Source organism: Ceratotherium simum, chromosome 40, assembly GCF_057802395.1.
Source record: "Ceratotherium simum simum isolate JZ-2026a chromosome 40, ASM5780239v1, whole genome shotgun sequence".
Taxonomy (NCBI): Eukaryota; Metazoa; Chordata; class Mammalia; order Perissodactyla; family Rhinocerotidae; genus Ceratotherium; species Ceratotherium simum.
The window spans coordinates 578,369-650,457 of NC_141939.1; the positions used below are offsets into that span (position 1 = coordinate 578,369).

The window sequence follows — 72,089 nt, forward strand, 5'->3', positions numbered from 1 at the left end:
GTTAACACTATTGCCCTTGTTTAGAAAGTTCATGGGTCCTGAAGGCCCCTCCTTTTCTTTAAGCGACATTAGTAATGTTAGACTCACTCCATTTCCACAGAGGTCAGCCGTATCGTAACCTCTACTATCCAGAAGCTCTTCTGGGATCTGATGGGCATGAAGAAGGCCTCCAAGAAGCCAAGAGAGTGGGCATAAAGTCTACGCAACTTCCTCAGAGAAAAGGCAACACACCTGGCTAATGTACTTCAATTTTACATGCAATTCTAATGAGTTTTTTAAATCAGATTTTCCAGTCCAAAGAGGAAAATAATTAGAAGCAGGAAAAAATTTGAGCTTGTGAACATAAGGAGGAATCCCTCCCTCACATGACACCCCCCTTAAAAAAACACAGTCCAAGGAATTTTAAAATCAAGATTCATGGTGGAGGTGGGGGAAACGCTCTTCTCAATGCTAAAGCTTACTATATAGCTAAAATAATCAAGACAATGTGGTATTGATGGACAAAGAGACACATAGACAAATAGAACAGAATAGAAAACCCAGGAATAGACCCACACAAATATGCCCAATTAATTTTTCACAAAGGAGCAAAAGCAATTCAATGGGGGAAAGATATCCTTTTCCATAAATGGTGCTGGACAATTAGACATCCATAGGCAAAAAATTAACCTCAACCTAAACCTCAAACCATATCCAAAAATTAACTCAAAATGGATCATGGACTTAAGTGTAAAACATAAAACTATAATACTTCTGGGGAGAAAATCTTTTGTACCTAGGACTACACAAAGAGTTCTTAGACTTGGCGCCAAAAGTGTGATCCATAAAAGGAAAAATTGATAATTTGGACCTCATCAAAATTAAAATTTGCTCTGCAAAAGACCCTGTTAAAAGGATGAAAAAACAAATTACAGACTGACAGAAAATATTTGCCAATCACAGATCTGACAAAAAAACTTGTATTTAGAATATAAAGAACCATCAAGGTCAACACTTAAAAAAACAAAAAATGCAATTAGAAAATGGACAAAACACATGCACAGACATTTCACCAATGATGATACGCTGATGACAAATAAACACATGAAAAGATAGTCAACATCATCAGTCATTAGAAAAATGCAGGTTAAAACCACAATGAGATATCACTGTATACCTATCAGAATGGCTACAATGAAAAAATAGTGATAACACCAAACGCTAGTGAAGATGTGGAAAAACTGGATTACCCCAACATCATGGTGGAAATGTAAAATGGTACAGCCATTCCAGAAAATAGTTCGGCAATTCCTTTTAAAACTAAAAATTAAGCTACCATATAACCCAGAAATTGCAAAATTGGAAATATATTCCAGAGAAATGAAGATTTAAGTTCACACAAAAGTCTACACGAGAGTGTTTTGTAGTTGCTTTATTCATAATAGTGCCAAACTGGAAGCTATCCAAATGTCTTCAGTGGGTAAACAGTTAGACAAACTGTGGTACACCCATACCATGGAATACTAGTCAACAATAAAAAGGAATGAACTTTTGATACACCCAACAACTTGGAGGAACCTCAAGGAAATTATGCTGAGTGAAGAAAAGCCTATCTCAAAAGGATACCTACTTTGTGATTCCATTTATGTAACATTCATTAAATAACATAATTATAGAGATGGAGAACAGATTAGTTCTTGCCAGGGGTTAGGGATGGGGAAAATAAAGTAGGCGTGTCTTCTAATAAAAGGGTAGCAAGAGGAAGTTGTGTGGGGATGGTACAGTTAAGTATCTTGATCTCATGGTGGTTACATGAAGCTACAAATGTAACAAAATTGCATAGAGCTACACACACACACACACACAAATAAGCACATGGGTAACTGATGATATCTGAATAAGCTCTGTGGGTTGTACCGACGTCAATGCCCTGGTTTTGATGTTGTACTATAATCACACAAGATGTTAACACTGGGAGAGGCTAGGTGAAGGGTGCTCCAGACCTCCCTGTACGTTCCTTTGCACCTTCCTGCGAATTTGTAACTATTTCAAAATAAAAAGTGTTTTAAAAGAAAGAAGGCCTCCAAGAATGATTGTATCATTTTAATTTAAAAAGGCCACTTTTACTGCCGGAACTCACATGTCTCTATAATGATCAAGACCCAGCACTAATGATGCCTGGCCTCCCGGAACTCACAGTTCTTATTGATTTGTTTTGTAACCCTGGCCAAGTCACTTCTCTTCTCTGGTCCTCAACTTCCCATGGTCAAAATGAAGATTGAATGACTGTTAAAAACTGTGGCAATTCTTGAGATGCGTCAAATGGACTGGGGAGGATGCCATGTGCTATAAACATGGGTTTTTTATTCAGCCAATCAGACGAGACAGAGGGCAAACACCAGGACATGGTGAGCAAGGAGGCAATACGTAAATGAGGACCACTAGACATCTGCTCTGGGCCCTGCAGTCCGACTGGTGTGGCCAGCTAAGGCAGTAGGAAGAAAATGGGGGCTTCTAGAAAACATGTGAATGGAGCTAAGGAGGGAGGAAAGAGGAAGATGTAGGGGCAGTGCGCCTGATCCAGCCACACCTACGTGTGGGTATGAAGACTCTCAGCCTGCCAGTTAGACTCCACCCTGCTGGCAGGATTTGGACATGGTCTGACGACCCTAAGCTGATGCCCAGGTACCAGCATACTTAGGGCACTTCATCCAGTCCCAGGGCTTCAAACACCATCTATTAGCCAATTACTTCCATATTTGCGTCTTTAGCCCTCACCTCTCCCATGGAATGGAGACTTCCTTATCTAACTACCAACCTGACATTGACACTTGGCATCCCAAATTGCAAATGGCCAAAACCAAACTCTTGCTTCCCTGTCACCCAAACCCGCTTCATCCCCAGCACTTCCCCTCAGGAATTGGTGCCCCTGATCTGCCATCCCTTCACAGTCCATTAAGGAGTCTTGGTGACTCCATCTCCAAGATACATTGCAAATCTGTCCACTTCCCTCAGTCCCCACTGCTGCCAGCCAATCCCAAGGCATCTTTTCTCCTCTGGACCTGAGTCCTTGCTTCACCTCTGCCCCTAACAAGATGATCCTTCTACAGTGTAAATTACATCCTGTCACTCCTCGGCTTAAAACCCTCCAATGGCTTCCCATCTCACTTAAGACAAAATCCAAATTCCTCATCCTGGCTTATAAGGCCCCAGCTACCCCTCTGACTTCATGCACTCCACTCCCTCTCTTGCTCACTCACTATGCTATACAGGGCTTCCTTGGCTTCCTCAGACACCACAGGGCCTTTGCACTCACTGTTGCCCCTGCCTGAAGTAGAGGCTCTTTCCCAGATCTTCTCATGCCTGGCTCCTTCTCATGGGCACCCCTCAGAAACCTTCCCTGACCACCTTCTCTCAGGTTACATTCCTGCCGCCCTCCTCCACATCACCTGTTTCCTTTTCTTCAGAGTATGCCACTACATGAACATGTGCTTTATTTATGATTCGTAACTGGTCCCTTGCCTGTCTCTACCACAGGAACATATGCTTTATGTGAACAGGCACCTTGTTTATCTTGTCACTCTGGTGACTATAATGTAACCTGGCACACAGTGGATGCTCAATAATATATGTTAGATGTAGGAATCACTAGTGGCCCCCTGTGCTTCCCTGGCCATGCAAATGTGTTTGCCCTGGCTTCTTGAGATCTGACAGTTCTCCCACTGTGACTGCAGCCTTGCCTTGATTTATTAGACTAGAACCCTAACCCCCAAACTCACTCAGTCTCCTCCTCTTGGAGGCTGAATCCTAATCCCTAAACCTTCAGCAAATGGCGGCTAAGACCCAGTTGCCGACCAGGTGGCCTACACTGAGACCTCAGCACCACCCTGCTGTGGTCTGAAGGCCCTGCTGAGGAGCTCCCAGCCCTCCTTAACTCATCCTTCAAGTCCCAGCTTAAATGTCGGTTCTTCAAAGGAGGCTGTCCTCATTCTACCCCGAGAAGCCCCCTCCCTGAAGAGAGGATGTACCTCAGCACCCATCACATCCATGCCTCCCCCACCCGTCGGAGGAGGAGAAGTTGCGAATCCGATGTGCTGACATGCAGTGGGGTGCCTTGGGCCAGGGAACAGGCTAATAGCCCATGGCTGTAACCGTGTCCACTCTCACTCCCTGCACCCAGGTAGAGTGGGCTCCCTTGCCCTTATGGCAGCACTCTGAGGAGAGGCGTGCTTCCTAGACAGTTTCTGGCCATGCTCTCCCTCGTGAGATAAGGACCAACCATCCTCTTTTCTTCTTTCTGCTTCCTGCTCCTGGGTAGTAAATGCAGCTGGTCAGAGCCTTCGGGGAGGAGGCCCAGCCCTCCATCACATTCTCCACAACAACCCTCATCCATGTGGCTGATTGTGTGAGTACTATTTCATACACCTAAGCATCTAGATTCAGAGAAAAGGAAACTTCAGTGAGGCCCTTATCCAGCCTTAAGCCAATCCATGGGCCCCCCAACACAGATACCAGAGGAGCCCTATATCAAGGTGCCATTGGATGCTTGCTAGGCATTTACAAAGTTAGTCTTTTGTTCCCTGTTGGGCTATTGCATTTGCACATACAGATTCCTCTATAGGGAACCCAAGAGGGAATGAGAGGTATGTAGTAGGATTCAGCCATCAAATCCTATCCTGAAAACCTCACACTGAATAAACTGTGTAGCATGAGGTAGGTACTCAATACACATTCATTGATTGATTGAGTTTAAGTTGAGAGAACAACACAACCTAAGATCCTAGAGTAGGAAGATCCAGGCTTGGTCAGGGCAACCAGAACCAGGCCGCGCGGCTCAGAAAGTCCCACCCAGCACTTTTCAAGAGTAGCAAGTCACCCCAAGACATCCGGAGGTTTCTAGAGGTTGCTATTGCATCACACTACTCTGTAGGCAGGCCCCTCCTCCTCCATCTACTGTCATGAAAAGCTTTCTCTCCTGCCCCTGCCCGGTGCATGAGAACCACCTGCTGTGAGCAGTACTCAAAGTGCTTTACACTGACCTCCACCCAGAGGCCAGGTGTGTGGTTGGCTTGAGGACACTTAAAGGCTGCTTGTCTGCTAACTCACCCTTCGGTTTCACCTGGGAAACCTAAGCCCCTTTTCCAAACCTCAGCCTCCTTATTTCTTTTATCCCTTATGAGTAATATCACCTCTACTCAGCAGCTTGCCCCAAGGCCCAAATCCAGTGTTAATAAATGATTCTGTTGTAATTTTTCAATGTTATTTTTAAATTATTATTTCATAATTCTCTTTGGTAAGAGCACCTAAATGAAGATTATTTTCATCTAAGAAATGCTAAAACTCAAAGACATGACTGTGGTCTGGAGATTCCTGTTTAAATTTCTAGAAGGAAGAAGTAATTTAACAGGTTAAAAATATGTTAACAGTGGTTGCTTTTGAAAAGTAGAGTTAATAATAATTTTATTCCATTTTTTCCCCCATACTTTCCAACTCTCTTCAAAGGCCTTATATTACTTTGATAAGCAGGACCTCCAATAACCGGCCCCTGCCAAGTACAGACTGGCCATTTGCTCCAGCGGTCAGCTCAACGAGCAGAGAAAGGAATCAGGACCAGGTCCAGGCTCTGGCTGGCAGGAACCAGGAAAGACCCAGGCCTGCCAACTGCCTGGGGCCCAGGCTGGACTTCCCTGGTGTGGGAGGAACAGGAAGAAGAGAGAAACTCCAGGACCCGAGAGATCCAGCAAGCCAGAAAGCTGCATGAAGACAGTCAGCACTACTGCGCTGAGGTTCTATGGCCTCTGGGTCTCCTGGCAGCTGGACAAAGACCTGCAGAAAACCCTCTCCAGACCCCACCTGCCAGAGGGGAGAGTACAGCCTGGCCACCTGGGTCTCAAGTGAGCAGTTACAGTTCATTCATCCAAAGCATCTTTACTTAGTATGTGCCAGGTGCTAAGCTTGGTGCTAGAGATACACTGGGAATCAGTCAGCCATGCCCCTGCTCACAAGGCCTAGGGAGTGCTAGGCAAGGGGAGTGGGAGAAGAGGGCATTTCAGCAGAGAAAGTGGCAAAGGCAAGGCCCAGGGGCAAGGGAGAAGCTGGCCCGTTCCAGGCACGGCCAGTCCTTCTGTCTGGCTGGTTCTCAGTGCCAGGTCTGGCTAGAGGTGAGGCTAAGAAGCCTTCACAGAACATTCTGAGCACCGTTGCCAAATGTAGTCCCTCGGGTTCAGCGTCCTTCAGGCAGGGGAGCATTGCTTCAAATTTTTCCTTTTATAATGCTCCCTTTCAAGGCAATGTGGAAGCTGGATCTGGGCAGAGAAGGGCTGAGCCGGGAGACGAGTTAGGAGGCTGAACAGTGAGCCAAGGAAAACAAAGGACATCTGAACCTTGGAGCAAGTGCACAGGCCTGGAGAGAAGCAGGTGCCTTCCAGAAGTTTGGAGGAGGTAGACTGAAGGCAGTTGGCACAGATCTTTCTTTATCTCTGGACCAGCCCCAAGACAAATGAGTAGGGGAAAAACAAACAAGACAGAGATGTGCTTGGGGCCAACCCTGGAGGAGTGTGGAATTAGAGTCATATCAGCGTCACACTGGAGCAGACAGTGTGACGCTGATATAACCATAAAAAATGTAAATCCAACATTTACATAGCATTTACTAGGGGTGCTCACCTAAGTAAGAGAAATAATTAGCTGTCTTCTTAAGTTCACCAGATTCCAGTTTTTTAATCATGTTGTTAAGCCGCAAAAGAAGAACCAAATAAAGAAATTAACAAAGGGCATGTATGAGTCCAAAAAATATCCCACCATGTGGACACCCTGAGGTCTGCCGGGCCAACCCCCTACCTTGTGTTAGGTGCGTGAAATGTCTTCAATGACCCCCTGTTGGAATACAAGGACAGCTCTACAGAGGTTAATATATCCCGAAGGCTTTGGGGACCCTCGCTCTGCAGTCTGCTCTCTGACAATTTACAGACCAAATCCAAATACTTAAAAGACCAATGATCACAAACATGCAAATCAGGGTAGAAAAGAAACTTGTAAAAGGCCCAGAAATTATACTTTACGGAAGAAGACAATGGGGATCTGAGGGTGATGGAAAATTTTTCCCTCTATCATATATCTCCAAATTTTCTCAATGAGCCTTAAGTTGCTTTTCAAGATAAAGGAACAAATGAACACGATATTTATAAGAAATCAGTTTCACGAGGAAAGGGAGGAGGTCTTCAAGGTATTTTGCCAGACGTTTCACTTCTATGAATTCATGTTAACAGAAGATGCTGCACAATTGTTGCAAAATCAGGGAAACCCACTTCACACCACCCCTTGGCTTCCCAGGTCAGTTTCACAACCGAAAACACTCGTTGTGGTTGATCGCGTGTCACAAATTAGAATGACGTGGCGAGAAAAGACAAACAAAAAACCCTCTGATTAACTAAGGCAGCCAGCACAGACAGACTGGGTGGCTCCGCAGTGCTGGTCTATAAAAGGCAGGAAGAAGCGGATAGCTTCTGTGACCACAACAGAAAGGACCTTCCGGCCTTAATGAATAATATTTAAATTACGCTCCTCCTTTTGCAAAGCATTTTCCTGCTTATTATCTTATATGACCAGTCCTATGAGGAGGCAAGACAGATGTTGTTATAGCTGACAAAATACTTGAATACAAAATATATAAAGAATAAAAAATAAATATGGGACTCTTCTGTAATGATTCTAAGACCCAATTACAAAGAGAGAGGATTCACACATATATCCACCAAGCAATCTCTGCGACACCAGCTAGGTGTCCTACAATCCAACACAATTCTAACACGATCTCCCCGGAGATAGCATCAGATTCCACAGGTTAAGGGCTCAGTCCCACAAGACTGCTCCCCACTACTTTAGATGCCAGTCACAAGTAGTGGGTCCCCAGGTTACCCACAACTTCTGTCTGACTTGGCTACAAATCGGGGGTTCCCACGATCCCCTCCTTGAGTTTGATTAATTTGCTAGAGTGGCTCACAGAACTCAGGGAAACACTTTCTCACATTTACCAGTTTATTAAAGGGTATGATAAAGGATACAGATGAATAGCCAGATGAAGAGACACGAGTGAGGTCTGGGAAGGTCCTGATCATAGGAATTTCCACCCTGGTGTGGTTGGGGTGCATCACCTGCCTGGAAGCTCTCTGAACCCCATGCTATTAGGATTTTATGGAGGCTTCCTCACATAGGCATGATCAATTAACTCCCTTTCCAGCCCCTTTCCCCTCTCTGGAGGATGGGAGGTGGGGCTGAAAATTCCAAGCTTCTTTCCTGTGACCAGCCCCCATCCAGAAGCCATCCAGGAGCCCAAAAGAGTCACCTCAATAGAGCAAAAGCTGCTCCTAGAGTGCTCTTATCATTTAGGAATTCACAAGGGTTTTAGGAGCTCTGTGCAAAGAACTGGGGACAGAGACCAATATATATATTTTCTACTATCACACATCTTCCAACACAGTAATAAGACAAACCACCAAATTTTTTAAATGGGCAAAAGATTTGAACAGAAGCTTTACAAAAGAAGATATGTGAATGGTCAATAAGCACATGAAATGATGCTCAATATCATTAGTCATCAAGGAAAAGAAAATTAGAACTACTATGAGATGCCTCTATATACCCACTTAGATGTCTAACATTAAATAAAACAAAAAGTATTGGCAAAGACATGGAGTAACTGGAACTCTCATGCATTGCTGGAGGGAATACAAAATGGCGTAACCATTACAAAGAACTCTTCGGCAGTTTCTTACAAAGTTAAACATATACTTACTATGTAACCCAACAATTCTGGTCCTAGCTACTTAACCAAGAGAAATGAAAACATAAGTCCACACAAAGACTTGTACATGAATGTTCATAATAGCTCTATTCATAATTGTCAAAAATTGGAAACAAATCAAATGTCCAGCAACAGTCAAATGGATATACAAGCTATGGTACATCCATACAATGGAAAACTACTCAGCAATAGAAAGGAATTAATTACTGACAAACGCAAAAACATGGAAAGATCTCAGAAACATTATGCTGAGCAAAAAAAGCCAGACACAAAAGACTACGCAATGTTGGATTCCATTTATACGAGATTATAAAAGGGGCCAATTGAAGTTGCAGTGACAGAAAGTAGGTCAGTGGTTGCCTGGGGAGGGGGGGGAGACTGGCTGCAAAGGGGCATAAGGGAACTTTAAGGGATGATGGAAATATTCTGTGACTTGGTTGGAGTATTAGTTCCACAAGTTGTTCATTGGTCAGAACGCATCAAGCTGTACGTTTAAAATGGATGTTTTATTTTATGTAAATTATACCTCAATAAAGTTGATTTTAAAAGAAAATGATATGGTTAAGTGTGAGCTCATTTAGGCAAAATATATGTGTGTGTGTGTGTGTGTGTGTATATAGTGTATGTAAATATGAACACGTGCAAAGGAAAGGGTTTAACCTAGAAGCATGTCAACCAACTGATAGCATGGTTATCTTGGGATCAGAGAGTGCATTTGGGAGTGAGGGGGGTAGAAAAGGGGTCTTGGACCTTTTCTTCTACAAATTCTGCGTTGTTTGATTTTGTGAAAAAACAACTTAGAAGGAGGAGGAGGAGATGGAACTTAAGTGATTTGTCCAGGGAACACAGAGGCAGACAGGATTCATATCCAAGCTTTCTAATTCCATGTATGGGAGTGACCCAGGTCCCATGAGGGAGCTTGAAAGGAAGACGTTTATCATCAGTTGCTCATTGTGATGGCATGCAAAACCAGGTCCAAATGCCACTTAGAAAACTCCCAATCGTGGATAACATTGCCAAATTTCAGTGGGAACACTTAATGCTGTGGTTTCCGATCTCAATTGTTAAATAAATATTTATGTCATTTTTAACTTCTCAGAATAGAAAGAGCTGTTTTTCCGCTCCCTCATCCCCAGCTGTCGCTTTGGTACACACTCACGCTCACTGACTCACCTGTCTTAATGCTGTCCACTAAGTCCACCTGAGCCAGGGCAACAGCTCAGCTCTTCCTAATCCCACCAGGATTGGTTCTTTGAGCATTCTAGAATGCTACAACCTAGACCTCAAAAAGTCCTGCATCTTACCCCAAAAATATGAATCATGGCAAATTTCATATCAACCATCTTTTAATGCCCACAGACTAAGCACATCTAAAAACGTATTTTCGGTTTTAGAATAGTGCCTGGCACATACAAGCACTATTTATGGAAGCAACGAACCAACCTGGAGCTGAAATACCAAAAAATACCAAATTTCTCTTACAGAACTTTTTTCCTATTTCTGTACTGAGTCTAGCTTTCTGTTGCTAACGTCTGTCACGGACCCTGGACTGAACACACCACCAAGGCGCTCCCCTGAAATGTGGGCACATGGGCACTAGGGGGCGGGAGAAGTGTTCTCGCTGGGAGAGGGAACAAGACGCTGCCCATGAGTGAGGTAATGGCTCCGGGCTATCTGAACCGCAATTTTCAGGTAAACACAGCATCTGTTTGTGAAAGCCTCTAGAACAGGTCTATCTAGTGATGAGAAGACTACACTTCAGAAGAAAATCTTCATGGCAAACTCATTTTCAAGGATATTTCCAACCAGCTTCTGAAGGCAGACACTTGCCCGCAAAGCAGTCATTCATGCTCTGGGGAGCCTCCCTTTGCTTTGCTTGCAAACTCACTGTTCTTACATCAGACTAGAGTCACCTTCTAGCTCACCTGTTAACCACCGTACCCATATGAAGGATTGCTCTCTCTCGTTGCTTCCTGTTGGCTTCTCTCTCTGTGGGGAGAGTAGCTGATCCAATGGCAATCAGTAGCCCAAATCTCACAACGGGGAGCAGGGAAGCCTTGGTGGCAGGGTAAAATTTGAGAATTTAACCAAAGATTGTCTCCTACACACACCCACTTATTTTCTTTTTCCCTTTCTCAACTGCTTTCTACAACCCCCTCCACCTCCAGCCACCCAAAACTGCCCCAAGAAAAACTGGTTTGTGGATTAAAAGAGAGCCAGGTGACAGTGTCAGTGTGACAGCCATCTAAGGGATTTCCAAAGGTAACTTTGATTCCATGTGAGATTTGCCTTACCCCACCCTACACCCTTCAAAGTTGCAACTCTATGTACAAGAGTCAGACAACCTTTCCCACTAGACTAGAATAGGCTGCCCTGGTGGAGAGAAGAGGCTCTGGGGGTAAGGAGAGGGCCCAGGAAGAGCCTGTCCTATACCCCCTCCTTCTCCAGGCTGAGCCCTGTGATGGGTGGATAACAAAAACCCAGATCCGTTTAGACATCTAAGGAGGGGCCTTGTACCTCACTTCCAGAGGGAGCCCAAGGAAGCAGCAAGCCTGACAGAAACTAGAAATAACCAAAACAGTAGCAAGAAAGGACAGAAGCACACTATACAGACACAGACACACACAGTTTCCTGTGGCCCCAGGAGAGTTCCGAAGAACATCCGGAAGCTGCCCTTATCCCACATCTCAGCAGTGAGAGAGACTCGTGGGCCTCAAAGCCGGTGGTTGGAGCAAGAAGGACACAAAGTGTCCTGCAGTGGGACTCACGGGGAGCAAGGCCAATGAGCAGAGGCCAGACAGCACCAGACACAGCTGAGCACTTCAGAGCCTAGAGCTCTGAAGACGGCTCCACATCCCGGGTGACCCCATGGGAGAAAGAGGGGAAGAGGTGGAATCTTGACCTGGCTGAGTTTAAACCTAAAATGACTGAAAAATTATTGAATTGCCTGAAAGAAACTAAAAATGAGGGCTTCAATCAGAGATTAGGGGGAATTACAGAAAAATGAGGAAAGTTCTGTTTGGGCTCCCCTAGTATGTGGCCTGTGAACTGTGTTCACTACCTGGGAAATGGCCAAAATCCGAGTTCCTACCAATGGGACGCAGGCTGACTTCTGTTTCTGGACCTTACAAAGGGCAGGGTAGTCACTGTTTCAGGGCACAGGCTGCAAAGTTTAAAAAGAAAGATGTAGGCCCCGGAAACAAGCTCAGCCATCGCCACAACGTTTTCTAAGTTGACATTCTGTGAGGCAGACAGTATGATCCCCACTTTGCAAACAAGGAATCTGAGGCTCAAAGCAGTTAGAGGATCTCTCCAAAGTTGCTTGGCTGGTGGGGAACGGAGCTCAAACATGAGTCTAGCGGTTCTACACCTCGAACCTGCTCTCTGTTCGTTACATCTCATTCCTACTTCAGTGTGTGAAATGTTTAACTTTCTTAAATCAAAAAATAATAATTTAGACATAATAACCACTATTTCATCTTACTTCTTGCTGATATTTTTGATACCCCACACCAGATTAAATTTCAACTCCTTAAGAATTAGCCGTGGCCTTGACATACAACACCCATCCTTCCAGAGATATTTTCCCATTTATTTGTAGACCTACACTGTCCAACATAGCAGCCACTCACCACATGTGGCTAATGAGCACTCGAAATGTAAAGTATAAAACACATCAAAGTTCAAAGATGTGGTACGAAATAAAGAATGTAAAATATTTCATTGATAATTATTATATTGATTATGTGTTCAAATGATAATATTTTGGATATACTGGGTTAAATAAAATACGTTAAAATTAATTTTACCTGTTTCTTTTTACTTTTTTAATGTGGATACTGCAAAATTTTAAATTACATATGTGGCTCACATTTTTAGCTTACAGTGCTCTATCAGACAGCACTGCTCTGCACAATTAATTTGATATCTATTCTTATGTGATCCTTCCTTGATTATTTTCCAAGGTTAATGACTCAACAGAAGACAAAAGACTCCTAATACCAAGGTTTTGTTCTAGTTTATTTTTGCTTGTGATGTTTTTTCCTTATGCTTTCGGGTTGATGTCTCCCACTGGCTGTTAGGGGTGCCAAAAGTCAGAGTTCGAGAAGGTGGTGTGGTGGTGCAGAAGTTTTGAAGACATGAGATCCTGGTTCAAATCCTGGCTCTACTATTTCCTATTTACAGGAACCTAGGCAAGTTACTAAACTCCTCTAAGCCTGGTTTATACTCCTGCAGAGGAAAGTAGCTGGTGCTTAATGATGTTGTAAGGATAAAATGAAATAATAAATATGAAGTGGCTGGGGCTGGTAGCCACTTTTTTTTTTTTTTAATTATACAGCCCTGCTGGACTTCTGACATCTGGACTCCCTGCTGGACTCCCTCATCTTACTTTGAGTTCACTCCTTAAACTGTATTTAAAATGCACTTTGCAAAGGCAATCGATGTATGTGGAGAAATTTGAAATGTAATAAGGCTGTAAAAAAGTGCAAAATTGTGGTTAGAGAAGGAACTTCTAGCTGGTTTGGGAAAGCACGGAGATTTGTTTTGGGCGCTTCGGTTTCCCCATCTGTGAAAGAAAGAGAAGGTTAGATGGCAGTGACATTTGGAGGCCCTAAGGGTGGGGCGGACTGTGGGCATGGAGGAGGTCTCCAGAGTTATCCTGCCTGATCCACCGTAGAGCCAGCAGAGGTTGGTGGGAGTGGACACAGCAAAGGGCCGTCACTGGGCTCTCATGGGGACTGGGTCCATGATGTGGTGGTCACTTTCACTTGGGTTTCTCCCACTGATTTCCCTTCCTTTTTAGTTTCTGCAGGAACAGCCTCCAGCCTTTGGGTCCCCAGGATGCACTCTGCCGGCACCCCCACTTGTCACACAGAAGATGTTCAATCCATGGTAGCTGCTATTGTCTGGTTCACTTTAGAAGTAACAGTTCAGGGAGACCCTCACTGTGCATGGTGTAGCGTCTTAGCAAGAATCGTATGTTAGATACAGGCAAAGCAAAAAGGCAGGCTCATCTGAATAGAATAGAATATTTGTAATGTTTTAAGGAGGATTTAACAACAAGTTACGGATAGCTATAAAATGTGTGGATCAAATGAGATAAGGCATGTGAAAGACTGTAAACAGGAAAGCATTGTGCAATGTGAGGTGTTAGCTGTTGGTGGTGGTGGGTCTGGACCTCACCTTCCTTCTGTCCCTGGCTGAGTAGTTCCAGGCAAGTCACTCTGTCTCTCTCAGATGGCCTTCTTCATCTATAGGGATTGGACATCTGATGCCCATTCCAATACTAAAATCCTTTATTTCTGCCACTTCAGAAATACCTACTTATTTTGTAATTAAAACAATCAAACAATTCTTCCGTTTCCTAATGTTCAAAAGTACCTACAAAACTAGCCCCAGAAATATCTAAATAAATCAAATCAATAAAATATTTATTGTGTGTGTTTCAACTGTTGCAACTCCTGTCTTAGCAACATAAAAAAGTACCAAACCACAAGACATTGTTTTTCTATGGATAAACAAGCCTTCCTGTCTGCTCTTTTAAATCGTGATATAAACAACTTCCAACTTGTCAGCTGCAACCGTTCAGGTGGGCCACTCCTGCATTGCAGCCAGCTTTCTGATTTATGATTTCCTGTGTGTCCGGCATGTTCCCACTGCAGCTCAAATGAGGAAGCAAGACCCAAACAGCCTCTGACCCTAAGAAACCTTTAGAGGCATAGCCTTCAGCCCCAAGAACCTCAGAGTCAGGCAGTGGGAGAGCCTGGCCCTACGTTTTCTCCAGTGACAAAACAAGAGACTCTGGTGGTGGCTTTGTTTTAGATAAAGAGTGGTAGTTTTCCTTAAATCTTCCTTTAGTCAGCACTGCCCCTTCATGGATGCCCCAACATCCGTGGTCCCTATCAGGTCCCTGCTTGTGTCCCTACTTCCATTGTTCTTTCAAGTGACCTGGAAATGTCACTGAGGTTCATTAAGTGGCCTGTGTTTGGCAATTCTTTGTGTGCAAGTGGATGTGCGCATGTCCTCTCTCTCCTTCAATAGGACACTCGCTCCCTGGAGTCAGGCAGTCGGCCTCCCTCCACTCTCCATCCCACACCTTCCCAGCCATACCACACCCAGCATGTGGGCTGCAGTGAGGTGGGGGCTGGGACGAGCTGCCCTGGCCCCTGGAAAGCACTCTCTGCCCAGAGACTAGGGGCTTCCCTCAGCTGTGGGAATAAGCCCCAGCCCTGGTGTCTGGCCCACATTTCTAGACCAAACAAGATGCAGGCCCGGCTGTGGGATCAAGCCCCAGCACTAGTGTCAGCCTTGGTCCCTCCTCCTGGGCCATCAGCATGAACTCCTCACCCCTCTTGTCCAATTTACATAAACTGAAAGTAATGAGCCCCAGGCTCCTTCTGTCATAGGAAAGGGGTTTTTATAAGATTAAACAGAGATGAGTCACTACAACAAGGATCTAACACACAGGCTGTGAGTCAAGGCTGGTGTTTCTCTGGTGAGGCTGGGTGTTTGGGCCCCCTTGACAGGGCTCCTTCTTGAATCTGCCATTCAGCCTCCCTTCCTCCATGGTGTGTTCAGCTTTGGGAACAAGGTCAGAAAATGGGGATGGGGTCAGATGACATGAAGACCCCTCCCCTGCCCCAAGAGAAATGCCGTTTAGATAACTTGTTTTTTGTTCACTTTTTCCAACAGTCACTGTTCCTTGCCAGGGCCTGGGGCCTCCACTTGCTAGAGGCAGAGAGAGGGTAGAGAGGGTGGGGAGCCCTTCACTAGCTGGAGGGTGTCACAGGTGGGCCCAGCCCTGGAAGACTAGGCATCTGCCGACAGCTACGGGCCAGGCACCCTGATCATGGGACAGACATGGTGCCCTGAGCCCTTTATCTTTATGTACTAAGTACAACCCATTTTCCCACATGATAGAGCTAAGTCAGCCTGGACATGGTCCCAGTGGCAAAAGGGGAAGTGACAGCATGCCTGCCTGGGCAAGTTTACGTGCCTGCATTCCTGCAAGAGTATGTGGTTAGCTCTGCAAGAGACCTCTCTGACCAGCTCACCCTTTACTGGCCGGGCTCAGATCCAGCTGCAAAGAAGATCCAAGCTCTGGATGGGACTCTGCCTAAGACCCGCAGTATCTGTGGTGGCCTGACTCATGGGCAGCCTCGATTCCCTTCTCATCTGATCAGTCATCAAGGGCTCCCTGGCTGGTAGTCCTCGAAAAAATGAATCTGATGGAATGCCCTCTGCATGTCTGCCCTTCAGTCAATCTGTCTGCTGCTGCTGCTGTCAGGTTTCCTCCTGACAGGATTCAGACTCGCCTTGTCTAGCTGAGGACAGCAAGTGCAATGTTCTCACACCTGCCATGGAGATGGCTTGGGCCCAAGCTGCCCAGTCATCTGCCGCTAGTGAGCCCAAAATGAGTCAAGAAAGCAGAACCACCACTCCCACCTTTGTTGCCCAGCTCCTCCAATGGGATTTCCTACAACCCCATCAGCTTCCTCTCTTCCCCAGGAGCCAGCCCAGCAGCTCATGGGCACATCCCATCCAACTTGGCAAAGGGGCACATGGCCCAAAGCCAAACCATTCCTCCCTAAACTCTGAGACTAGAAAACCCCAAATGGCCAAGAGTCTTCCCTTCCTAAGAGCCTCGGGGGCCTGGTCTCCTTGGTAGACCTAGGGTGATGTTAAGTGGGCTCCTGATAACTCCATGCCAGCATTCTTCCCACAGCTGACCCCAACTGCAGGGTATTCTGAGCCCAACTTGGGCACAGAAGCAAAAGGGACAAGCAGCTAATGAGCCCCATGGGGAATCTTCCCTCTGTGTGTATATCTATCTCTGTGAGATGGCCATGCCTCATATCCGTAACAATGATTTTCTGAGACCCACACTAGCGTCAAGGCTCCTAAACTATATGTCCCCTAAAACCATAAAAATGGAAAAAAAAAATCACTATTAACGGCAGTAATATCTGGGCTGCAACATCTGTCTTTGAGGAGAGACTGAGCGTTTTACTTTTCACAATGAACTCTTTTGCACTGTTTGAATTCTTACCCTAAGCTAGTATATTTTTTTAAAACTAATAAAAAGTTCTAGGAATTTCAATATTACATAGCCAACTTGTATATCCTGGAATTCCAGTAGCGGTACAAAAATCCTTTAGCAACTATGCTTTATCAACTTATATCTATATAAAATTATAAAATACAGCCACGATGCAATAGCCAATATTAATCCAAAGGCATTTTCTCACTCGCCCACCAGGCACTCAGCTCTGTGCTGTGGGGATACTGGAGCAATACAGGGTCCAGGCCCCGTCTTTTAAAAAGTTCACCAAGTATAGAGGGATACAAAACATACGCATATCCCACCACTACCCACCCACTAGCAGGCCATTCCACCTCAGTCTCTTACATGGGCACTTCCTTTTCTATCCTGTCCCCTCAGGGTCTCTCTTCTTCCCACTCACTGCACACTCCACACCTAGCTATTCCTACGGCTCCCAACCCCAAGAGCTATATCTCTAGTTCTCATTTCTCTCCACATCCTTTACGTGTCCCACTTGCTAAAGGCCATCACCAGCCCTGATCCATGACGGAGAAGAAGTAGGATGTTTTGTTTTCACCAGGCTAGTCCAGAAAATCTGGCCATGTCTTGATTCTGAGGGGGGCCAAGAAGAAAAAGTGGACACAGTGGAGCACCCTGGATGGGCAGATTTACTACCAGTATGAAAGGACCCTGGTCCAGGACACCCCTAACATTCTAATTAAATGGAGAAGCCCTGCCCATCTACAGTGCCTATCTCTTGTACCTGAGTTTAATCACATCAGAACACTTTGAAACAATGAAGTAAAGTCTTAGGTTTAGAACCAACTGCCTTTCCACCTCATGGCCCCACCCCACCGCCATGATACACACCACCACCCCATTACCACCAAACACTTGGAGGTTTACTGGCCAGAGTTCCTTAATATCACGCAGGATTGATGTAGGAATTAAAAGAGATAGGTGATATAGGAATACTTACACTTCCATGGGCATGACTACCCTACTAGTCCAAGGTTTCCTAGAAGGCTCAAGGCTCAGGAATTGGGTATTTTCTCTGAAAATATTCCCAGCTTGTCTCAGAGAAAAACTACATATGCTCACTTTTTTCACCTTTCCACTCCCACCTCCAACTGGGAGATCTTTGACCTGCTGAAAGTTCTTCAAGCACAGCTGTTCAAGGAAAGTAAAACTCTAAGAAGCTTCTTAAAAGCCTCATCCCAGCCTCCATATGCTCAGGGAAGACACCCAGTGGGGTGCTGGGGGCATCTCCCATCACACTTTCTATCCTGTAGTCCCCAATTTGGTCCTCAGAAGGTGACCCAACAAGCTGAAGCTATTTCACGAGGACCTAAGTGAGAAGCCACAGGCCCTCCTCCAGCACGCTCAGTGCTTCTGATCTGTCTGGATTAGACAGAATTGGAAACTCAGACCCAGTGTGAGTCACCCCCAACTCACTACTAATGTCATCCCTGTATATAAATCACCAGAGCCTCATTTGCACCCTCATACCTCAGTCCCCCTTGTCATTTAGAAATTTTGGAAACTTCCAGGCTTGGAATAAATCAGTGGGCTATTCTGAACCTCAAAGGCTATCAAAAGAGACAGAGCCCCAGAAAGACAAATATAAGAGAGTGTAAGTCAGGAGATTGAAGAAGCTGCTATAATCTTGGGCAGTAGCTACCAAGCAGCATTCTCTCCCTCAAATCAGGCTTGCGGTATGATAATGATACCTTGCCAAGAGACATGACTTTTAACACAATCTCTTAAGACTCTCTTCCTCACACTGCTCCAAGACCTGAGGGGCTATGACTACATGAGGATGACCCTGGCACTGGCGGCTGGGGGTAGGGTCCCCTACAAGGGAAGGAGGGTGAGCCACGCTGATGCAGGGGTTCATAAGACGGGCTCACAGAGTTCCCTCGGATGGCCTCCCTCAACTATCTCCACTCTGCTTTCCTGAATTAACCCTGCTCTCACTGAAATTCCTAGAACAACCCTGATCCTCACTTTTAAAAAATTACAGTCTGGGTCTTGATGGACCCTTATGACCCCCTCTTTGATCTTGCCCAGTCCTGTCCCCAGCCATGCTGGTCTCCCCAGCCTCCAGGGCCCTTAGCCATCTCTCTGCAGTCTCCATTCAAATCTGCCCTCAGGGGTTCTACCTGTCAATGATTCATAGAGGGAACAGGATTTGTTGGTTTGTGGCAAATGCCTCCAGTGGCATCTTTCTTAGGGAACAAATTATGGTAATATTTATTAAGCATTTATCAACCGCTTACTACATGCTAGGACCTGTACAAAGTATCTTAAGTAGTTTATCACCCTTACTCCTAACAACATATTCTACAAGGCTGAGATTCTTCTTATTCTCATTTCACAGAAAAAGACTTGCTCCAGTTGTGGGGTGCCACGTTCCAGGTATATCCATTCCATCAAGCTCATTGTTTCCTTATTGATGAAGGTCTGTGTCGTCTATCAATTACCAAGAGACATACATTAAAATTTCCCACATAATGGTGACTTTGTCAGTGGCTTCTGTGGATCTGTCATTTTTTGCTTTATATATTTTTGTATATTAATATGGATACATGTTTAAAATTTTATAACTTTGTGGGGTTTTTTAATTAATATGAGTGATTCTGTTTATCTTTAGTAATGCTATTTGTTTTAATGCTTATTTCTTCTGTTATTAGTCAACAGCTTTATTTGGTTTAGAATTTGCCTAATATACATTCTTTACATCATTTTGTTCTCAGCTCTTTTGTATTCTTATGTTAGGTGTGTCTATGGTAGAATGCAGCTCTGTTCTCTAATCCAGTCTGATAATCTTTGCCTTTTAACTAACAAGTTTAGCTCATTTACTTTGATGGTGATTTTAGATATACTTAGATTCACTTCTATCATCTTATTTTGTGCAGTTTGTCACTTTTTCTCTTTCTCGTTTTTCTCTTTTCTTGGATGGTTTGTGTTGCTTCATTTTGTTCTCATTATTCCACTATTGTTTTATTTACTAATTTGGAAATTATATTCATCTCTATTATTTTGGTGCTTACCCCAAGAACTTTTAACATCATATCTAATTTAACAAAATCTAAAATTTGTCAAGATTTTCCCCCTCCTCTTGAATAACAAGAACCCCAGAATGCTTTAGTCTCTCCTCTCTCCAAACCTACTGTTGCCCAGAATTATAGTTCCTTCACAAATTAAACATATTAGACATTTTAAACAGTTAATATTTATTTGTTTAGCTTTATTCAAACCTTGACCAATTTCTTGGCCCACCAACCCTTCTTACATTGCAGGCCTTCCTGGCGGGCTCATTTTCCCCTCCCTGTGGTACAGTCTTTGACAGTTATTTTAATCAAGGTCTCTTGGTATGAACCCTCTTACCACCAATATCTTTGCATGGGTTCTTGTTCCTGAAAGATAGTTTTACTGGGCACACAAGTCTAAGTTGACAGTTTTTGCTGACAACATTATGAAAATATTATTGCACTGTTTTCTGGCTTTCACTATCACTTTTGAAGAGTCTGCCATCATTATAATTGTTGTTCCTCTGTAATAAACCAACTTCTCTTTGCCAACTCCAGTGCTGACCCTCAGCTGTGGAATAATTTTCCCATTGCATTTGGCCTCAAATTGTTTCTCTTATTGGCTCAGTCATGTTTTAAAAATATTTCATTTAAAACTAATTCATCCAGATTTTTCAGATGTCTTTTACTGGGAGAAATGGCTCTACTCAATTAGTCATTCATATTACTAAAAATGAAAGTCCTTTTTAGTTTAACCCACTGCATCTGGCTGACTCTTGTTCCCATCACTCCACTGAAACTCCTTTTGTGAAGGTCTTCTAACTGCCAAATCCAATGGATTCCACCGATGTCTTGCCTGACTTCCACAGCATTGGGCACCACTGGCCACTTTCACTTCCTTTTCCCTTTGGCCTCTGAGTCACCTGGTTTTTCTTTTAGCCTGTGGCTCATCAGTCTGCTTTACTGGCAATTCTTGCACTACCCATGCTCAGATGGTGGTTGTACTGAATACATTCCTTTTGAACTCCCAGATCCTCTCTCTACCCTTCTCCATCCTGCTCTCTTTCCTAGGGTGCTGACCCACATGGACTGCATCCACTGGGCTCCCTTGCTGTCTGGCTTTCAGTTGAGTTTAGCCAGCAGGAGGAACTGAGAGGAAATCAGAAGGCAGAAGGGGTGAGAGATGAGAGTACTTATTCCCCTAGCTCCTCACCTAGCTCCTGCAGGAGGATCCTCTCCATTCAGCTACTCTCTCTAAGTTCTGGGAAATACAATGACCACTACTAACTGTGCTTAACCAGCCAAACTGTCCTTTTTATTTCCTTATCCCAGCAGACATATTAGCTGCTGTCTGGAGAGATTTATCTATAAATCCCAGAGGCATACCAAATTCACATATCCAAACTTTAACATGATAACTCCTCTTATGTAACTCCTCTCAAAGCAAACAAACAAAGCTGATCATCCAGCCCCCTGGTTCCTGGTGGTGTTAAATAATGCCAATTCAGTGGGTCAACCTAGAAGTCTCAGAGTTAGCCTCAACTTTGCTTCCTCAGCCCCCACATCCAGTTGGTCACCAAGTCCATTCTCATTCTACTTTGTAAATATCTCAACTCTATCCCTCCCACTCTCTCCCCACCACCACTGCCTTATTTCAGGGCCTCATTGCTTCCTCCTAGACTATCTGTCTCCTTGATTCAAGCTTGACCCAACACTAGCCCTTTCTCTACTACAGTGCAAAAAATGAACTTGCTAAAATGCACACTTGAATTAGACTAGTCACTCAGATCTCTAGTCACTCAGTCTCACTCTAGTCACTCAGATCTCCTTTGCCTAGTACACAAGGTCCTTCCTAATCTGGTCTCTGCCTACTTTCCCAGTCTCATCTCTCATCACTTCCCTGCATGGGAGGGATCACTTCCCTTCAGGAAGGACCTGAAGTCCTTTTGCCTGACACTCCCCATCACTCTTGTGTATTACTCCACCTTTAAGACTCAGTGCAAGTAGCAGCTCTTCATGAACGTGTTCCCAATGCTCCCAGACTCAATCGCCTGGCCCTCCTCTTGATCTCTTGCACATACGCCCATCAGAGCATTTGTAACACTCTATCACATTTATCAAATATTTTTGTCTTCCCCCAAAAAACTGTGAGCCCCTTGAGATCAGAGACTAAGTCTTATACTCAACTTCATATTTCCAATGTTTATCATAGTGCCCTTCACATAGCAGGATCAATAAATGCACGCCCCTCTTTCTTGAGGCTCATTGGCCCAATCTCTCCTATGTTATAGATCAACCAGGTCATGCATAACCTGGCACCTACTTTTGAATCCTTGCTCCTCTCTTTCCCTCCTCTCTATATATGAGCTGCCAGTTAGGCCAGAGGTACATGTTAGTAGTGTCTATCTCTACACTAGATCAAATTATCTCTCAGGCCTACCCCTTTCAGGGAAAGGGCTCAGTACTTCTCAGCAGTATACCACCCAATTTTTTTTTGAAGAATGCAGACTATTTCACAGCAAAACTAGGTATAGCTTTGAAATAAGGCAAACTACTAAGGTCAACAGCCTACTCTCCCCCAAATTATAGACCTATCAGCTTATCCAACCAACAGTCCATCTAAAACATGGTAACATTTCTTTAAAAATGTAATGTTAACTCTTGTTTTAGTCAGTTCACAACAGTGGCGGTCAGCTGGAACAATCTCCTGATGGACAGATGATTTCCAACAGAGTAAATAAAACAGAGATTGTTTAGCCACCCCCTCCCCCACCATTTTCTTAGTAAACTATACTTTACTCACTTGATCTCATTTTTGGGACAAGTTAGGTTCATATCCTGCTATAAAGGACAGAAGCATTAGCATTCTTCTACACAGAGATCATATGATTTTACTATCAGAATCTAGGATAGGCCTTAAGAAGCAAATGATCATGCTATTTAAGTATTGCCAGAAATAATAGCTTCAAAATAACTTTTATAAAACAAAAGACATCATTTATGAGGCTATCCCAAACATTCAATCAGCCTGCAACTAAGTTAAACTACCAGGTTAGATAAATATTAAAGGAATGCAAAACAGAATTCTTCAAAACCTACATGATAGAAATTCTCTGAAAATTGACTGCGTTATCAAGAGTCTGCATCAACAAAATTCCTGTCCTCAGTTCTCTACATGGAAGATAAATCCATATCTGGGTAAACAATGCAGTCATAAGACACCAGTGATAACTTCATAAGAAAATACCACCTGAGTGTGACAAGTGCCACATTTTACACTTTTCTAAAAGTGAAAGGGTTTGTTTTTGCATCTTTCCATGCTCTTTTTCAGCAGCTGGGGAGAAAGTTTCATGCACTTCAGCACGGCACAGCCCTGCCTTTGATATGGTTCCCCATCCCTGGTTATGCTAGAAATCTTCCACTGCAATGGTCCAGGAGCCAATTAGATGTGGAACATACCCATTTAAATAAAATTCAATTTAAGTCAATAACTATTTCTTAAGCACTCACTGTGCTGTGGGGAAGACGTAGATAACGAGGAAAGGATCCAAACCTCCAGAAGCTCTTGGGATCTAGAAAAGAGGAAAGGCAGACACAAAGTGAAAAACTATGGCACAAGACAGATGTGATAAATAATATAACTGAGGTGAAAAAAAGACAATCTAGGAATACGGGTGAGGGAGAGAGAGTAACCCCCACTGGGCGTTGTCTTGGAGTAGATGGGGTAGTAAGGTAGGAACTCTGTAGGAGAATATGTACAAAGCAGTTATTCCAGGCAGAGAGAATGATTTGTGCTGAGAGAGCATGGAATTTACATCAAGAATAGCGAGTAGTGGAGTGTATGCATTGCAGTGTGGTGGAAGATAAAGCTGGACAGGTGGATGCACGCTGTAGGGGGCTTTGAATTCCTGGCTCAGGAGGTTGTTTCACGCTGCATGACGGCAATTCTCTATGGTCTAGGTACCCGGTCCATTTCTGTAAATGTTCCGCATGAGCTTGAGACTAGCATTTATTCTCTAATTCTTGGGTACAGTATTCTACATATGTTCATCAAATCGAACTTGTTAATTGCATTGTTTAAATTGTATCGGGTTTTTTGTTCCGTTTGACCTTTACGTAATTGAAAAAGATAAGTTGAAATCTCCCACTGTGGTGATGGATTTTAAATTTTTCACTTTTGTCTTATTAGTTTTGTCTTAATTTATTCTAAGCTACCTTATTAGGTACATACAAGTTTAGAATTATTGTGTCTTTCTGTGAATTAAACTTTTCATCATTAAGTAGTGACCCTCACAACAACGCTTCTTATCTTAAAGTCCATTCTGGTTATCTAGCCCACTACTAGAGTCACTCCAGAATTTTTTGCTGTTGGTAGTATTTGTCTCTATCTTTTCATGGTAAGTTTAGTGTACAGTCATGTGTCGCTTAACGACAGGGATATGTTCTGAGAAATGCGTCGTTAGGCTATTTCTTTGTTGTGTGAACATCATAGAGTGTACTTAGAAAAACCTAGATGGTATAGCCTACTACATACCTAGGCTATATGGTACTAATCTTATGGGACCACAGTGCCATATGTATATGTGGTTCATTGTTGACCAAAATATCATTATTCGGCACATGACTGTATTGTTGATATTCTTGAATTTTTTCTACCTTTTTCTTTCCCACTTTTTGTCCTGCTTTTTTCTATGCTTAGATTTTTCTCCCTCTAAACTTTTTCTTTATTGATTGACTGTTTATTGTTTAGTTTTCTTATTCCATGTTTTTCCCTGTTTCAGAAATTATACCCTCAAATTTCTATCATTTTAATGGTTATCCTTAAAGTTTTACACCGTATAATTGACAGAGTCAAAAATTAATATCTTTGGGGCTGGCCCCATGGCCTAGTGCTTAAGTTCAGCACACTCCTCTTCGACGGCCCAGGTTCGGTTCCCGGGCATGGATCTACACCACTCATCAGCGGCCGTGGTCTGGCAGCAACCCACATACAAAATAGAGGAAGATTGGCCAAGATGTTAGCTCAGGGCAAATCTTCCTCAAGGAAAAAAAAAGAGGAAGATTGGCAACAGATGTTAGCTCAGTGAGAATCTTCCTCAAAAAAAAAAAAAAGGACTAAAGATTGTTGATGTACTGAGTATGTAAACATGCAACTCAAATAAAATCTGTTAAAAAAAATTAATATATTTACTCCCCTAGGGAAGAATAGAAGAACCTTAGAACTTAACTTCCAAGTAACTTCTGAATATTTTACATGCTTTAGTTGTCTAGTATTTTAATTCTGTCCTTTACTTTAATCCCACAAACTAACAATTAATAGCAGCATTGTCATTAGTAGTAGTAGTAGTATTTATTCAGGCAATTTTTTTTAATTTACCTAAAATTTGAAGAATTTTTTTTTTAGTTCATCATTCTTTTTTGTATCTCAGATCTTCTTTATGAGATTATTTTCCTTCTTTCTTAAAAGTTCCTTTAGACGTCCCTTCAGTGATGCTTGTTGGGGGCAAACTCTTAGTATTTGTTTATATAAAACCATTTTTATGTTACCCTCAGTCCTTTTTGTTGTTGTTATTTTCTGTAAGGCAGAATGGATCTACCACCAAAGCATCCTTTTCACTCTTATTCTTCAAAGATAGGTTGACTCTGTCAGTATTTTGAAGATATTATTCCATTGAACATGGCTTCTGTTGTTGCTATTGAGAAGTTCGCCATTTTAATTGTCATTTCTTTGTAAGAGGTCTGCCTTTTTTTTTTTCTCTCACTGATTTTAAGATCTTCTCTTTGTCTTTGTTCAGCAATTTCACTAAAATTTATTTGTGGTGTGTTTATTCATTCCTCCCGGTGTACATTTTATTTTTAATTACGGTAACATTGGTTTATAACATTACATAAATTTCAGGTGCACATCATTATATTTTGACTTCTGTGTAGATTACATCATGTTCACTACCCAAAGACTAATTACAATCCATCACCATGCACATGTGCCTGATCATCCCTTTCACCCTCCTCCCTCACCCCTTCCCCTCTGGTAATCAACAATCCAATCTCTATCTCTATGTGATTGTTTGTTGTTGTTTTTATCTTCTATCTATGAGTGAGATCATATGGTATTTGACTTTCTCCCTCTGACTTATTTCACTTAGCATAATACCCTCAATGTCCATCCATGTTGTCACAAGTGGTTGGATTTCATCCTTTCTTACGGCTGAGTAGTACTCCATTGTGTATATATACCACATCTTCTTTATCCATTCGTCCTTTGATGGGCACCTAGGTTGCTTCCAAGTCTTGGCTATTATAAATAATGTTGCAATGAACATAGGGGTGCATATATCATTACACATTCGTGTTTTCATGTTCTTTGGATAAATACCCAGCAATGGAATAGCTGGATCATATGGGGTTCTATTCTTAATTTTTTGAGAAATCTCCATACTGTTTTCCATAGTGGCTGCGCCAGTTTACACTCCCACCAGCAGTGTATGTGAGTTCCCTTTTCTCCACATCCTCTCCAACACCTGTTGTTTCCTGTCTTGTTAATTATAGCCATTCTGATGGGCATGAGGTGATATCTCATTGTAGTTCTGATTTGCATTTCCCTAATAATTAGTGGTGATGAACATCGTTTCATGTGCCTGTTGGCCATCTGAATATCTTCTTTGAAGAAATGTCTGTTCTGATCTTTTGCCCATTTTTTAATAGGGTTGTTAGTTTTGTTGTTGTTGTTGGCCATCTGTACATCTTCTTTGAAGAAATGTCTGTCAGATCTTTTGTCCATTTTTTAATTGAGTTGTTAGTTTTTTTGTTGTTGAGATGTATGAGTTCTTTATATTTTGGATACTAACCCCTTATCAGATATACGGTTTGCAAATATCTTCTCTCAATTGTTAGGTTGTCTTTTCATTTTGTTGATGGTTTACTTCTCTTTGCAGAAGTTTTTTTTTGTTTGATGTAGTCCCATTTGTTTATTTTTTCTATTGTTTCCGTTGCCCAGCCAGACATGGTACTTGAAAATATGTTGCTAAGACCAATGTCAAAGAGCGTACTGCCTACGTTTTCTTCTAGAAGTTTTATGGCTTCAGGTCTTACATTCAAATCTTTAATCCATTTGGAGTTAATTTTTGTGTATGGTGTAAGGTAATGGTCTACTTTCATTCTTTTGCATGTGGCTGTCCAGTTTTCCCAAAACCATTTATTGAAGAGACTTTCTCCATTGCATGTTCTTGGCTCCTTTGTCGAAAACTAGTTGTCTATAGATGTGTGGGCTCTCTATTCTGTTCCATTGATCTGTGTGTCTGTTTTTGTGCCAGTACCATGCTGTTTTGGTTATTATAGCTTTGTAGTATATTTTGAAATCACAGAGTGTGATACTTCCAGCTTTATTCTTTTTTCTCAGGATTCCTTTGGCTATTTGGGGTCTTTCATTGTTCCATATAAATTTTAGGATTCTTTGTTCTATTTCTGTGAAAAGTGTAGTTGGAACTTTCATAGAGATTGCATTGAATCTGTAGATTGCTTTAGGATTATGGACATTTTAACTATGTTAATTCTTCCAATCCAAGAGCACAGAATATCTTTCCATTTCTTTGTGCCTTCAATTTCTTTCAACAATGTTTTATAGTTTTCAGTGTACAGGTCTTTCACCTCTTTTGTTAAATTTATTTCTAGGTATTTTATTCTTTTTGTTGCAATTATAAATGGGATTGTATTCTTAATTTCTCTTTCTGCTACTTTGTTGTTAGTGTATAGAAATGCAACTGATTTTTGTATGTTGATTTTGTATCCTGCAACTTTATCGTATTCATTTATTACTTCTAGAAGTTTTTTGTTGGATTCTTTAGGGTTTTCTATATATAAAATCATGTCACCTGCAAATAGTGACAGTTTCACTTCTTCTTTTCCAATTTGGATCCCTTTTATTTCTTTTTCTTGCCTGATTGCTCTGGCTGGGACTTCCAATACTATGTTAAATAGGAGTGGTGAGAGTGGGCATCCTTGTCTGGTTCCTGTTCTTAGAGGGATGGTTTTCCCCATTGAGAATGATATTAGCTGTGGGTTTGTGATATATGGCCTTTATTATGTTGAGGTACTTTCCCTCTATACCCATTTTATTCAGTTTTTAATTATAAATGGATGCTATATCTTGTCAAATGCTTTCTCTGCATCTATTGAGATGAACATGTGATTTTTATTCTTCATGTTGTTAATGTGGTGTATCACGCTGATTGATTTGCAGATGTTAAACCATCCCTGCATCCCTGGAATAAATCCCACTTGATCATGGTGTATGATCTTTTTAATGTATTGTTGTATTCAATTTGCTAGTATTTTGTTAAGGATTTTTGCATCAATATTCATCAGTGATATCAGCATATAATTTTCTTTTTTTGTGTTGTCCTTGTCTGGTTTTGGTATCAGAAGAATTTTGGTTTCATAGAATGAGTTAGGAAGCTTCCCCTCCTCTTCAATTTTTTGGAAGAGTTTGAGAGGATAGATATTAAGTCTTCTTTGAATATTTGGTAGAATTCACCAGGGAAGCCATCTGGTCCTGGACTTTTATTTTTTGGGAGGTTTTATTACTGCTTTGATCTCCTTACTGGTGATTAGTCTATTCAAATTCTCTATTTTTTCTTGATTCAGTTTTGGAGGGTTGTATGATTCTAAGAATTTATCCATTTCTTCTAAATTATCTAATTTGTTGGCGTATAGCTTTTCGTAGTATTCTCTTATAATCTTTTCTATTTCTGAGATGTCCCTTGTAATTTCTCCTTTTTCATTTCTGATTTTATTTATTTGAGCCTTCTCTCTTTTTTTCTTGGTGAGTCTAGCTAAAGGTTCGTCAATTTCGTTTATCGTTTCAAAGAACCAACTCTTGGTTTCATTTATTTTTTCTATTGTTTTTTAGTCTCTATTTCATTTATTTCTGCTCTGATTTTTATTATTTCTTTCCCTCTACTGATTTTGGGCTTTGTTTGCTCTTCTGTTTCCAGTTCCTTTAGGTGCACTGTTAGATTGTTTATTTGCAATTTTTCTTGTTTGTTGAGATAGGCCTGTATTCCTATAAACTTCCCTCTTAGAACTGCGTTTGCTGTATCCCATAAATTCTGGCATGTTGTATTTTCATTTTCATATGTCTCCAGGTATTTTTTGATTTCTCCTTTGATTTCATCATTGACCCAATCATTGTTCAGTAGCATTTTGTTTAATCTCCACATATTTGTGGCTTTTCTGATATTCTTCCTGTAGTTGATTTCTAGTTTCATGCCGTTGTGGTCAGAGAAGATGATTGGTATTATTTCAGTCTTCTTAAATTTATTGAGACTTGTTTTGTATGTGATCAATCCTGGAGAATGTTCCATGTGCATTTGAAAAGAATGTGTTCTGTGGCTTTTGGATGGAATGTTCTGTATGTATCTACTAAGTCTATCTGGTCAAATGTGTTGTTTAAGGCCAAGGTTTCCTTATTGATCTTCTGTTTGGATGATCTATCCATTGGTGCAAGTGGAGTATTAAAGTCCCCTAATATTATTGTGTTACTGTCTATTTCTCCTTTTATGTCTGTTAATAACTGCTTTATATATTTTGGTGCTCCCACATTGGGTGCATAGATATTTACAAGTATTATGTCCTCTTGTTGGATTGTTCCCTTGATCATTCTGTAGTGCCCTTCTTTGTCCCTTATTAACAATTTTTGTTTTAAAGTCTATTTTGTCTGATATAAGTATTCTACCCTAGCTTTCTTTTCATTGCCATTTGCATGCAGTATCTTTTTCCATCCCTTCACTTTCGGTTTGTGAGTGTCTTTAGGTTTGAATTGTGTCTCATGTATGCAGCACATATATGGGCCTTGTTTTTTATCCAATCAGCCACCCTATGTCTTTTCATTGGAGCATTTAGTCCCTTGACATTTAAAGTAGCTATTGATAAGTATGTACTTATTGCCATTTTGTTACTTTTTTTGTGGGTGTTTTAGTAGTTCTTTTCTGTTCCTTTCTTCCTCTCTTGCTCTCTTCCCTGTGGTTTGATGGTTTTCTTGAGTACTATGTTTGGGTTCCTTTCTCTCAGTTTTTTATGTATTTACTATAGTATTTTGGTTTGTGATTACCATGAGGTTCACATATAATAATCTACATATATGGTAATCTATACTAAGTTGATGGTCTCTTTAGTTTGACCTCTTTCTAAAAACTCTACTCTTTTACTCACCTCCTCCCACATCTTATATTTTTTATCTCATATCTAACCTCTTTTTTTGTGTATGTGTGTCCATTACCCTCTTATCATGGAAATAGGTAAGTTTATGGGCCGGCCCCGTGGCTTGGTGGTTAAGTGCATGCGCTCCGCTGCCGGCGGCCCGGGTTCGGATCCCGGGTGCGCACCGAGGCACCACTCCTCCAGCCATGCTGAGGCCGCGTCCCACATACAGCAACTAGAAGGATGTGCAGCTATGACAGACAACTATGTACTGGGGCTTTGGGGAAAAATAAATAAATAAAATCTTTAAAAAAAAAAAAATAGGTAAGTTTAGTACTTTTGTCTTTTGACCTTCATTTTATCTTCATAGGTGGTTGATCTGCTACCCTTACTGTATTTTTGCCTCTTCCAGTGATTTTATTGATTTTTTTTTTTGAGAATTTTCTTATTCCTATTTGTGGTTTTCTCTTTCCCCCCTTAAATAAGTCCCTTTAGCATTTTTTGTAAGACTGGTTTCTTGGTGATAAACTTCTTTAATTTTTGCTTCTCTAGGAAACTCTTTATCTCTCCTTGCATTCTGAATGATAACCTTGCCAGGTAGAGTATTCTTGGCTGTAGGTTTTTTCCTTTCAGCACTTTAAATATATCATGCCACTCCCTTCTAGTCTGTAAGGTTTCTGCTGAGAAGTCAGCTGATAGCCTTATGGGGTTTCCTTTGTATGTAACTTGTTGTCTTTCTCTTGCAGCTTTTAGGACTCTCTCTTTATCTTTAATTCTTGACATTTTAATTATGATGTGTCTTGGTGTGGGTCTCTTTGGGTTTATCTTGTTTGGTGCTCTCTGTGCTTCCTGTACCTCGATATCTGTTCCCTTCCTTAGGTTAGGAAAGTTTTCAGCTCTTATTTCTTCAAGTAGATTCCCTGCCCCTTCGTCTCTCTCTTCTTCTGGGACACCTATAACATAGATGTTAGTGTGCTTGATGTTGTTCCAGAGGTGCCTTAGACTGACCTCATTCTTTTTAATTCTTGTTTCTTTTCTCTGTTCAGCTTGGGTGATTTCCTCTAGTCTTTCGTCCAGCTCACTGATCCAGTCTTTCTGTATCATCTACTCTGCTTTTGAGTCCCTCTAGTGGATTTTTCATTTACAATATTGTATTCTTCATTTCTGATTGGTTCTTTTTTATATTTTCCAGTTCTTTCTTGACATTCTTACTGAGTTCATACATTCTTTTCCCAAGATTAGTGAGCATCCTTATGATTTTTTGTTTGAACTCTTTGTCGGGTAGATTGCTCATTTCTGTTTCCTTTAGTTCTTTTTCTGGGGTTTTGTCCTGTTCCCTTATTTGGAACGTATTCCTTTGCCTCCTCATTTTGCCTCTTTCTCTGTGCTTATATCTATGTATTAGGTGGGTCAGCTACGTCTTCTGATCTTGGAGAGGTGGCCTTATGTAAGAGATGCCCTATGAGGCCCAGCAGTGTGCTTCCACCCACCAGCAGTTCCAAATGTTCCAGGAGTGACCACTGTGTGGGCTACATGTGTCCCTCTGTTGTGGCAGGGTGGCTTTTGCTGCAGCTGCCCAGGGAGGCTGGGCTGTCCCCCTGGCCAGCTGGTTGTAATGCTGAGCTGTGTGTGGCTGCTATGAGCCCTTCAGTCAGTTTATCGGGTGTGGGGAGCCCCAGCACAGTTGGCTGCAAGGTCTAATAGCACATTCCTGTTGCAGTTTTTCTGTTAAGTGAGTAGGCCCCAATGTGGCTGGTTGTTAGGCTCAGAGGCTTACAATTGCTGTAGGCCTCTGGCCTACAAGGCTCTTGTCAGCTCTCTCAGGATTGCAGCTGGGTGGGGCTGGCCCCAGACATGGGACCATCCAATTGTTTCAGGCTTTGGAAGGTGGGGCCGATCCCCTACGTGGCTATTTGAGAAGCACATGTCTTCTGCAGCTGACAAGCCCCACCGCCCACAGGGCCACACACACTGTCAACACAGTCCTACCCTGTGCGCATGCCCCAACCCCCTCAAGTGGACCAGTCACCCCACTTCAGAGGACCCACACACTCCACCTGCTCCTCATGCACACCCTGCCCCACAGAGGTGGACCCACTCACCCGGCTGCAGAGTTTCCAGGCACCCCACCTATGTGGGCCCACAAGTTGCCAGAGGGCTTGCTGTTGGGTGGGACCAGCCCCTAGTGTGGGCTGCCTGCCCTGGCTGAGCTGGATTAAATTGGTGCTGTAGTGGGCAGGGCAGACCCTGGTGCTGTAGTGGGTGGGGCACACCCAGGGGAAGAACTCCAATGTGTCTGCCAGCATCTGTGTCAGCACACCTGCACCAGGTCACAACAATGGCTGCCGCCAATGTCTCAGCCCCTGGAGCGGTCTCACCTCTCACCGAGATGTACCCAGAGCCTATTGGGTGAGTCTCTTTTCACCAAAGGACTGTGCATCTTTCTTTCTGGTGATTCTAAGTTGCCTTCTGAAATGGGCGAATTTGTGCATGGGCCCTTTATGAGACAGCTTTTTTTCCCCTTATGTCCAATAGCTTTTCTGGGGGTAGTCCCCGTTGTTAGTAGCCAGCAAAGCCAGACATTATGACACTCATTTCAGTTGTGCTGGGTCCAAAAGATGCTTATAGCAGTAACGTTCCCCAGCTCAGGTCCCCCACTCCTCCAGGGAAGGCTGTGTACCTTTGGATTGCTCCCAAGTGGCCATGAAGCACTGCGGCTTGCAAAGGTGGCTTTTTTTCCCTCTAGAAAGGAATTTCTGCCTCTTTCACCTCAGCCAGGACTGTCCCCTCTTGCAAGGGCTCTTTTTATTCAGTGTTCAGTTCTCTCTCAGGGGTAACTGTTCCAAGAGCAATTGTAAATTTTTTGTGTCCATGGGAGTAGGTGAGTTCAGAGTCCGCCTATGCTGCCATCTTGACACCAACACTCCATTGTGCTTTTTCCATCTGGGGAGTCAAAGCCTACATTAGTTCTGGAGAATTCTCAGCCATCTCTTTAAATATTGCCTTTTCTGTTCTCTCTATTCTCTTCTTCCAAAACTCCAATTAGACAAATGTTAGTTCTCATTCTACCCTCCCTATCACTTAACCTCTCTTTTATAAGTCCCATTTATTTTCCTGAAAAATTTCTTCAGACCTATCTTCCAGTTCATTAATTCTTTCTTCAGCTGTTTAACCTATCCACTAAGATATGTATTTTGGCTATTATATTATTTTACTTATAGGAAATTATTTGGTTCTTTTTCAAATATGTCTGGTTTTATTTTTAAATTCCATCTTTTATTTTTTTAAACATTTCCTATGTTATATCAGCACTTCCCTAACTAATTAAGTGACCTCAGGCAGGTGACATAATACCTCTGCTCCTCAGTTCCTCATCTGTAAAATGTAATTATTGGACCTACAGCATAGAGCTGTAAAGATTAAATAAGTTAGTATATGTGTACCTGACAATGTCCCATCAGGAAACAGAAATCAGATTAGGTATTACAATCAGACAGGGATTTAGGTAAGGGTAAGTCAGTTTCAAAATTATTGGAAAAGCAAAAAGAGAGAAGATGGTATGACCCAGAAACTATAGAAAGCTGCTACTGCCCCTGCAGGAGCCAAAGTTCCTCTTAGCCCACACTGCTCTGCATCCACAGAGCCATGCAGCCACTCCAGAAGCCCCTGCTCATTTGCTGGTTGCTGTCCCTTTAGGGACCTTGCTCATCTAAGTCCATGCCGTTAGTCCCACACTGCCAGGAGGCCACTGCAAGAGCAGGCACATTCCTGTGACTACTACTGCTACTGCCCATTTTGCTGTTGCTGCCAGAGGCACCACCAAGAGCAGCAGAGCTGCCACCTTCTTCCCACTTTTTAATCCAGGGCAAAGTAGAAGAGTGAAGAAGGGTGAGTGTAGAGCTGAGTCAGTATCTGGCACAGTGTGTAGAGTGCTTATAACAGGGTCTGCCACATGGTAAGTGCTAGATAAATGTTTGCTAATGTCACAGTTATATTCTGTATTCAGTAATTCCAATGGCTGAAGTCTTAGAGGGTCCCAACTGTTGTGTGTTGTTTCTGTTGACTCTCATTCATGTCACTCATGGTTTGCGGCTGTGTGTGTTTGGTGACCTTTGATTATGAGCTCATACACAGTTGATATTAGCCTGTGGGAGTTGTAATCTATGGGCAAATTGGGATGCCTGTCTCCAGAGAGGATTTGTGTTTCTTCTGCTGGGAGGCCAGGGGAATGTGACAACTTGGAACCCACTTTATTTAGCATGTTTTGAAGGTCCCAGAGAGGCAGGCCTCTTGGGGTCAGCCCCCCACCTTGTCACTGGCCCTGGACTACAGTTTAGGGGCCCTTAGGTTGTAACGCTAATGTAAGTGCTTCCCTCTGAGAGGAAGCCTGTCTTTAATGTCTGTCTACCTGCTACTCACTGACAACCTGGCTTAAACTCACTTTGAGGGGTGGAGGAAGCACAAAAGGAGGAATTTAGAGATTTCCTTTCCTTACTGGGAGTCCAAAATGTCTTTAAAAGTCTGTTTTATCTAAGACTTATTTGTTTGGCAGCAGGAAGGCTATACTCAGCCATATTTCCAAAAGCAGAAATCTTTGTTTTATTCAATAGAAAATTGGGAACCATTAATGAATGTAGGCCAGGGAATGATGGGAACCAATCTAAGTTTTAGGGATAAAAAAAATTGGCAATAAAGCAATCTGATTCTTACTTTAGTTTCCTATATCTTTTAATATTAGGGGCATGAGAATCATAGTCCCAGAAAGGTGTGTCAATGGCAATCACAAATTCAGATTTTCTAGGAAAATCCAAATTTCAAATATTTAATCTGATAGTTCTCACATATGTTATGTACTGTCAGAATGCTAATCCTAATCTGAGCTTGGCTACATACAATCACTGTATAAACATGGCCTTCACCATAAATGTAATACATTGACTTTCTAGCTTATTAATCAATCTCTTATGAATCTGATTATTGTTAATTGCCCCCAAAGAGTCAAATCCATGACACTTCAATAGAAACAAGGAACACCTGGGCAGGTGATGCTGTGGCCAAGCCTTTGACCCTTGGCAACCCCACCAAAGGGCAGACACTCCCCAAGGCAGCCATCAAAGCTCTTTAACAGCAACCTGGAGGCATACGGAGATCCCTCTAAGAATCTGATTCCATGAGTCATGTTTCATGGGTATACTCCAAATTTATTTTTGTTTTGGAAAACTCAATTACCCTTTACCCAAAATAACTCCCATATATGATAGTGAGAATAATTAAAGTTAGTGTTCAAAAATAATCAAGGTAGTACTGATGCTATTAGCAGATTTTGTCAAGTAATAAATTCTGTTAGTTGGCAAGTGAAGAACGATGGAATGTTTTCAGACGTAAATATAAAATGTTTAAGGAAGAATAATATGTAAGTATAACTCCACCCAGTTGTATAGGTTTCATTTAAAATCTCCTGTTGCATTTATGTACATGCCTGCCTTGACAGGCAGTGCAGTGAAGGTAGTTGGAGAGTGTTTGGAAGGAGGAGAATGGAGCTCCCATGAGGGGTGGCTAGAGTGAACTGGCAACACAAAGGCAGGATCTATTTCAGAGGCAGAGCCCACAAAAGCTCTGATGGATAGGGTGGGGTCCATGACAGAATAGGGATAGAAAGGAATCTGGGACAAGTACCAAGATTTTTACTTGAGCAATTGGGTAGCTGGAGTTCCATTTAGTGAGAACTGGGAGACTAGGGGAGAGACAGGTCGGGCAGGAATATCAAGGTTCTATTTAGGACATGTTAAGCTGAAGATGCCTAGGGGATAGCCAGGTGACCCTGTCAGGTATGCAGTCAGATATGAACCTGGAGCTCACCCTAAGCCACAAGAACTTTCAGGCCACTCACTTGAGTTTTCCTAAATAGTTTCCAACTGTTACTATGTTAATAACCTATGAACTCAAAAGCCTGATTAAAAACCCCACTGCGTAGCTTTTAAAGACCATCTAAAAGCCTTGGCACTTTAGGAAGCTGACTAAAGCTGCCTGCTCCTACCATCACAGTCCAGGCCATTTTTCACAGAAATACTTCCTATCTGACCTAAGCTAGAGTCCTGCACTGCTCCCAAGCCCCTCCTCAACCCCAGTATTCCTCCTCTGGGGACCAAAACCCTCATCCTCTGCCAGCACAAAAGGGCCTCCATTCTTGCACTCTGCGTTCCTCAGCTCTCCTCCTAAACACCAGTCACTGCTCTGTTCCTGAAATGAGAGATAGAGAGAGAAAGAATCCAGAACCCTTGCTCACTTATGACTGGGCTGGACATTTGGGAGGACAGCAGTGTCCATGGGAATCCCTGAGAAGCCATGCCCTTTGCACCTGGTCAGCCACCTGGCATCCCTGGCAAATTCCCCCCTACTCTCTTCCTTGCACTCTCTACCAGTGCTAACCGGCCTGCTCTCTCCCCAGCATGTCTTCCCTCCCCCATCCCCGTTAATTATTGTATTCCCTCCACCCGAACCTCCCTTCTCTCCCAGTCACCACATGGTTACATCTTACCCAGCTGTCAAGGTCTGGTTCAAATGCCGCTTCCTCCTTGAAAGAGGAAAAAAAAAAAAAAAATGAACAACTACAATGTATTAAGAACACCCTTCATTCCAGGAACACATCTATCTCCCCTAACTTTCACAACCACCATGGCAGGTAGGTGTTATTACACCCATTTCGTAGGTGAGGAGACAAGCTCAAAGGGTGCAAGAGCACACAGCTAATCATTGACAAGGCTGAAATTCAAGCCCAAGTCTGCTGACCCCAACATCTGTTCCCTTGACCACTGCATCATTTTACCTCCAAATCTAGTGGCTCTCAGCCCTGACCTCACACTGGGATCACCTGATGCCCAGACCACACCTCAGACCAATCATGGAGAATCTCTTGAGTGGAGCCCTCCACAATACATTTTAATGCTCCCCAGGGCATTCCAGGGTGGACCCAGGATTGAGAACCACTCTCCTACTTTATCTCCTCCTTCACCTTTTCAAAGGTATCGCTTCCTCCCTCTGAACCCCCATACCACTGTGTTTCTACCCTCAATCATTCATTTAGTCAGTTGTTGATCCCTTACTGGGTGCCAGTCACTCTGCAGGGCTCTGGGGATCAACAAGAAACAGGACTGATGCCTCCTGACTTTGTGCAGCTTGCTCTCCAGCACAAAAGGCAGTTAATTAAATGTAGTAAAGGCACAAATGTGAAAAGGAAAACTTTAAAACTTTCATAACAAAATGTAGGAGAATATCTTTGTGACTTTGGGGAGGGAGAGATTTCTTAAACAAGACACCAAAGGGGCCGGCCCCGTAGTGGTTAAGTGCGCTGCGCTCTGCTGCTGGCGGCCCAGCCCAGATTCCGGGCGTGCACCGATGCACTGCTTGTCAGGCCATGCTGTGGCGGCGTCCCACAGAAAGTGAAGGAAGATGGGCACGGATGTTAGCCCAGGGCCAGTCTTCCTCAGCAAAAAGAGGAGGACTGGCACAGATGTTAGCTCACAGCTGATCTTCCTCACAAAAAAAAAGACACCAAAGGCATAAACCATAAATGGAAAACTGGTCAATTTGACCTCATTTTAAACGTTCAGCTTTTTCCACTAAAAAGTAAAAAGACAAGCCACAAACTGGGATATAATATTTGCAACATATATATCTCACAAAGGAATGGTATTCCAGATATATAAAGAACTTCTGCAAATAAATAAGAAAAAAAAAATCCATCGGGAAAAAGTACATGCATTTTACAGAAGAGTAAATACAAATAGCTAGTAAACATTTGAAAAGATGCTCAACCTCATTAAAAATGAGAGAAATGGATATTTAGAGAAATGGAAATTAAGCCACAATAAGATACCATTTTACACCAAATAGATTGTCGAAACTTTACAAGCTGGCTACATCAAGTGTTGCCAAGAAGGTGGAGTGATGGGAATACTGAGATACTGATAGTGGGTGTGTTCAAGCGGTACTGCAAACAATTGCAATAAAATGTAATAGGTACCTAGTAGGTGGAGCAGGAAGTGACTAGGAACACATAGCAGGTGGGGCAGGAAAAGGTCTACGAAAGCTGAGATGTAAGGGATGAATAACAGTTATCCAGCAGAAGGAAGGGAAGGGTGTTCCAGAGAGTGGGAGGGGGAGCATGATACATTCAAGGCCAAAGAGAGAAGTGTACAAAGGCCAGGTCAGGAGGGCTAGAAACTGTGTCCAGGAGCTTGGACTCCAAGAGCCATGGGAAACTAATTGAAGGGTTTTAAGCAAGGACATAACATTCATTCATTCAACAGAAAGTCACAGGCACCTGCCACAGGCCAGGCCTCACATAGGCTCTGGCTCTAAAACAGATGCTTGCATCTGCTTCAGAAATATCACCTTGGCTACAGGGTGGAGAACAGGTTGGAGGGTCTCAAGACTATAAGCAGGGAGACTACTGAGGAGGTGAGCTGGGGGTTGTTGTCCGGACAAGGGAACAACAGAGGCAGAGGGCATAAATGTACAGAGACAGGAGGTAGAAGGAACCAAACGAGGTGATTGACTAGATGTGGGACTAGAGGAGTGAGTGAGAAGAAGGACTCAAGGTGACACAGCCAGGATGGTGAGACTTTCATGGGTGAGGAATCAAAGAGGAGGGTGGGGAGTGGACAAGAGGTGCAGTTTGGAATAGTTAAGGGATGGACAGAAGACAAATATAGAGGAGACAAGGAAAGGAATGGCCATAGGAAACTCAGTGTGGTATTGCAGAAACTGGGGCAAGAAGGGGTTGTAGTTTCAGAAGAAAAGAAAATGGTCAATAGTGTGAAATGCTGCTGAGACGGCAAGTTAAAAGAAAAAAAAAAGGCTGAGAATGATCCATTGACTGCGGGAACAAGAATGAACCTTCATAAGAGATGTTTCCATCAAGTGGTGGGAGGAAGCAAAACTGTTGAGGGCTGAGGAATGGGAGGAGAAGCAAGTGAAGGCACTCTTTCAAGAGAAACAAAGCAGTGGGTAGGGAAAAGATGGTGTCTTCATTGTTTTGTTTTAGATAAGCAAGACATGAGTGGGTCTGGTGAGAAGGAGCCAACAGAGAGTAAAATGTTGAAGATGAGAGAGAGAAAGAGAGAGCGAGAGCTCAAAACAGCAAGGTCCTTGGGAAGACAGTTATCCTGTTTCCACCCCAACTGGACGTACTTCAACTCAACTCTAGCAATAACCACCCAGAGTTAGTGCAAACTCTACAATTTAAAGAGCATGGTCCCCAACAAGACTGTCCTTACCTCAGATGCCCGTCACACTTCAGGGGTCCTCGGGCCACCCATACTTCCAACTGACTGGCTATAAATTCAGAAATTCCCATGATCCCCTCAGGTTTGATAATTCATTAGAAAGATTCACAGAACTCAGGAAAGTGCTATTATTATCATAATTTTATTATAAAAGATACAAATCAGGAGGAACAGCCAAGGCAAGACACATAGAGAGAGGTCCGGGAGGGAACACAGAGCTTCTATGCCCTCTCCCACGGAGTCAGGATGCAACACATCATTGTGTTCACCAACCAGGAGCTCCTCTGAGTTCCAGTGTCCAGAGCTTTTTGGGGATTTCATTACATAAGTATGATTGATTAACTCATTGGCCACGTGATTGAACTCTATCTCCAGTCCCCTTCCCCTCCCAGGAAGCAGGAGGAAAGGTTGATATCATGTGACTCAATCTAATCACATGGTTGGTCTTTCTGGTGATTAGCCCCCACCCTGAAGCTGTCCGGGGTCCCTGCCTCCAGTCAGATGATTATCTGTCACTGAAGAAATTCCAACGGTTTCAGAGGCTCCCTGCCAAGAATCTGAGACAAAGACCAGATAAATTCTTTATTATACAACAGTGGGTCAGGAGGTTCAGAGCCTGGGTGAAAGGAGGAGCCCAGGCAGGATGAAGAGCCTCTACCACTCCAGCAATAAGAGAACAGATGGACACGGTGGGCAGAATGCAATTGGAAGGGTGATGGGAAATGCTGAAGGAGCTGTCGTATGATGGCGTCTATTTTCACGGGCTGAGTGTGAGGGAGAGTGGTGGGGTCAGGATTTGAGGTCGATGGTGAGTATCTGAAATCATTGCTGTGGACAGTAGACTAGGAAAGTTTTGTAGGACTGCTGGGCAGTGTGAGAGCCCAGTGGGGGTGGTGCCCATGCATCCAGGTACCAGCCATCTGGCTAGGTGGTTTTCTCCATCAGCCCCTAGCAGCCCCCATGGAGATGCAGAGGAAGCAGACCATCGGTAGAATCAGGCCTGAGGTTTTGTCTAGTGAGTGCTAGAGAAAAAAAAGGAAAAGGCTCCTGAGAAGACCAGCAAGAAAATGATTGAAAAGATGGAGCACAGAAATTAACTGGATGGATAAGAAAGCAAAAGCAGAAGGGCAGATAGAAAGGGAGGATGTCTGTGGGCTGGAGGTCCTGATAAGGGTGAATAATTGGTGCTCTGAGAGATGGGAGTGAGAAAGCAGGAAGGCTGTGGTCAGAGAGGATGATGTCGGTGTGCATGATTGCTGAGATAGAACCTTTCCAAGAGGCACCCAGTCTTGGGGATGGCAAAGAGGAATGCCTCTTCTCAGTACCTAATATTAATTCCTTGTATTCAAGACAAGTTCCCTGAAGAGAGGTGCCCTTGTTTAACTCATCTTTGTAGTCCCAGCTGAAAATATACAGTATACTGAAAATAGTATATGGAAGGTAAGTGTACGTTTTGGGAATGGATGATGCTGAATTATTAAGGATGCTGGAAAATTCAGGAAGCCCCTGTGTGGTGAGCCCAGTGGGGGGCTCCATTTGAACAAGGCCTCAGGGAACCATCATGAAACAAAGGGACAGTGATACACACTGGGGAACAGGATCCCCCATCCCCACCACAGCCCTCAGCCAAGTGAGCTCTTTAAGAGTATATGTTGCTAGTTAACACTTTGCAGGCTTAATGCACACCTACTCACACATAACCAACCATCAACGATTCCTCAGCAGCAGTGGAAATAGGCCACTCTCATTAGGAAAGGAAGAAAGGAGGAGGGAGGGAGGCAAACTAATATTTTCTGTTTGTCAACCAGGGTGCACCTCTGTGTTAGATACTTTCACATACAGACATTGTTTATTGTTATAACAACCCAGAGAGATAGGCCTTGTCCTCATTTTAAACATAAGGACATCGGGCCAGGAAGATGAGTTCCTTCCGGGGACAGGGCTAGGAGAGCAGACCTTCATCTGACTCCCTCTTAGGTCTTTCAGACTCACCCACTCAGCGCCTCCTGGAATCCTTCATTCAGTGATAATTTGGCCCATTCATTGAGTGCCTAGCATAAGCAAGGTGTCACGGGAGAAGGAGAGGTGGGCGATTTTGTCACGGCCCTCTAGGAGCTTACAGACTGGTGGCAAGGGTCAGATATGTTCCCAAATAGCCACACTCAAAGCAACTCCCTACCAACCAACAAGGAGGTTTGTTACCTAGGGGAGACTACATTGAAAGGTTCTGTTCTGGTGATGAGTTTGTTTGCTTGTTTGTAGAACTGCTTTCCTCCTGACTAGAATATAAAAGAAATAGAAGCAAATTTCCCTGTCCTGTGACAGAATGAGCCTGAGGTGAATCCTATTGTGTCCTTGATACTTTAAAATAGTATCTCCTAGGAAATCAACCTCTAGAAGGAGGGAGTCGAGGAACTTGCTGGAGTTCACAAAGGCTGGCTGTCTACAGGACAAGTGTGAGAGCTAATAGGTCTGATAATCAGACAATCTGAGCTAAGCCAGCAAGGCTGCTATGGTTCAGAGCAAGCGTTGGGAGCCTACTCCCTTTCCCCCGTCTTCACTCATACAGGTGTAGTCCCCTTGTCAATGAAGCCATTTGTAAAAAGACAATCAAGCAGGGGCCCAACTCTTAGTGTCAGGACTCGCTGAGTAAGTTCCTCAAAAGAATGTAACCCCTGGCTGATGCTGAGATTTCAGAGTCCCGGGGTTCCCCAGAAGCACAGTGTAGCCCCCTGCCTTCTCTCATCTGAACACCCAGTGTGGGTGGAAAGAATTCGAGCTGGAAGTTGGGTGCCTGTGTGGGAGTCTGCAAGCTGCCTGATCTGCTGCTCATCCCTGGGCAAGTCTCTCATCAGCTATACACTGACCTCAGGAGCTCAAAGGAGACATCCGAGAAGTTCTTGGTTTCCTTAAGCTCCTGTGGAGTAGGACCTTGTTGGGCAAGGTCATTCTCTGGACTGAACAAGCAATTTCAGAAGGACTCCCATGCGGAAGTGACAGAGGACAGGGAAACTTACCCAGTCACCCGGAGCAGCACTATCTACTGGGTAGAACCCAGGGACATGAGCCACCCACCTAAAGGCACTGAACTCTAACTTTCCAGGGCCCACATTCTTTGGAGAACGGGGAGGGAAACTTAAGACAGGAGCCTGTAAGAGTCAGCAAGCAGGGACTTGCAAGGGATGGCTCACTTGATGAGTCTCCACTCAACAACTGTTAATCACCCACCATAGCCTGGGGACACAATATGATTAAGACAATCAGGGGCTGATAGATTGAGCCCATAGGTTAGTGGAGAGATCTGTCAGTAAACAGCAGTTAAGAGATCATTTCAGATAGACAAGAGTCTTGTGCTAAAGAGTGGCTGGAATTAGAGGGAGTGGATGAGAGTTGGGGGATCGGGGACACCTTAATGAGAAAAAGGCAAATCCACTTGCCCTCAGTTAGGGGGAAAGACTGACAAGTTGAAGGATCACACAGGAGGCCTGTGTGCTGGGTGTGGTGAGCAAGAGGAAGAGGGCTGAGAGATGAGAACCTAGGGGTAGGAAATGCTAGCTGGTACAAGGCCTCAGAGGAGACACTGATCTAAACTAACCCTTGATATTGCAGTGGGGCATGCTGAGGTCATGGATCCCACCCTAAGCCCAGAGAAATGGGGGGGGGGGTACTTTACTCCTGAAGAGCGGGGAGAGCAAGTGTCCATGACAACCACAGCTATGAGACCTGGGCTCCCCAGTCCACAATCCTGGAACCACAGACATGGACAGACCCCCAACTGGAGGCAAACGATATCAGCCACCTGGACTACACAACGGTGAGCCACCCAGGCACTCAGTGGCCTTCCATTATTCCCCGATGCACACAAAGAGTCACGCCTCTTCACATCATGTCTTAATACAGGGGACCCAACATCCATTTCTGCATACCTCCCTCTGCATACAACAAAACCTTCCAGATGCCCCGCTAAGGCAGACTTCCAGGGAGAGGGAAGTTAAAGTTGGGTTCAAGGACAGGGAGAGACCAGTGGGGAGGATTCCGTAGGGGCAGAAAAATTTTCCCTTCTTTCCTTCTAGGTTCTTTGGCTGGTCTAATAGGTAAATTGACCCATAAGACAGATTAACAGGAGAAAAACAAATTTACTATCTTGCATAAATTAAACAAAAATGTAAAACTCAAGGGCAGTCAGGCAATTGAGGTTATATGCCACCAAGAGTTAAGGAATGGGATAGGGGCTTAGGGCTTCAAAGGGGAGGACAGCAATTCACAGGAAGATAAGGAGAACAGATGTTTGGTAAGTTAGATGTTTGCCCTGCCATGCAGATAGTCTTTCAGATTAAAAAAGTTATTTCTGGCAATAGCTCTTTTTCTGATACAGGTCCCCTATCTAAATTCTTTTAGGTAGTTAAGGGGGAGGTAAAAAGCTTTTCCTGAGTCAAATGGGTCTTCATTGCCTTCAGCTCAAACTAATCTACATGCCAAAGCGGCACATTTTGGGATGGCATATTCTGCCTCCCTTCAACCCATTAACCACAGACAGCACGCCCAGGTTTCAGTAGAGGTCTAATTTGCCTTATGCCTAATTACAAGGAGAGAAATGTATCCCCCTCTGTGTGCCCCAGTGACTTCTGAAAGTGCCCAGGACACTGTCTCAGCATCCTCCCTCTGGCCTCCACCTCAGGCTGCCAGAGCTGTGTCGGCCACAGGTGACCCTCATTCATTCAACCATTCATTCATGCAAGTCAATCAAACCGTGCTGAGCACCAGCTACCTGCCAGGCTCTGCTCTCGAGTCTGGGGATTTTATGGTGAGCAAAGGCACCCAGGCCCCTGCTCTCAGGGAACCTTCATGAGGTGGCTGCCATGCTGGGCACATAATGGTCCCTAACTGCTCCTGCCACATCAGTCCTGGAGAGGGGATGCTGCCCTCCCCTAAATCTCTGAGACCACCTTCTGGCCTGCAGTGAGGCTTTTCGGAAGGCTTGAGGATGAGGGAGAGGAAGTAAAGCCACCATGGGCAGGGTGGCTACTCCCAGGCCCACAGTCCAGGCCCTCCCTCCCTGCCTCACTCCTGGAGCCGCTCAGTGTGGCAGGAACCAGCCCACTCCCACCTCCCCGCGCTCCACCCCTCAGGGTGGGCGCCAGGCAGGTCCAAGGCTCAGAGTCCTGGCCCTAGCTGCCATGAGGCCTAACAGAGAAAGAAGGGTTCCCTCATACCCACCACGGCCCTCCTCCTGCCCCAGCTTGCCCTCTCCCCAGGATGTCTGATATCCATTCCTTCAGGGTCCCAAGCCAGACAGTGACAATGGCCACATGGGAATGCCAGCCCCCAGCCCAGGTTGCCAAGGTCAGCCCAGTTCTTTCTCACAGTCCCTTGTCCAGAGTGAGGAGACACTCGCCCCCACACCTCTCCTCATGTCTCAGGGCCTCAGCCCGGCTCTGCAGGAAACAAATCCTCCAACAAGAGCCTACAATTTCCCAAAAAGCAGCCCTGTGCAGCCTAGAGCAGCACAGTCCACAGAGAGCCGGACCACTTTTCCCTCCCTCCTCTGGCCTGGCTCTGGCCCTCAGTGTGTGCAGGAAAGGACAGATGACCCCTCCGTGGCAGGTGGTTTATACACCTGCCACAGCACTTGCCATATCCTGTCTTAAATTGTGGGCATTTGCAAAAACTCTTTGAGGACAGCTACTATGTCTTGCGTAGTTTTGTTCCCCTTCTTCTGTGTACTCACACACACACACACACACACACACCCCTCTCAAATGGTGCCTGGTGTGATGAATGAACAAATGGATGAATGAATGATGAAAGTCATTCTGAAAGCTACTTACCCTCACATGCCATCCCCTCTGACTTTATCTTTCTAGAACTCCTGCATTCTCAGAGGAATTTGGAAAGCCCTCAAGAAACACTTCAAAATTGCCATTTGGAAGACATGAGATAGGCTTTCCAGAAATTTACCTCCCAGGTATTTTTGGTGAAACACGAGACAGGAGAACAACACCTCTTCCTGATCAGAGTCAGCTCCCTTCACCTCCCTGTCCCAGAAAACTTCATAAAAGGCTCAGAATTCCCCAGACAAGCAAGTGTCTGTTCCCCAGACACCACACTGATTCAAGCCAGGGCTGCAAGGTGTCCACTGTGTCTTTGTGGCAAGAACTGCACCCTCCAAAAGGACCACACCCCCAACCAGGCCCAAACCACTACCCTACTCTAGGAGTCTTTGGTGCCTACCTCCCGCTCCCATATCAACAAGGCTGTTTACTGAGGAGTTCGTTCCGAGCTGGACATTGTGCTTCTGGTGAGTCTCTGCTTTTAATCCAAAGATACTCTTTTCTAAGGAAACGCCTTCCTGTCACAGGAAGCTAGCTCAAGATGGAAGGCTGAGAGTGGCAGCCTGATCGCTCCTGGCCTTCATCCATTTGGTCAGCCAACATTCATGGAGCACCATCACGTGTCAGACACGGAGATGAGAGCTACGATGCCAGCCCTGCAACAGGTACATTAATAGTAAAGGAGACAAGCAAATAGTAAAGGAGACAAGACATGGAGGTTTGCAGAGGGTGTTAGAGGCACCCACCACCCAGCTTGGGAAGGGGCTTGTCATGGAGGAGGTGAAGCATGAGCTGAGGCTTGAGGACTAGGAGTTGGCCAAACTACAAAGACGAAATGGAGGTTCCTGGCAGAAAGAATAGGTTGTGCAAAAGCACAGAGGCTAGAAAGAATATCGCATTCAAGGGACTGCAAATACTCTGGAGGGCTGAAGCGTGGGGTAGGAGAGAAGAGCAGAGCGTTCCACGGTGGGCCTTGCTTGCCATGCCTTGTGGAGCCTGGACTCATCCACAAAAGGGGATGGGGAGCCAATGATGGGATCTGACCAAGGGCTTCGTGTCACCAGATTTGCTTTGTGGAGACATCTCTGTGGCTGATGTGTGGGGAACAGATGGACAGAGTTTCCATGGCAGCAACGAACCAATTAGGAGATGATTTAAATGACCTAGGTGAGAGAAGGGAGAAGGGCTTGAACTAAAATGAAGTATGGGGATGGAGAGAAATCTACAGATCCCAGGCCTTCAGGAAGTGCTCCAAAAAAGCCTGTTCAAAGAACCAATGGTGGGTGATGAATAGATGGAGGGGTGAGTCCTTGGGTGGCAGTGACTGGGATACTTTCTGCTCAAATGGCTTATCCTGTGAGAGAGGCAGTGGGGCAGGGGGAGTGGAGGGCTTCCCCTTCTTACTTTAAATACTTTTGTATTATTTGAAACTTTGAAAACAAGCATGTATATTAACAAAAAGCCTAAGAAGGATAGTTTTAAAATCATTGCTAGTTCTAACATACAACTTTCCTACTTGCACACATCATCAAGTTAACTTTGATAGATCATTTCTGGAACTATCATATCAAACATCACTCCTTGTGAAAACCTATTTTGAAAAGTGGGTCCTGAGTGGCAGCCTCATAGAGTTGTTATTAGATGTTGGAAGATTTTCCAACCCTCTAATGTCAGGGAGAAAAAGGAACCCCAAGTCGGAGGTTGGTGAATTCTGAACTATCTATCCATTGTATTGAAGTTTTGGCAGAATGTTTATAACAGCTTACCGAATCAGACTTCCTCATTCCACATTGCTCAGGAATTACGGACCACCAACCACCTAGAGTTGGGCCCTACACTTGACACATGTACCCACACAGCGTGCCTGCTATGTACACATGCTGAGGGAAACTCACATATGAAGGCAGTCCTCGTGGGGACTGGCATGGCAAGTGGTCACTCATTTTCTTCTCTTTACACAGGTTTCTAAAACAGCCATGGCAGCAGTACCTGAACTCACCAGTGAAAAGATGAATTGCAGGTCAGTGGGGAAACTGAGACCAATAATGGGAGCAGGGTTCCCCTTCAAGAGTGGAGTGTTATCTGTGCTTGGAGACCAGATTTGTCCCCCAAACTGCCTCTTCCAGTGGCAAGGAGAGTTCCAAGTTACCCTGGGGTGAAGTGTGATTTCCCATTGGAAATCCAGCGTTGAGACCCACAGGCTATCCAGATGTTGTTTCTGCAGGGGCTTCCTGCAGATGGTAAACAGAAAGAAAAGATTCCAAGTGGGCACTACAGGGGACCCCTTGGCAAAGTCTGGCTTGAGTGCAAAGGAAATCTCAGATTTTAACTGGGCTGGATGTTAGGTCTCAGGATCCAACAGGGAGCACCCAGGGTACCTGCCCTTCCTCCTATCCTGTTCCATGCATATCATCATGGAATTTGCCAGCTTCAGCAGCTTCAAGGGACATGATGTTTGCAGTTTCCTATTAACAGTGAAGACTGTTTGCAGGGAAGGAAAAATAAACTTGTCTAGGACAATTAACTGAGCAATCTCTCTGTTTTTAATACAGTGGCAAAGAGAATGACCAGTTCTTTGAGGAGGATGGTCCAAAACAGATGAAGGTGAGACCATGAGCTTAGCTCCCAACCCTTGCAGGGGCACTGACATGGGCATAAGGGAGCCCACATTCTGGTTTTGGGTCTGCCTCTAACTTGCCACGTCACTTTGGGTAAGCCGCTTAACCTCTCTGGGCTTCAGAGAGACCAGCCTTTATCACTAGCAGCTCAGTTACCTCTAAGGTCCCTTCCACCTCTCTAATGTCAAAATGGGAGCTCTATGGCCTAACTACCTTAACACACTTACTCCCTTGGTCTCTCCACAGGGCAGCTTCCAAGACCCGGACCTCAGCTCTGTGGGAAATGGGGCCCTCATGCTGCAAATCTCTCACCAGCTCTACAACAAGACTTTCAAGCATGCCGCGTCGATCATTGTGGCTGTGGAGAAGTTGAAGAAGATACCCAGTCCCTGCTCACAGGCCTTCCAGGATGATGACCTGAGGAGCCTCTTTTCCTTCATCTTTGAAGAAGGTACCACTTAATGAGAGCTGAGGGCAGACAGATCTCCAGTCACTTCCTTCTAGGCATCCATAACTCAATAGTCAACTAAACTCCCCCAAACCTGAAGCCCTTTAAAAGTAGAAGGCACAGTGATGAGAGGAAGACAGAAGCCTAGAAACCAAATTAATCTTCTGTTAAATTGAAACTATCCCTAAAGTAAGACCTTGATAACTACTCACATTTGCCAATCACTCGATCATTCTGAGTGGTTTCACTTATATTATCTCTTGCAAGTCTCACCATATCCCTGTTGGGCCAGTGTTACTGCCATCGCCATTTTACATAAGTAGCTCTATTGCTAGTCCACAGCAAGCAATAGAGCTGAAGCTTGAATCCACATCTTATGGTGCCAGGTCCAGTGCTCTTACCTCAACTTCTTCCCCACCAATGTTATAATCGAACTTCGGCTGGCATGGTCAGATGTCCTCCAAGCAACCAACTTCTGCTGCCTCACATCATCAGGCCCGCCCTTCTGGTTTTCTCTCTAAACAATATATTGCTCCACATTCTAGAACCCATCATCTGTGACAAGCAGAATGATACTTATCAGAGTAATTCTGCCGTGGAATCGCTGGATATCAAACTCGAGGACATAGAAGAAAAAGCCATGGTACTGTCTGGCTCATGTGTGCTGAAGGCTGTCCACCTCCAGAGAACCCAGGAGGACCAGCAAGGTAACTGGGGACGTCTTGATTCCTTTCTTGGCCTCCTGACACCTTGCTAATTCTCCACATTTTTTAACAAAGTAGGACATTAAGGCAAATTATCAACATAAGTGAAAAAACATACAACATATAAACTTTTTGTTTTGGTCCTAGCAACGACACCAGATTGATTCCCTTAGCACATTCATTTTTCAGCAAGAGATGTGACTCTGAGAAATCAGACTGCTCAAGCATACCCAGGACCATTGTCCAGCCAAGTCATTTAATGATAGTGCAATGGCAATGCTTCCATTGGAAAGGGGTCATTTGATGGACATGACCTAACTGCCTGTGGGTTCTTTTTTCCTGTTGTTGAAGTTGAAACTAGCATGGTGAAGAGATAACATGCCCATCCTCATTCCCAACCCTGCACCCTTGCCCCTAACATCCTTCCCGCCTAATACCAGATGGTTCCTTCTAGGGAAATTTTACTGACAAGCAGGAACTCATATCTCTCTACTGTAACTCACAAATGTTTCGAGACTGGGCAGCCCACTACTTGAGGAAATCTGCCTGGCACCTTGCCACTGTGGCTGAACTCTGCATGCAGGAGTATGCCCAAGGGAACAGCTGAAAGCAGCAACCTGTTCTCTTCCAAGGCTGCTGACCTTGGAGAGAGGCATTACTGGGGGTAATCTGCCCACTCTCAGCCAGGCCAAGACAATCCTGTTTCTTTAGAACTGGGTTGTGAGCGTGACCTCGGGGCCTCCAAGTGAGACGACTGTGACTAACGAAGATTAAAAGGAGTGTCTCTCTTTGGAGCCACTTTTCCCAGCTAAGCCTCTCCTCTCCCAAGTTCTTCCCACTTGCAGCTCTATGTTCCTGAAATACATTTGTGCCTGATTTCTTTCGGGAGCCCAGCTTGACCTCTTTTCTCGCCTTTCACATGGATCAAATTGTTCTGCCTATGCAGATGGGCACATGACTGGCCAGTGACAAGTGACACCGGCTTCCTTCATTCCTTCTTTCCCTCTTTTCTTCAGTTTTAAAAATTAGACCCCCTAATTCTTCATTGCCACGGTGACAAAGCTCTGAGAAACCCCTAGACGTTCTTTGGGGAAAACCTGAAGCAACCAACTGACCCTGTGAGAAGCCCAGTTATTCTATCTGTTAGGCCACAGGAAACTCAATGTGGGTTTCCACAGAGGATGCTAAACTCTATGAGTCCTGGGCTTGGGGGCCAATGGCTGGGCCAACCCCGCACTGCTGTGTGTCCCTGACCACGAGGCCCCTCTCCTTTCTCCAGTGGTGTTCTGCATGAGCTTCGTGCAAGGAGAAGAAGAGACCAACAAGATACCTGTGGCCCTGGGCCTCAAGGGAAAGAATCTGTACCTGTCGTGTGGGATGAAGGACGGGAAGCCCATCCTGCAGCTGGAGGTGAGTACCAGGGGCTGCAGGCCCTTCTCTGGCTCTTCTGAAGCACCCTTACCCATCACTTACTTCCAAGACAGCCACCTTCTCCCCACAGAAAATCTGGAAGCACATGTATTTGACAAATTTGCATAAATGTGAATAAATTTAATGCAATTGTTACACACATGCAACTTTCACTCCCGCTACAGAAAATTAAATCATTTTGCTGATGTTATTATTTCCTGCCATTGTTAACACCCAACTGATTATACAATGTTAGGGTTGGAAGGATTATTCATTGCTAGGACTGCTCCATTTGATAGATGACACTTTGGGAAATTAAGCAATTCAAGGCACCTGTCATCAACTCCACTCTACTCCCATAATCACCCTCCCCCCCTGCTTTCCCAGCAAAACCATCATTTCCAAGTTCAAACCCATTCTAGCCAAGGCCAAAGGAAAAGTCTCTGAAAACTAGATAATCCTAGAAGGTTTAACGTAATTTTCACTTTTTAAAAGACTTCCCACCTATGTTGTACTCCCCAGAATTTGATACTAAGTTTCACAAAAGGATAAGAGCTCCTTTAGTCACCACAGAGAAAGTTAGGGTCACAAAGATAACTCAGGAGTCTGACTCCCTGTCCTGTAACCTACTCATCAGTTTCCTTTTAGCTGATCCAGAGAACATCTTTACCAGAACGTCTTTGTCCCTTCCCTCACAAAAATTCTTATTTCTGTGTTTCTGCAGTCAGTAAAACCCAATACTTACCCAAAGAGGAAAATGGAAAAGCGATTTGTCTTCAACAAGCTGGAAATCAATCACAAGTGTGAATTTGAATCTGCAATGTACCCCAACTGGTACATAAGTACCTCTCGATCAGAACTTCAGCCCATCTTCCTAGGAAATACCAGAAGCAGTGAGAATATTACTGACTTCATCATGGAACTCGCCTAAAGAGAGCCATACCCAGAGTTTCCACATGTACTGAAGAACCCCTAGAGGTGGCAGAGGGGAATAGAGGGGGTTTGAATATGGCTGCAAGCTGAACTTCACTCTTGTCTAATCAATGCCCAGCTGCCTTCCCTATATTAGTGCTAAGGAGATCTCTTGCTCACCAGCCTGGAGGAACAGGCCCCTCCTCCCAGGGCCAATCCTCAGACCTCCTCTGCTGAACAGGGCCTCTCTCACCTCTCCTACTCACTCAAAGCCAGCCTGGTAGAAACCACTGCACATCAGGTTCAAAGAAACCCTCTGTCCTTTGAGCCCAGCTTCTGATGAGCAACCACTTAACTAATTATATATTTATGTATTTATTGGTGGGTTAGTCTATTTAATTTAATTCAAGGGGGACAAGAAGCAGTAGCGTCTGTGAACGAGCCCAATCTTCAATATCTATGGAACTAGTTTAACTTGGACTAGAGTACCATCTTTACATCAAGTCCTTTCACCAAGGCTGAAAATATATAAGCTCAGATTATTTAAATAGGAATATTTATGAGTGAGGGAGTATGATCACACTGTTTCAATGATTCTGAAATAAACTTTGCTGAAAAAAATATTATGTCTGTGTGGTCATTGACTTTTCTTGGAGCTGACACAGAAGAGAAAACATAAATGGGACCATGAGAGTTCTCCTCGGGGAGCTAGAAGCCTACTCCTCTACTCAGCACTACTGAGTGCTGCAAAGTACCTAGAAACATCACTGGCCACAAGACAAGCCTCCTTACCACACCCCTTCATTTCTGTTTTTCTACAAAGGGACATTTGATGCACAAGCTTCATAAAACAGGACCAGATGAAGCACTATAGGGAGTAAGCGTGGGTAGTAACAGCTGCCAATGATTTCTCTATTCATTTGTTCAATAAACATTTATTATACAAATGCTACGTCCTAGAGGCTGGGAGTACAAAAACAAGAAAGGTAGATAGGAGAGGCAGATGTATACAAGCAAAAATAAGGCAACACGACAAGTAGAAGTAAGATAAAGGATGAAAGGAGCAGCCAGCAGAAGTGACAAGATCTGTGAAGGACGAGGGTCGAAAGGGTGACACACGAGTCAGGCCTCAAAGGATGAGCAGGAGTTCCCCACGTAGAAAGAAAGGAAAGGGCACTCTCAGTGGAGGGCCCAGAATGAAGAAAGGCATGGGGGTATGAGAAGAAATGATGCAAGCAGTACACTTCCAGGATGGCAGAAGTCACAAGAAGCAAAACACAAAACACAAAAACAAACCAGGGATAAAATATTGGTAACTCCTATCTCAGACAATGGGATAATTTGCTTAAAATATAAAGAGTTCCCTCAAAACAGTAGAAAAACAACAACAAAAATCCACCAAAACAATATATTAGCAGGCCATCCACAGAAAAGGATACACAATTAGATCTTGGACAGAGTAAAAGAGGCTCAATATTGCTTATATAAGAAAGCTGAATTAACAGCACTTTGAGATACCAATATTCTCCTATGGGATTAGCAAAAATCAGAAGTTGAACGACACACCCTGTTGGGAAGACTGTGGGGGAATCTCCACTCTTAAACATTACAGGAGGAGCATAAATTGGCACAACTCTTGTAGAGGAAAATTTGATAGTAACTATGAAAATTACAAATGCACATCCCCTTTAGCCCAGCAATTTCACTTCTGAGGATTTGTCTGCAGGTGGACATACAGCCACGCGAAATGGCACGTGATCAAAATTATTCATGGCACTTTACTTGTAATTGCAAAAGATTGGAAATAACCCAAGTGTCTATCAACAGGAGACTGCCTAAATGAATTATGGGACATCCATACAATGGAATGCTATGCAGCTATAAAAAAGAATGGGAAAGCATTCCACACCACACACCAATCCTCTCCAAGGTTCACTGAAAACTGAAAACGAGCAAGAGGCAGAGGGTGTTGACAGTGGCTAACTTTTAAGAAACAAAGGGTAGGGAAAAAAAGGCAATACTTTCCAGTGTGCTTGTATTTGGTTTTGAAAATTTTGGAAGATACATAAGAAGTTTAAAAAGTAGCTCTGAGGGACTGGGGAATAAGATACAGGAGGACAAGGCTGGGAGAAAGACATTTCTCCAGATACTTTTTATATAGTTTGATTTTTGAATCATGTGAATATATTACCTACTCAGAAATAAAAACGATAATAATATTTAAAAAGACTTTTGTTCAAAAACAAAAAGCATATGACTTATTTGGGAAAAACAACTGTTGAAATGTGCCAGTCCTCAGCAGTTCACCCCACAATACCCTCTCCTCCTCCTTCTTCGCAGCTCTGCAAGATAGATCACAGGATATGGATGGAGGCCCTACAACCCGACAGAGCACCCTCTTGCAGCTCTGTCTGCTTCATAACTGCAGTGCAAAGGACACAATGGCTGTTAGGAGCAGGCACCCAAGTGGCGCCCATTCCACAATAGGGAATGGGACTGGTGGGAAGCAGGAAGCTGATCTGTAGAAGAAAGCAGAGGTGCCCTGGGAGCCCCGGCAGTGATACTGTCCCCTTTCCTTGGTTGAGTGATCCAATTCCACTCACCTCTCTCAGGTCCAAAAGGGAGGACACACCAGAAAGAATGACAAATTGTGAAGGCATCTCACCTTGAGAGGAAGCCTATCCCAAATCATCTGTGTGATGGTATGTTGGTACAGCCATTTTGGAGAGAAAATTGGCAGTGTCTACTTTATTTTTAACATGCTTATGACTCAGCAATTCCACTATTTCATATCTTCCCTAAACAAACAAGTTCAAGGATGTTTACTTTAGAATTGTTTACAAAAAGTTTAACAAAAACTGGAAACAATCTAAATGTTCATTAGTAGGAAAAAGGTTAAATACATCATGGCAAGTTAAAATGACACTAGGTGTCATTATCCTGGAAGAGAGAAATGGCCTGCTTCTAAATGGAAAGGGTCAGATGATCTGAGTGGGGAGAGCCAGAACCCTCCCCCCACTGCACCAAGCACAGGAAATGCAACCAGGAGTAGGAAGTCTTTCCAAGGAGCTGGGAAGGCAATTTGTCTGCACCTCCAGCAGGTAACACACCACATCACCACAACTCTGCCAGCTTTCAAGGAGATCCTGTGTACCTGGAGAATAGGAGGCAAGTACTTGTGAATTTGACCTGAAGTCTCAGATTCCATGACAGGTAGTCCCTGGGGTTAGGGTGTGGCTTGTCCTATGAGGTTGGGCTGGAGTAAGCAAGTGTCTGGTGGGGGAAGGTAAATGATGCAATGGTGTGTGGGAGCATATCTGGTCTGAAAGACAGGTTGGGGGGTGGGTGGCTGCTACAATGTCCTGGTCAGAGGTGGAAAGGTAAGTCAGTACGCCTTCTGCACAGACCTCCTCCCCACCCCATTTCACCTCCCCCAGTACGGCTTTGCTGAACTACCCACAAACATCAGGTTCAACTGGAAGCCAGGGTGAGGATGACCTAGAAAACTGGTGTGATGCCCGCCCAGGGGTGTGGGACCACAGTCAGAGCCTCCTCCCAGTTCCTATCACATCTCACCCACATCCTGATTCCTAAATTGGCAGTTGGGAAGCAAGTTGAGTGATTAGATTTTCTCCCAGGGAAGGCCAGAAGCATTGCTTTCCTTATTTGTATCAGCATAACTGTTTGCTTACACAAATAATCATGAAAATTCACATCCTTCTCTGAAAGCAGATCATGAAACCATGGAAATACAGCATGTAGACCAGGAAGGGTAGGGCCAGGAGGGGCTAATGTAAACACGGGGTGTTTGTAATCCAAGAGCTGAGAAAGAGTTCTGCTATGGATTCATTCATCGTTTGAGTTTCCTAAGCAAGGAGTGTGCCAGGGGCCCGGGCTGCTCTCTCACATATGTGGCCTCGCTATCTCTGAGAACACTTCACCTTCTGGCAAATGGGGCAGCTGGAGATAGAGGGTCCGGGTGAGGCCTGTGCCTGGGTGAGTGGGGCCTTCTGGGGACCAAGGTGTGAGTGGTGACTGGTATTCAGCAACTCCCTTCCAGGTCCTGAGTTTCCCCACAGGCTGTTTGAAAGGGCCAATGCTTCTCTTTCTCTCCAGCCCTTCACCTGCACCCCTTGCACCACAATTCCATCAGCCCTCAGAGACAATAAGGCATGAAATCCTTCATCTGCCAGGGATCGGGAAGTGTGGGCCAAAGGAGTCCCAGCCACTGCCTGAGAATCCTGACGTCCTGATGCTGCAAGTCAACGTGAAGACCCCCCTAGCCAAAGGAGCCACATAGTTTGCATGTGAAGGTTGGGTTTGGATGAGTCCTGGGAGCAGAGGGATATGTGGAATCCAGATACATACAGGAGCATCTACACACACTATGGGTTTGGCTTATAATAAAATGTATCATGAACATCTGGAAAAGAGATCAAGCACGGCAGCTGAGCCGCAGGCCCCCCCCAGCCTGGAGGGTGAGACCCTTGTCCTAAGTAGGTAATGTCCTCCTGATGCATTGTTAACTGTGATCTTCACTACCACAGCAGTAAGTTCGATTCCATCCCCAAAAGGCCCTTCCAGGGCCCTATTCCTTGCAGGGTGTTGGTCTTCCAATATTTTAACTTACATACCATTTACAAGAATTTTGAAAAACTGTGACCGCACTCTTCCGCCAACACACGTTTTAGATTAAAATCTAAAATTTTTCACCATAATTTTAAATAGTTAGTTCAAATGTTATTATTTCTGGAATATTATAAATTTGACATATTAAAATAAAACTGTTACATTACTTTTGTAGATGTATCCAATGAAAGCCCAATAGCATAGTGACTTTTTCCTAGTCATCCATCTAAAAATTACGTGAACAAATACTTCAAGTCAGAAAATTTACAACATTCCTTTTTCTCCTTGAAATGATATTTCCATTCATTTCCCCCATGAAATTTTATACTAATGTAATATATATTATGCTTAAAAGCATTTTACTGAGCATCCTTCTTTGCAACAATAAAAATACATGTTCAACAAAACTTAATTTATAATATTTTTATGTAACCATACGATGTTAACTTTTTAAAAAATTCTTATAGGTTCTATCATCATTACAGTTATTGTTAGTATACCATTGATCCAAATAACATAAATATATAAACATAATATATTATAAATGTTGATTTTTATTAGCAAGATATCTTGATGAGACAGAGCTTTTTAAAATTATTTCATGTATTTATGTATTACTATAATTAGAATGAGAGCTCAACATTGATCTATTCTTATTTCGGTTTTTTAAATGTAAGTGCTGGGCAAACTTGTACATATAAAGAATAAGTACATGGGAATGAAAGGAATCTTATTATAGCAATGTCACTGAATTCTTTGAAATCCTTCTAAGTTACTTGCCAAAATCACATTGTCATCTATCATCAAAAATTATGTCTAATGATTTATTAACCAACAACTTATTTAGGTCCTCTTTCGGTTTTGTTGGAAGTAAAGAAATGGAAACTGCCAGAGCTGCAAGAGTCCTTACAGTTCTTCCCTGGATACTGAGGTATTCCCTTTGGTGCCCCGGAGGCTCTGATACCCCAGGACAATGTAACCTCCTAAGGTTTGGAATGTGTAGGAAGCTTGCCGTTCTCTCCCTTTATGGAGAGCAGGAGAAAGGCAAAGGTAGAGTGGGACGTGAAGGGCACTCTGGCCTCCTTCCCAATACTCATGTGGCTGCTGGCCCTGGTGCTGTGTCCACTGGACTGGGTGAATGCCAAGAGTGACCACTGCTGATGTCAGGGTGTCAGGTGACCGCAGTGACAACACCTAATCCAGCTCTGCTGCACGGTGAGTGGAGAGCCATTTTTCCAAGAGGGGAGAGTGGGGAGAGCGAGAGTCCATCACAACCACAGCTATGAGACCTGGGCTCCCTAGTCCACAGCATCCTGCAACCACAGACACGGACAGACCCCCAACTGGAGGCAAACGATATCAGCCACCTGGACTAGACAATGGTGAGCCACCCAGGCACTCAGGGCCCTCCCATTATTCCCTGATACACCCTCTTCACATCATGTCTTGATGCAGGGGACCCAACATCCATTTCTGTATACCTCCCTCTGCACAGTACAAAACCTTCAGATGCTCCGCTAAGGCAGACTTCCAGGCAGAGGGAAGTTAAAGTTGGGTTCAAGGACAGGGAGAGACCAGTGGGGAGGATTCCGTGGGGGCAGAAAAATTTTCCCTTCTTTCCTTTTAGGTTCTTTGGCTGGTCTAATAGGTAAATTGACCCATAAGACAGATTAACAGGAGAAAAACAAATTTACTATCTTGCATAAATTAAACAAAAATGTAAAACTCAAGGGCAGTCAGGCAATTGAGGTTATATGCCACCAAGAGTTAAGGAATGGGATAGGGGCTTAGGGCTTCAAAGGGGAGGACAGCAATTCACAGGAAGATAAGGAGAACAGATGTTTGGTAAGTTAGATGTTTGCCCTGCCATGCAGATAGTCTTTCAGATTAAAAAAGTTATTTCTGGCAATAGCTCTTTTTCTGATACAGGTCCCCTATCTAAATTCTTTTAGGTAGTTAAGGGGGAGGTAAAAAGCTTTTCCTGAGTCAAATGGGTCTTCATTGCCTTCAGCTCAAACTAATCTACATGCCAAAGCGGCACATTTTGGGATGGCATATTCTGCCTCCCTTCAACCCATTAACCACAGACAGCACGCCCAGGTTTCAGTAGAGGTCTAATTTGCCTTATGCCTAATTACAAGGAGAGAAATGTATCCCCCTCTGTGTGCCCCAGTGACTTCTGAAAGTGCCCAGGACACTGTCTCAGCATCCTCCCTCTGGCCTCCACCTCAGGCTGCCAGAGCTGTGTCGGCCACAGGTGACCTTCATTCATTCAACCATTCATTCATGCAAGTCAATCAAACCGTGCTGAGCACCAGCTACCTGCCAGGCTCTGCTCTCGAGTCTGGGGATTTTATGGTGAGCAAAGGCACCCAGGCCCCTGCTCTCAGGGAACCTTCATGAGGTGGCTGCCATGCTGGGCACATAATGGTCCCTAACTGCTCCTGCCACATCAGTCCTGGAGAGGGGATGCTGCCCTCCCCTAAATCTCTGAGACCACCTTCTGGCCTGCAGTGAGGTTTTTCGGAAGGCTTGAGGATGAGGGAGAGGAAGTAAAGCCACCATGGGCAGGGTGGCTACTCCCAGGCCCACAGTCCAGGCCCTCCCTCCCTGCCTCACTCCTGGAGCCGCTCAGTGTGGCAGGAACCAGCCCACTCCCACCTCCCCGCGCTCCACCCCTCAGGGTGGGCGCCAGGCAGGTCCAAGGCTCAGAGTCCTGGCCCTAGCTGCCATGAGGCCTAACAGAGAAAGAAGGGTTCCCTCATACCCACCACGGCCCTCCTCCTGCCCCAGCTTGCCCTCTCCCCAGGATGTCTGATATCCATTCCTTCAGGGTCCCAAGCCAGACAGTGACAATGGCCACATGGGAATGCCAGCCCCCAGCCCAGGTTGCCAAGGTCAGCCCAGTTCTTTCTCACAGTCCCTTGTCCAGAGTGAGGAGACACTCGCCCCCACACCTCTCCTCATGTCTCAGGTCCTCAGCCCGGCTCTGCAGGAAATAAATCCTCCAACAAGAGCCTACAATTTCCCAAAAAGCAGCCCTGTGCAGCCTAGAGCAGCACAGTCCACAGAGAGCCGGACCACTTTTCCCTCCCTCCTCTGGCCTGGCTCTGGCCCTCAGTGTGTGCAGGAAAGGACAGATGACCCCTCCGTGGCAGGTGGTTTATACACCTGCCACAGCACTTGCCATATCCTGTCTTAAATTGTGGGCATTTGCAAAAACTCTTTGAGGACAGCTACTATGTCTTGCGTAGTTTTGTTCCCCTTCTTCTGTGTACTCACACACACACACACACACACACACACCCCTCTCAAATGGTGCCTGGTGTGATGAATGAACAAATGGATGAATGAATGATGAAAGTCATTCTGAAAGCTACTTACCCTCACATGCCATCCCCTCTGACTTTATCTTTCTAGAACTCCTGCATTCTCAGAGGAATTCGGAAAGCCCTCAAGAAACACTTCAAAATTGCCTTTTGGAAGACATGAGATAGGCTTTCCAGAAATTTACCTCCCAGGTATTTTTGGTGAAACACGAGACAGGAGAACAACACCTCTTCCTGATCAGAGTCAGCTCCCTTCACCTCCCTGTCCCAGAAAACTTCATAAAAGGCTCAGAATTCCCCAGACAAGCAAGTGTCTGTTGCCCAGACACCGCTCTGATTTAATCCAGGGCTGCAAGGTGTCCACTGTGTCTTTGTGGCAAGAACTGCACCCTCCAAAAGGACCACACCCCCAACCAGGCCCAAACCACTACCCTACTCTAGGAGTCTTTGGTGCCTACCTCCCACTCCCATATCAACAAGGCTGTTTACTGAGGAGTTCGTTCCGAGCAGGACATTGTGCTTCTGGTGAGTCTCTGCTTTTAATCCAAAGATACTCTTTTCTAAGGAAACGCCTTCCTGTCACAGGAAGCTAGCTCAAGATGGAAGGCTGAGAGTGGCAGCCTGATCGCTCCTGGCCTTCATCCATTTGGTCAGCCAACATTCATGGAGCACCATCACGTGTCAGACACGGAGATGAGAGCTACAATGCCAGCCCTGCAACAGGTACATTAATAGTAAAGGAGACAAGCAAATAGTAAAGGAGACAAGACATGGAGGTTTGCAGAGGGTGTTAGAGGCACCCACCACCCAGCTTGGGAAGCGGCTTGTCATGGAGGAGGTGAAGCATGAGCTGAGGCTTGAGGACTAGGAGTTGGCCAAACTACAAAGACGAAATGGAGGTTCCTGGCAGAAAGAATAGGTTGTGCAAAAGCACAGAGGCTAGAAAGAATATCGCATTCAAGGGACTGCAAATACTCTGGAGGGCTGAAGCGTGGGGTAGGAGAGAAGAGCAGAGCGTTCCACGGTGGGCCTTGCTTGCCATGCCTTGTGGAGCCTGGACTCATCCACAAAAGGGGATGGGGAGCCAATGATGGGATCTGACCAAGGGCTTCGTGTCACCAGATTTGCTTTGTGGAGACATCTCTGTGGCTGATGTGTGGGGAACAGATGGACAGAGTTTCCATGGCAGCAACGAACCAATTAGGAGATGATTTAAATGACCTAGGTGAGAGAAGGGAGAAGGGCTTGAACTAAAATGAAGTATGGGGATGGAGAGAAATCTACAGATCCCAGGCCTTCAGGAAGTGCTCCAAAAAAGCCTGTTCAAAGAACCAATGGTGGGTGATGAATAGATGGAGGGGTGAGTCCTTGGGTGGCAGTGACTGGGATACTTTCTGCTCAAATGGCTTATCCTGTGAGAGAGGCAGTGGGGCAGGGGGAGTGGAGGGCTTCCCCTTCTTACTTTAAATACTTTTTTTTTATTTGAAACTTTGAAAACAAGCATGTATATTAACAAAAAGCCTAAGAAGGATAGTTTTAAAATCATTGCTAGTTCTAACGTACAACTTTCCTACTTGCACACATCATCAAGTTAACTTTGATAGATCATTTCTGGAACTATCATATCAAACATCACTCCTTGTGAAAACCTATTTTGAAAAGTGGGTCCTGAGTGGCAGCCTCATAGAGTCGTTATTAGATGTTGGAAGATTTTCCAACCCTCTAATGTCAGGGAGAAAAAGGAACCCCAAGTCGGAGGTTGGTGAATTCTGAACTATCTATCCATTGTATTGAAGTTTTGGCAGAATGTTTATAATTGCTTTACAGAATCAGACTTCCTCATTCCACACTGCTCAGGAATTACGGACCACCAACCACGTAGAGTTGGGCCCTACACTTGACACATGTACCCAACCAATCTGAGTGGCCTTGCTGAGAACTTCCTCTCCCAGAAGATAGAAAACTCAGTTCCAGCCAACAAGGAGGAAGTGATTGAAGAAGTGAAATTAACCAAGTCCCGGAAGGAAATGGCCAAATCACCTTCAATTATGTAGTAACCAACGGGTAGAATACAGACACAAGAGACAATTTAGGAGATCAGTATTTTTTCATAGATTTTAGGAGAAAATTATTTTTTAGCATCATTAAAAAAGCATACGATTCCAGGGATAGAAACCTAAGGGGATTTTTTTTTGACTGTGCTATAACAAAGTCTTAAGGAAAAAAGGAAAAGACAAAGGAAATCAAGCGACAGAGCTGCCAGAGGCAGATGAAAAGTGTTGAGGAATAAGGAAGAAACTCAGAAAAGGGAAGAGAGAGAACTAAAGACTCGGTTTGGAAAGTCCCAGTGCTACCCTGAGAGAAGGAGAAAGAAGCGAATTCCTACAATATGTCCCAACAAAGTGGGAAAAGGAGGGAGGACAAGGGAACAGTCCTAAACAGACAAGGGAACATTATCCTAAAAGGACAACGTGGAAACGCATAGGGGCAGAGTTGCCGAGATATGTGAATCTGCCAAGCCAATTCTATCATTCAGAATGTATTCGGATCGTTGAGAAAGGGGTCAGCAGATAGGCCCTGTGGACAGCACAAGATAGGGGCATTAAATGTTTGTAACAATTAAAAGTGATAAAAAAGGATCTGGTTTGGGTTGTACTAAACCATAATTGAGTCATGGTTCCAGCATTTATTAGTTGTGTGGTCTTAGATAAATTACTTCTGTCAGCCTCAGTTTCCTCATAGGTGAAATGGGTCAATACTATCTACCTTCAAGTTTATTGTGAAGACTAAATAAGATAATGAGAAAAAGGTGCCTAGCACTTAGTAGGTGCTCAATAAAGGACAGCTTTTTTATTTAAGTATTGTTTCTAAATTTATATCCAAGAAAAACTGTATAATACAATGGTATAAGACACGGGCCTGCATCCCACAACCTACAGAACAAATCCAGTTAAACCCATCCATTTACGTATTATCTATGGCTGCTTTCTCACAACATTGGCAGAGTTGAGTAGTTGCAACAGAGACCATATGGCCCACAAAGCCTAAAATATTTCCTATCTGGCCCTTTATAGATGTTTCCAGACTCCCCAGGGCTCTGTGTTTGTGGCTGACTTTCTTATACCCATTGTGTGCAATAAAAGATATAGAGTAGGAGGACCCTGGCATCAACCTCACCCACCCAGGATCAAAGGAAAGGACAAGTTTTCATTGGCCTCTCAGAGGTGGACTAACAACTCAGTTGACAGGGAGAAGCCACTGGAGACCATATACCTGACCAGGTACAGCCACCTGCTCATGTATCTAAGCCCTCTTTGTTCTAGACCAGGGGCAGAATGGAGCATCCCTGGAGTCTGCCTGTCCCCTCTCTGAGTACCTGGGTCCAAGAGGGGAGGCAGGCACAATGGAGATAATGCTGCAAGAGGAAGAACAGAGGTCTCAAAATTAAATATCAGACTGCCCAATCCCAAATAGTCCTTGAAGCAGAAAGAAAAGGAGAGGGGCATCCATGGAGACAGGTGTGGCTACACAGGACAATGTTTATACTTTCAGATTACCAGAAAGACCCATGGAAATGATGGAAGGAAAATGACAGACTCTTAAGAACAATGTTAGGAAGTCAATGCCAAGGATGAGATGGGACTTGGGGAAAATGGTGGGCACAGTCCTGGCTTAGTTCTGTTCTGAGCAAGAGCATGAACAAGGAAGGAATGGCCCATGACAGAGAACAGACATTACTGCATTTACAGACGATAATACAAGAACTAACCCATGATTATTTTGCTTGTCTTCTTGTTCAAAATGATTGAAGACCATTTTGGTGAGGCCAACCTTGATAAGAGAGGCTAGAAGCCCAAGATCAAACATAAGATGGTACCAAGGAATTTGCTGCTCTGAATAAATGCCGATCTCCTGGCTTGGAGGAATGACCTGCCAGGCTAGAGGGCAACTTGCAGCTGAGTAGGGCTTGAGTGACTCAAGAGCTGAAGAATTCCCCAAAAGCTGGAGCTCCCCATGACATCCTGGCATTGCCAACTCTGCACTTCTGCTTGTTTCATTTCCTTCGGTCTGCATCGCCATCTACATCATCGTCACTCTTCCAGGCCCTCCCCCAGTGCAACTATTTCTGTAGTGAGATGTTTTCTGCTCACTGGGGGCCAGAAGGAAGTGCTGTGGCCTGAGTGGTGTCCTTGGAAAGACAGGGTTTGATACATGCATTGTGCAACATGCCTGCTTGACACAATAAGTGGTTTCACTTCCTGAGACAGACAGGATGCTGCCAGGTTTTGGGTCCAGGCTACAGTGCTGGGATGAGACACGGCAGAACTGTAGAGCCTACTACGTCAAGGGGCATTGCCCCATGGCTCCAGAATTTCCCTTGAGCAGAAAGAATGGAAGCTCATGCACCCTGGATACCAGAAGATGGAGAAGTAGATTCAAGATTCCTGATCTCTATCTCCAGTCCCAGAAACAGAATGGATTAACTCAGAAATGATGCTCAGGTCCCTTGCATACTGCCCTTTCTGTCACTGGCTTTCATCCTCCTTCACTCAGCTTGTAATCACATCAACAGCCTGAAGTCATCTTTGTCTTCTCTGTCAGGAGAGCCCACAGAGCTATCAGACCACCAGGTCTTGCTGATCCCAGCATAAAGCCTCTGAGGAAGGTGGTAGTTCCTTCAATAAGGCTCGAGGATCAATGGTTCATTTGCAGAGTGGACCTTGTGGAGGCAAAGCAGAGGAGTCCAGCAGGCTCCCTAAACAAGGCCCCTGGGGTTTCTGAAGAACCAGACACCCAATTTTATGAGGGCTCAGAGTTGAGAACTGACTATTGCTTACCAAACTCACAAGAAATTGATTCATTGAACAAGATGCAACTTATAGATTCTCTGTGGAATATATAACTTACTAACGATGGAGTTCTTGTGTTTGCCTTCCTGATATCAAGGTACTGGGAGCCAAATTAAGAATCAGAAGACTGCTTGGTGAGAAAGCCCACGGATCTATCCTTGCCCCACAGTAGAGTCTATTTCCCTCCTGCCTGTAAAAGTCAGGGACTCTCTCCCATGGACAATGCAGAGCAAGCATAGTACCTGGTACATAGTAAGCATAAGCTTATGTGTCAAATTCCTGCAAACCATTACTGTCTGAATTCGCATGCCAGGCACTATGCTAGACCCAACTCTAAAAGAGTTCACAGCCTGCTAAGGGAACCAGATAATTGAGCAAGGTTTCAAATCAGTGCTATAATATAGATGTGCCAAAGGGGGTAGCAAATGCCTTGTTCCTAGACTCTACGCATCACTTAGGAGTTGGTCATTCATTAATTCTACAAATGTGAGAGTTACCCTTGGGCAGTACCCTGGGCAGAGGTACCACTCTGCTGGTCTCTGAGTTAAACAAAGTCTGGTACATTTCTATACACTAAAAAAAAAATGTCTGAAAGAGAACTAAAGAAAACAATCCCATTTACAAGAGCATCGAAAACAATAAAATACTTAGGAATAAATTTAACCAAGAAGGTGAAAGACCTGTACACTGAAAACTATAAGACACTGATGAAAGAAATTAAAAACAACACAAATAAGTGGAAAGATATCCCATGTTCATGGATTGAAATAATTAATATTATTAAAATGTCCATGCTATCTAAAGCCATCTATTGATTCAATGCAATCCCTATCAAAATTCCAATGGCATATTTCACAGAAATAGAAAAAACAATCCTAAAATCTGTATTGAACCACAGAAGATCCCAAATAGCCAAAGAAATCCCAAGGAAGAAGAACAAAGCTAGAGGCATCACACTTCCTGATTTCAAACCAAACTAAAAAACTATAGTAATCAAAACAGTATGGTACTGGCCATAAAAACAGACACACAGACCAATGGAACAGAATTGAGAGCCCAGAAATAAACCTATGCATATATGGTGAACTAATATTTGACACGGGAGCCAAGAATTCTCAACGGGGAAAAGATAGTCTTTCCAATATATGGTGTTGGGAAAACTGGATATTTATAAGCAAAGGAAATTGGACCCCTATCGCATATCACTCACAAAATTAACTCAAAATAGATTAAAGACTTAAATGTAAGATCTGCAACTGTAAAGCTCCTAGAAGAAAACATAGGAGAAAATCCCCTTGACATTGGTCTTGGCAATGAGTTTTTGGATATGACACCAAAAGCACAAGCAACAAAAGCAAAAATAAACAAGTGGGATTACATCACACTAAACGGCTTTTGCACAGCAAAAGAAACCATCAACAAAATGAAAAGGCAACCTTTGGAGTGGGAGAAAATATTTGCAAACCATATTTCAGATAAGGGATTAGTATCCAAAATATATAAGGAACTCATACAACTCTACAGCAAAAACAAATAATTCGATTAAAAAATGGGCAAAGGACTTGAATAGATATTTCTCCAGAGAAGACATGCAAATGGCCAACGGATACATGAAAAGGTGCCCAACATCACTAATCATGAGGGAAATACAAATCAAAACCACAAAGAGATATCATGTCACACTTGTCAGAATGGCTATTATCAAAAAGACAAGAGATAACAAGTGTTGGCGAGGATGTGGAGAAAAGGGAACCCTAGTGCATTGTTGGTGATATGTAAATTGGTGCAGCCACTGTGGAAAAGAGTATGGACGTTCCTCAAAAAATTAAAGATAGAACTACCACAGGATCCAAGATTTCCACTTTTAGGTATATATTCAAAGGAAATGAAATCACTGTCTCGAAGAGTTATCTGCTCTCCCATATTCATTCACTGCAGCATTATTCACAATAGCCAAGACATGGAAACAACCTAAGTGTCCATCAACGAATGAATGGATAAAGAAAATGTGATATATATATAAAGGAACATTATTCATCCATAAGAAAAGGAAATCCTGCCATTTGTGACAACATGGATGGATCTCGAGGGCATTACACTAGTGAAATGTCAGACAGAGAAAGACAAATGCTGTATGATCTCACCTGTATGTGGAATCTTAAAAAAAAAAGTGAAACTCATAGAAACAGAGAAAAGAAGGGTGGTTGCCAAGGGCTAGGGTGCAGGGACGATGGGGAGATGTTGGTCAAAGGATACAAACTTCCAGTTATAAGATGAATAAGTTCTGTGAATCTAATGTACAGTGTGGTAACTATCGTTAACTATACTGTATCACATACTTTAAAGTTGCTAAGAGAGTAGATCTTAAATGTTCTCACCACAAAAATATATATATATAATTATGTGAGGTGACAGATGTGTTAACTAACCTTATTGTGGTAATCTTTTTGCAATATATATTTATATCAAATCATCATGTTGTACACTTTAAACTTACACAATGTTATATGTAAATTATATCTCAATAAAGCTGGGGGGAAAAAACAAAGTCTAATAACTCCTGGAGTTATCAAGGGATATAGTCTCAGCTGGATAGTCTTATGAAAACGATATTCCACTTTTCAGAGATAACAGAAAATTCTTTTAGGCAGACAACATCTCTGCATTTTAAAACAGGATTGTGATCATGAAAGCTTGACTTAGTCACGATGTTTTCAAATATGTTCTCAATCCAGACTTGTTTCACTGTTCATCAAACGTTGATATGGATTCCATGTGTGATTGGCTAGGGTATCAGCACCTGGGCTGAAAGGGTTGAATGAGCCCCGTCAGAAGCCTGCACCCCTGCACAACCCTATTTTCTCTGCTCCATCCTAGGGAGGTCAAATGTCTTCCCAGAGGCTCCTGTAATTGACCCTGAGCTCCCAAGGTAGAGAACAGTGCCCCCAACCCAGAATGGGAGGGTGACTGTTACTTCCTTATGCCCATTATTCCATCTCCAAGTGGGAAGTCTCCTAAACTTAATTAAGTGCAAGGAGGGAGGGAGTGTGTTGGTGTGTGTGCATCTACGTGTCCTCCACTTTGTCCCAAAGATCCTAAATCAAAACATTCTTCTAACCTAGGAAAATCCCGTATTTTAAAATTGACATCATCTGCATAATGGTTGTCAGAAAACAATGCATATTTGCATGATGACACATTGGCACAACTGTGTCATAGTTTGCTGCCACTTACCCATCCATGAACTGGACAATTGTTTCAGTTTGCCCTCTCCAAGAAGTTCCCATCAATCCTCTTTTTCTTTTTTTTTTTAACTTGGTTGTGAAATCAGTTAACCAAAGGGGAAATTTCTCAGCTCCTCACTTCTGCTTTTGAAGGCCATAAAACAGTGAGGGAGAAATTGGTAGACAGCATACCTCTTCGAGGCACAACAGGCCACTCCAGGATTCTGTTCTCTCCAGCCACTCTTCATTGCTCAGGTACAAGTTGAACTGTTCCTTATGGCTAGGTCCTAGGGGAGTCTCTCTGTCTTTCTCTCTCTCTCTCTCTCTTTCTCTCCCTCCCTCCCTTCCTCTCTGCCTCTTCCAAAAATGCCAGGAGTACGGTTATGCTATGACCTGTGAAATATCCTGGGAATGAGCAATGCTTATCTGGCAGCTGACACCTGAGACATCAGTGTCAAAGGCTCTGCTCCAGGTTTCCTAACAAATACACTCCTGCTTTGGGTTTAGTTTAGCAAATGTTTTCCTCTGGACCCAAAAGAAGGCTCTTTCATGCATTCACTCATTCATTCAAAGATTGTTTCTTTGTATGCCTGCCATGTACTGAGGGAAACTGACATATGAAGGCAGTCCTCGTGGGGACTGGCATGGCAAGTGGTCACTCATTTTCTTCTCTTTACACAGGTTTCTAAAGCAGCCATGGCAGCAGTACCTGAACTCACCAGTGAAATGATGTCTTACTGCAGGTCAGTGGGCAGACTGAGACCAGCAATGTAAGCAGGGTCTCCCTTCAATTGTGGAGTGTTATCTGTGCTTGGAGACTGGTCCCCTAACTGCCTCTTCCAGTGGCAAGTAGGGTTCCAAGTTACCCTGGGGTGAAGTGTGATTTCCCATTGGAAATCCAGCGTTGAGACCCACAGGCTATCCAGATGTTGTTTCTGCAGGGGCTTCCTGCAGATGGTAAACAGAAAGAAAAGATTCCAAGTGGGCACTACAGGGGACCCCTTGGCAAAGTCTGGCTTGAGTGCAAAGGAAATCTCAGATTTTAACTGGGCTGGATGTTAGGTCTCAGGATCCAACAGGGAGCACCCAGGGTACCTGCCCTTCCTCCTATCCTGTTCCATGCATATCATCATGGAATTTGCCAGCTTCAGCAGCTTCAAGGGACATGATGTTTGCAGTTTCCTATTAACAGTGAAGACTGTTTGCAGGGAAGGAAAAATAAACTTGTCTAGGACAATTAACTGAGCAATCTCTCTGTTTTTAACATAGTGGCAACGAGAATGACCTGTTCTTTGAGGAGGATGGTCCAAAACAGATGAAGGTGAGACCATGAGCTTAGCTCCCAACCCTTGCAGGGGCTCTGTCATGGGCATAAGAGAGCCCACATTCTGGTTTTGGGTCTGCCGCTAACTTGCCACGTGCCCTTGGGCAAGCCGCTTAATCTCTCTGGGCTTCAGAGAGACCAGTCTTTATCACTAGCAGCTCAGTTACCTCTAAGGCCCCTTCCACCTCTCTAATGTCAAAATGGGAGTTCTCTGGCCTGAGCACTTTAACAGATTCTCTCCCTTGCTCTCTTCACAGGGCGGCTTCCAAGATCTGGACCTCAGTTTCATGGGAGATGGGGGCATCCAGGTGCAAATCTCCCACCAGCTCTACAACAAGAGTTTCAAGCATGCCGCGTCGATCATTGTGGCTGTGGAGAAGTTGAAGAAGATACCCAGTCCCTGCTCACAGGCCTTCCAGGATGATGACCTGAGGAGCCTCTTTTCCTTCATCTTTGAAGAAGGTACCACTTAATGAGAGCTGAGGGCAGACAGATCTCCAGTCACTTCCTTCTAGGCATCCATAACTCAATAGTCAACTAAACTCCCCCAAACCTGAAGCCCTTTAAAAGTAGAAGGCACAGTGATGAGAGGAAGACAGAAGCCTAGAAACCAAATTAATCTTCTGTTAAATTGAAACTATCCCTAAAGTAAGACCTTGATAACTACTCACATTTGCCAATCACTCGATCATTCTGAGTGGTTTCACTTATATTATCTCTTGCAAGTCTCACCATATCCCTGTTGGGCCAGTGTTACTGCCATTGCCATTTTACATAAGTAGCTCTATTGCTAGTCCACAGCAAGCAATAGAGCTGAAGCTTGAATCCACATCTTATGGTGCCAGGTCCAGTGTTCTTACCTCAACTTCTTCCCCACCAATGTTATAACCGAACTTTGGCTGGCATGGTCAGATGTCCTCCAAGCAACCAACTTCTGCTGCCTCACACCATCAGGCCTGCCCTTCTGATTTTCTCTCTAAACAATATATGTGCTCCACATTCCAGAACCCGTCACCTGTGAGAATTGGGAGGATGAGCTTATGTGTGATGCAACCGTGCAATCGCTGAACTGCAGACTCCAGGACACACACCATAAATCCTTGGTGCTGTCCAGTGCGTGTGAGCTGCAGGCTGTCCACCTCAATGGAGAGAATACAAACCAACAAGGTAACTGGGGACATCTTGATTCCTTTCTTGGCCTCCTGACACCTTGCTAATTCTCCACATTTTTTAACAAAGTAGGACATTAAGGCAAATTATCAACATAAGTGAAAAAACATACAACATATAAACTTTTTGTTTTGGTCCTGGCAACGACACCAGATTGATTCCCTTAGCACATTCATTTTTCAGCAAGAGATGTAACTCTGAGAAATTAGACTGCTCAAGCATACCCAGGACCATTGTCCAGCCAAGTCATTTAATGATAGTGCAATGGCAATGCTTCCATTGGAAAGGGGTCATTTGATGGACATGACCTAACTGCCTGTGGGTTCTTTTTTCCTGTTGTTGAAGTTGAAACTAGCATGGTGAAGAGATAACATGCCCATCCTCATTCCCAACCCTGCACCCTTGCCCCTAACATCCTTCCCGCCTAATACCAGATGGTTCCTTCTAGGGAAATTTTACTGACAAGCAGGAACTCATATCTCTCTACTGTAACTCACAAATGTTTCGAGACTGGGCAGCCCACTACTTGAGGAAATCTGCCTGGCACCTTGCCACTGTGGCTGAACTCTGCATGCAGGAGTATGCCCAAGGGAACAGCTGAAAGCAGCAACCTGTTCTCTTCCAAGGCTGCTGACCTTGGAGAGAGGCATCACTGGGGGTAATCTGCCCACTCTCAGCCAGGCCAAGACAATCCTGTTTCTTTAGAACTGGGTTGTGAGCGTGACCTCGGGGCCTCCAAGTGAGACGACTGTGACTAACGAAGATTAAAAGGAGTGTCTCTCTTTGGAGCCACTTTTCCCAGCTAAGCCTCTCCTCTCCCAAGTTCTTCCCACTTGCAGCTCTATGTTCCTGAAATACATTTGTGCCTGATTTCTTTCGGGAGCCCAGCTTGACCTCTTTTCTCGCCTTTCACATGGATCAAATTGTTCTGCCTATGCAGATGGGCACATGACTGGCCAGTGACAAGTGACACTGGCTTCCTTCGTTCCTTCTTTCCCTCTTTTTTTCAGTTTTAAAAATTAGACCCCCTAATTCTTCATTGCCACGGTGACAAAGCTCTGAGAAACCCCTAGACGTTCTTTGGGGAAAACCTGAAGCAACCAACTGACCCTGTGAGAAGCCCAGTTATTCTATCTGTTAGGCCACAGGAAACTCAATGTGGGTTTCCACAGAGGATGCTAAACTCTATGAGTCCTGGGCTTGGGGGCCAATGGCTGGGCCAACCCCGCACTGCTGTGTGTCCCTGACCACGAGGCCCCTCTCCTTTCTTCAGTGGTGTTCTGCATGAGCTTCGTGCAAGGAGAAGAAGAGACCAACAAGATACCTGTGGCCCTGGGCCTCAAGGGAAAGAATCTGTACCTGTCGTGTGGGATGAAGGACGGGAAGCCCATCCTGCAGCTGGAGGTGAGTACCAGGGGCTGCAGGCCCTTCTCTGGCTCTTCTGAAGCACCCTTACCCATCACTTACTTCCAAGACAGCCACCTTCTCCCCACAGAAAATCTGGAAGCACATGTATTTGACAAATTTGCATAAATGTGAATAAATTTAATGCAATTGTTACACACATGCAACTTTCACTCCCGCTACAGAAAATTAAATCATTTTGCTGATGTTATTATTTCCTGCCATTGTTAACACCCAACTGATTATACAATGTTAGGGTTGGAAGGATTATTCATTGCTAGGATTGCTCCATTTGATAGATGACACTTTGGGAAATTAAGCAATTCAAGGCACCTGTCATCAACTCCACTCTACTCCCATAATCACCCTCCCCCCCTGCTTTCCCAGCAAAACCATCATTTCCAAGTTCAAACCCATTCTAGCCAAGGCCAAAGGAAAAGTCTCTGAAAACTAGATAATCCTAGAAGGTTTAACGTAATTTTCACTTTTTAAAAGACTTCCCACCTATGTTGTACTCCCCAGAATTTGATACTAAGTTTCACAAGAGGATAAGGGCTCCTTTAGTCACCACACAGAAAGTTAGGGTCACAAAGATAACTCAGGAGTCTGACTCCCCGTCCTGTAACCTCAGTTTCCTTTTAGCTGACCCACGGAACATTTTTACCAGAGTGTCTTGGTCCCTTCCCTCACAAAAATTCTTACTTCTGTTTTTCTGCAGAAGGTAGACCCCAAAATTTACCCAAAGAGGAAAATGGAAAAGCGATTTGTCTTCAACAAGCTGGAAATCAAGCGCAACGTGGAATTTGAGTCTGCAATGTACCCCAACTGGTACATCAGCACCTCTCAAACAGAAAAACAGCCCGTCTTCCTAGGAAATACCAAAGGCGGCCAGGA

General features: G+C 44.1%; 1 protein-coding gene and 2 long non-coding RNA genes across 3 annotated transcripts in view; 2 read left to right on the plus strand and 1 right to left on the minus strand.

Annotated features, from left to right (window-relative positions):
* Positions 1–39,790: 39,790 nt before the first annotated feature.
* Positions 39,791–51,202, minus strand: LOC147912050 (uncharacterized). The gene is made up of 3 exons (XR_015550301.1): positions 51,099–51,202; positions 45,574–50,449; positions 39,791–40,364 (listed from the first exon to the last, which is right to left on the minus strand). It is a non-coding gene; the product is annotated as an uncharacterized LOC147912050 (long non-coding RNA).
* LOC101396303 (uncharacterized) lies at positions 50,238–51,888 on the plus strand. Its single transcript, XR_015550302.1, has 2 exons — positions 50,238–50,353; positions 51,078–51,888. It is a non-coding gene; the product is annotated as an uncharacterized LOC101396303 (long non-coding RNA).
* A 15,431-nt stretch (positions 51,889–67,319) lies between these two features.
* The window catches only part of IL1B (interleukin 1 beta), a 5,403-nt gene continuing 633 nt past the window's right edge, over positions 67,320–72,089 (plus strand). Inside the window, exons 1-7 of the mRNA XM_014791611.2 lie at positions 67,320–67,552; positions 67,979–68,040; positions 68,567–68,618; positions 68,879–69,083; positions 69,627–69,788; positions 71,065–71,195; positions 71,914–72,089. The exon at positions 71,914–72,089 is cut by the window's right edge and continues 633 nt beyond it. Of these exons, the coding sequence (XP_014647097.2) occupies positions 67,994–68,040; positions 68,567–68,618; positions 68,879–69,083; positions 69,627–69,788; positions 71,065–71,195; positions 71,914–72,089 (773 nt within the window). The 5' untranslated portion in view covers positions 67,320–67,552; positions 67,979–67,993. The remainder of the gene's footprint in view (positions 67,553–67,978; positions 68,041–68,566; positions 68,619–68,878; positions 69,084–69,626; positions 69,789–71,064; positions 71,196–71,913) is intronic.